This window comes from Lolium rigidum, chromosome 1, assembly GCF_022539505.1.
Source record: "Lolium rigidum isolate FL_2022 chromosome 1, APGP_CSIRO_Lrig_0.1, whole genome shotgun sequence".
Classification (NCBI taxonomy): Eukaryota; Viridiplantae; Streptophyta; class Magnoliopsida; order Poales; family Poaceae; genus Lolium; species Lolium rigidum.
Genome location: NC_061508.1, coordinates 42348148 through 42420236, shown reverse-complemented (window position 1 = coordinate 42420236; position 72089 = coordinate 42348148). Strand labels below are relative to the sequence as shown.

At 45.7% G+C, this 72089-nt stretch overlaps 3 protein-coding genes and 1 non-coding gene across 4 annotated transcripts; 2 read left to right on the top strand and 2 right to left on the bottom strand.

Annotated features, from left to right (window-relative positions):
• Positions 1 to 12825: 12825 nt before the first annotated feature.
• Positions 12826 to 23369, top strand: LOC124671803 (protein FLOWERING LOCUS T-like). Its single transcript, XM_047208133.1, has 4 exons — positions 12826 to 13014; positions 13198 to 13262; positions 22886 to 22926; positions 23027 to 23369. The coding sequence occupies exons 1-4, from the start codon at positions 12826 to 12828 to the stop codon at positions 23251 to 23253; spliced, it is 522 nt and encodes a 173-aa protein (XP_047064089.1). The 3' UTR covers positions 23254 to 23369.
• Positions 23370 to 34659: 11290 nt separating this feature from the next.
• LOC124685250 lies at positions 34660 to 41586 on the top strand. Its single transcript, XM_047219582.1, has 2 exons — positions 34660 to 34984; positions 41116 to 41586. The coding sequence occupies exons 1-2, from the start codon at positions 34804 to 34806 to the stop codon at positions 41397 to 41399; spliced, it is 465 nt and encodes a 154-aa protein (XP_047075538.1). The 5' UTR covers positions 34660 to 34803; the 3' UTR covers positions 41400 to 41586.
• TRNAP-UGG lies at positions 38729 to 38803 on the bottom strand. The gene has a single exon. It is a non-coding gene; the product is annotated as a tRNA-Pro (tRNA).
• A 6282-nt stretch (positions 41587 to 47868) lies between the features above and the next one.
• LOC124707090 (galactoside 2-alpha-L-fucosyltransferase-like) lies at positions 47869 to 51089 on the bottom strand. The gene is made up of 3 exons (XM_047238748.1): positions 50846 to 51089; positions 50469 to 50764; positions 47869 to 49020 (listed from the first exon to the last, which is right to left on the bottom strand). The coding sequence occupies exons 1-3, from the start codon at positions 51087 to 51089 to the stop codon at positions 47869 to 47871; spliced, it is 1692 nt and encodes a 563-aa protein (XP_047094704.1).
• Between the last annotated feature and the right edge of the window lie 21000 nt (positions 51090 to 72089).

Here is a 72089-nt window from a genome sequence, read left to right as displayed (position 1 = left end):
CAAAGGCATTTTCTCCCGTAGTGTATCTAGCTATCGAATTTCTAAGAGATAGTTTTCAATATTTTTACTCACGATCAATGAAACAAGTTTAGCTCACTAGTCCTCTAAATTTTTTTATTCCACTTTTGTTAGATGAAAACCTCTATTTCGAATGAAGGCATGAACCTTGGTGTACAAATAGGTGAATGTATAAATTGAGTTTAAGGTGCCAAAAAAATATCTCTGTCGCAACTCTAGTGAAACTCACAACATGACACGAATGACAAAGAAAATCCAACAATATACATGTGTTTATCAATTTGTAACAGATGTGTGCATTGCATTCACGCATAAAAAAGTTCGGAGAATTTTCGCGATTTTTTTTAAAAAAACTTGTCATAGTGACTGAAGTTTTACTTAAGTTGATGGAATTGAAGTAGATCATTAAATCAAGCGCTATAAATTTCAGTGTGACCTTTGCTAAAAATCATATTTTGGATAGACGTGATTAATCTATGGTTAGATTAAATGAAACTAAAACTATTACACCAACACCTTCTGTTAGCATTAAATACCAGATCTTTTAAGACTAGTCACAATGCATAGTATCATATAGAAGTATCATGCGTATGATACTACTACATGTTACTATCTCCACAATGCATGGTATCATATATTAGTATCATAGTCTTTATATATTAATTGTTTTGTAGAATCTCAATGCAAATATATGTACAAGATTTACTTGACATTAATTTTTCTAGTAGTATGTGCTATGATACAGTATCTACCTATGATACTAGTACCCTCTCTCTCTTCCTTAATTGCACTGCCACATCAGCATTTTGCATGCATGGAATGCATGATACTACCTATGATACTCCCATTGTGGGTAGTCTAAGGGGGCATAATATGGTATTCCTTGCCACAACATATGGACACCCATTCAACTACAAATAAGGGAACAAGAAAGTTAGGAATCCACTGTTGACTTATCTTTTCCATACCTGTAACTAAATAATTGTTCTTACCATGATTCTTACTCCCTCCGTTCCTTTCTATAATGCCTATTGTTTTTTCGCTTTTGTTTCAGAATATAAGAGGAAAGCTGTGTTTTTTTGCAAATAACCCCTTCCATCGATCTGTTGCCGTCCAGAAAATCTGAAACAAATCTGTTCATGTAGAGAAAATCTGGTATGCAATCACGTAGAGAAAATCTGGAACGAATCTGTTTATGTAGAGTATGTTCCGGTCCTAAATACGTGGACCAATCTGGAACGAATCTGTTTATGTAGAGTATGTTCCCGTCCTAAAGTAGCCTTGATCTATACGTGGGAGTATATCACGCGCGTGTCGTTAAGGCAAGTGTATTTCTCACGAAACGGCCGCGTAGGGAGTAGATCACGTCTCGGATCTGCTTCCGGTTTCTTTTTTCCTCTCAAATAGCGCTGGGGGGTTTTGTGTCAATAAATTTGCTTGCGCTAATTTCCGTGCCAAAAAACAATAGGCACTATAAAAAAGAATGGAGGGAGTATGATATTTTTCTTAATTAAAGTCTTGAACCCCTGACAATGACATCCACAGAAGCTTATCATCAAGTATTTTCTTATTCTACCCTTCTCTATCCAAAGCTATCTTCACTAAACTTCAGAAGGAGAGGTAACTATGCATCTGTTTAGATAATCACATCATCATCTCATTAGTAGAACCCTAGGTTATAATTCAAGTCATTGCTAAGTGAGAGAGGTTATTGATACTAACCTTAGCCATGTGTATCCAAGAGAGTACAAGGGAACTTATACATTATAGTTGTTTGAGCAAACAACCTACAAAAAAAGTTGCCATAGGCGACGAAGCTGGGTGTCTACCATGGTTGATGATGATCCATCCCTTGCAATTTTTTCTCTTCCCGTGGTCGATCGCAAAACTTTTTTTCTCGTTTTTGAGACCATGTAGAGCCAGGGATTCGGGAAAAATGTCGTGCATGGTCAACTGGTATGTGGTGGATTCGGGTACGTCGGCCAAGTCAACGCAAATCGGCACCCCGCGCACTGTGGGGCCTAGATGGCAGCATATCTCGCACCTCTTTTTTGTCGCGCCCTCTGTTCCGACATGATTGACGTTCCCCGATCGAGCCGTTAGTGATATTGGCTGATGGATCCCTGATGTTAGCCTCTCTGCACAATAAATGTTCCCTTTCATGGATTTTTTTACCCGTGATGTCTCACTACGAGAAAATGGCTTACCAATGATGGGCGTGTTTTCCGCACCGCTGACGGTAGAGGCCGACGTCACGAGTATACAACCACTTGTAATGTTTACCATTGAAGGGGATTTGATACGTCGTCGGGGTATGATGCAGCGCTGACGACAAAATGGATTTTTGACCGTCTCTGGTAGTTTCTTCATCTGTCGAACAGGGAACAACAACGACATTCTTGTCGCGAGCTTAAGAATGTTGTCGGCGTCAATAGTTCTAAAGATCCAACGAGAATAAATAAAGATTTGGCGAGAATAAACAGGACAAGGGTGTCATCACTAATGAGTCATTGACGTGTCTGCATAACATGCGGCCGTCAATTATAGCGTTTCTGTGACGGACTTCGTTAGTTGATTAGATCAATATTCTCTTCTTAAAGAAAAACAGAGGGGAAATAAACAAAAAATATTTTCCTGTCAAGGGGAAATCCACATTTTCATATGTGAGGCGAGTGATAAAGAGAGGGAGGGAGCACTACCCAAAAAACAGCCGATGTGCGAAATCGCGCTGAACTCGACAAGCACATGCCTCTCCGAGTTAGGCCCCAAAACCACGCGGCAATGTCCGCGGTCACATCAAAGATTGAGAAAAACACACGGCGAACAATGGGACACGACAATGTTCTCGGAAAACGCACGACGAATAATCATTTCACGGCAAATCCCTATGAAAACACATGCCAAAATGCCACTCATGGCAACCACCAGGGACATGTGGCCGTGGTATCCCCACTTCACAAAGCCATTACGGCAGCGACTCTTTGTCAAGTGTCACCTAATGGACAATTGGCAAAGATTTAGGCCCACATCGACACTTTTCTGCACATCCAAGTGCCTACCCTTTGTTTCCCGTGCATGGGGAGTTTCCCGTCCGGAGCTTTGCCGTGTGTTTAAGAAATAAAACAGTTGGCAAAGGTAGCTTTGCCAAGTGTATTTTGAAAACACACGACAAAAGACCCCTTCCACCATATTTTTCCATCATTTTCTTCCTATCATCTTTCAGCCCTAGTGCGAATTGAAGGCGAAAATGCGCGCCTTTAAATTAATAAAGCCTCTTACGGCTAGATTTTACAAGGTGCTGAGGTAATCATCTTACAAAAAAGAAAAAACAAGCAAACAAAAGATAAACTAGAAACGCCGCTTGAAAGAAGCTCTAGCCTTGTCCGTCGCAACAGTCCCATGGTCGAAAGAGGATCGGAAGCAAGATCTTGATGTCGGTGAAGATGAGCCACTGGAGAAGTCGTTTCCACGTCTACTGCCTGAATGGCATTCTGTCACCCCGTCACCATTCACCTCCACTCCGGAAGAGGGACCCATGCGCCCTCGCTCTGGCTAGAAAAATGGATAGGAGACAGCCAAAATACCAAGATCGGAGAGACAAGTAAGAAACTGCGCAACCGGAACCAAGTCCACAAGAAGAGAGCACCACCAAAAACGCCAACCAACCACACTAGTCAACCAGTAGACTCTAAGTGCCTGAGACGGTGCGTACAATAAGGGATTGGTACCAAAGTATCATTGATAGACCAAAGGCTTTCGTCCGACACCCAAGGACATGAACACAAGTACCTACGACGATGGCTCAGAGGAGGGGCATGACGTCAAAGTCTGAATACAGTCTCGAAGGCCAGACCAGGGTGGCCAGAATAGGCGAGGTCATAGATCTGGGTGAGAGCAGAAGCACCCGATCACGACCGACCCTTGATGGTGACCACGCCTCCCAAACAGCCACAATATCCATCCAACACCATAGACAATGGGTCCTGACATTGCCAGGCCCACCGCTTAAGGCCACCGCCCAAAAAATCTTGAAGAACCAACCTTGCATGTTGCCCAGGATAGAGAGAGGCGCCTACACCTAGCCACCCACCTAGCTACCGCGAAGGACACTCCTTCGCTATACCTATCCCAACAAGCCTCCCATCGAGGCCAAGAACTAGGAGGTATCCAAAAACCATCACGGAAGATCCCACCTGGCAGATATGAAGTTGGACGACTAGATAGAGGATCACGGTAGTAAGCTTGCCTGAAGTTGCATGTATCCTATATTTATGAAGCTGGATATCACTGTGACAGCTTACTGTCCACCGAGCGAAGGAGGCTTCTATTCCTTTAAGTGACAATTAAGTAAATAAATGGAGAATTCAAAAGATAAAGTGAAGCAGTATGTACTCAGGTACCAAAAAATGGTGTACACATTCAGCTAAATATGGTAGTTGCATCTTGGTGACCATGAAAAAGTCTAAACACATCATCAACTTTTAAATCTTGCATTGTAACAATTAGCAGATGAAAACAAATGGGTGCACAAAATAAACATATCTAGAGAAGGCATCACCGTCTAACGCATCCAATTGTGACTCTAGCAGAGAACTCCCCAGACATGACCCCTTGGAACAACCAACCATGGATATTGGTCCTTCTCGGCATATAATATTTAGTTTTAGGGACAAATCAGCACTTCCATGAAGCCAGTGATTTGGAATAATTGGCCCCGTCCCAAGTGCAAGTTTTCCACGTGGTTGATCATCCAAAACAGAGTTTGGATTTCGCACGACATAGAGAGAAGGGGTTGGCCAAATATTGGTCCTTTCCAACTTTGCAAAAGAGAGGGAAAAGGTGCGGCTCATCACCTCTTCAAATGTCAGTATTCAATGACCCAACATCAAAGTTTCGTGCGAGCACATTGATGTCTACTCATGCTTTTTTTCCCTGTAGACAGTGTTGGGCCTCCAAGAGCAGAGGTTTGTAGAACAGCAGCAAGTTTTCCCTTAAGTGGATCACCCAAGGTTTATCGAACTCAGGGAGGAAGAGGTCAAAGATATCCCTCTCAAGCAACCCTGCAATCACGATACAAGAAGTCTCTTGTGTCCCCAACACACCTAATACACTTGTCAGATGTATAGGTGCACTATTTCGGCGAAGAGGTGCACTATTTCCCCAACACACCTAATAGCGAAAGGGGAGTCTCGGAGGGGCCCTGGTGGGGCCAGACAACTGGGGGCCCCCCCTGGGCCGCGCCGCCACCATGTGTGGTGGGCCTGTGGCTCTCCTCTGGCCCCTCTCCGGTGTTCTGGAAGCTTCGTGGAATTATAAGGTACTGGGCGTTGATTTCGTCCAATTCCAAGAATATTTCCTTACTAGGATTTCTGAAACCAAAAACAGCAGAAAACAGGAACTGGCACTTCGGCATCTCGTCAATAGGTTAGTTCAGGAAAATGCATCAAAACGATATAAAGTGTGAACAAAACATGTAGGTATTGTCATAAAACAAGCATGGAACATCAGAAATTATAGATACGTTGGAGACGTATCAGCATCCCCAAGCTTAGTTCCTACTCGCCCTCGAGTAGGTAAACGATAACAACAAATAATTTCTGAAGTGACATGCTACCATCATAATCTTGATCAACATTATTGTAAAGCATATGACATGAATGGAGTGATTCAAAGCAATGATCTATAGTTTAACAGATAGATGACATATAGCAAAACTTTTCATGAATAGTACTTTCAAGACAAGCATCAAAAAGTCTTGCATAAGAGTTAACTCATAAAGCAATAAATTCAAAGTAAAGGCATCGAAGCAACACAAAGGAAGATATAAGTTTCAGCAGTTGCTTTCAACTTTCAACATGCATATCTCATGAATAATTGTCAACACAGAGTAATATGATGAATGCAAATAAGCAAGTATGTAAGAATCAATGCACGGTTGACACAAGTGTTTGCTTCTAAGATGGAAGGAAGTAGGTAAACTGACTCAACATAAAGTAAAAGATAGGCCCTTCGCAGAGGGAAGCAGGGATTAAATCATATGCTAGAGCTTTTCAAGTTTTGAAATCATATAAAGAGCATAAAAGTAAAATTTTGAGAGGTGTTTGTTGTTGTCAACGAATGGTAATGGGTACTCTAACTACCTTATCAACCAGACTTTCAAGAGCGGCTCCCATGAAGGACGTTATCTCTACCAGCAAGGTAGATCATCCCTCTTCTCTTTTGTTTACACATGTACTTTAGTTTTATTTATTAGATGACACTCCCCCCAACCTTTTTCTTACACAAGCCATGGCTAACCGAATCCTCGGGTGCCTTCCAACATTCACATACCATGGAGGAGTGTCTATTTGCAAATTTAAATTGCTTACTGATAGATCAGAGCAAAACATGTGAAGATAATTATTAATGCAAGTTAATTAATTGGGGCTGGGAACCCCATTGCCAGCTCTTTTTGCAAATTATTGGATAAGCGGATGAGCCACTAGTCCATTGCGAAAGTCTGTCAGAAGTAAATGATAAGATCGAAAGATAAAACACCACATACTTCCTCATGAGCTATAAAACATTGACACAAATAAGAGATAATAACTTTTGAATTGTTTAAAGGTAGCACATGAAGTATTTACTTGGAATGACAGGAAATACCACATAATAGGTAGAAATGGTGGACACAAATAGCATAGATTTTGGCTCAAGGTGTTTGGATGCACGAGAAGAATTCCTCTCAATACAAGGCTTAGGCTAGCAAGGTTGTTTGAAGCAAACACAAGTATGAACCGGTACAGCAAAACTTACATAAGAACATATTGCAAGCATTATAAGACTCTACACTATCTTCCTTGTTGCTCAAACACTTTACCAGAAAATATCTAGACTTAGAGAGACCAATCATGCAAACCAAATTTTAACAAGCTCTATGTAGTTCTTCATTAATAGATTAAACTACATGATGCAAGAGCTTAAACATGATCTATGAGAGCTCAAAAAAATTGCCAAGTATCAAGTTATTCAAAACCATATGAAGCATTTTCTGATTCCAACCAAATAGCAACAAGTGAAGCGATCAACTTTCGCCCTTGAACATTAAAAGCAAAAATGAAGAACACTAGTGTTCATATGAAAAAGCGGAGCGTGTCTCCCTCCCACACATGAGCATGAATTTATTCAGAGAATGAAAATAACAAAACAAAAATAAAATCACATAGACGCTCCAAGTAAAGTACATAAGATGTGACGGAATAAAAATATAGTTTCACTAGAAGTGACCTGATAAGTTGTCGATGAAGAAGGGGATGCCTTGGGCATCCCCAAGCTTAGATGCTTGAGTCTTCTTAAAATATGCAGGGATGAACCACCGGGGCATCCCCAAGCTTAGACCTTTCACTCTTCTTGATCATAGTATATCACCCTCTTCTATTGACCCTTGAAAACTTCCTCCACACCAAACTTCAAGCAAACTCATTAGAGGGTTAGTGCATAATAAAAATTCACATGTTCAGAGGTGACACAATAATTATTAATACTTCTGGACATTGCACAAAACTTATGAAAGTTAATGGAACAAAGAAACTCATTCAACATAGCAAAAGCGACAATGCGAAATAAAAGGCAGAATCTGTCAAAAACAGAACAGTCCGTAAAGACGAATTTTGCAGGGGCACTTAACTTGCTCAAATGGAAAAACTCAAAACTAATGAAAGTTGCGTACATATCTGAGGATCACACACGTAAATTTGCAGATTTTTCTGAGTTACCTACAGAAACTTCTGCGCGAATTCATGACAGAACTGGCAATTCTGTTTCTACGCAGTAATCCAAATCTAGCATCAACTTTACCATAGAGACTTTACTTGGCACAAAAACATGATAAGGAGAGGTTGCTACAGTAGTAAACAACTTCCAAGACTCAAATATAAAACAAAAGTGCTGTAGTAAAATAAAGACATGGGTTATCTCCCAAGAAGTTCTTTCTTTATAGCCATTAAGATGGGCTCAGCAATTTTAATGATGATGCTCTCATAAGGATGAGAGTTGAAGCAAAAAGAGAACATCAAGAAGCAAATTCAAAACACATTTAAGCCTTACCCACTTCCTATGAAAAGGAATCTTGTACACAAATAGATTCATGAAGAACAAAGTGGCAAGCATAGGAAGGCAACACAAGCGCAATTTCAAGATTCTCAAAATAAAGAGGGGAAACTTAATATTATTAAGATGCATATAACCATGTTTCCCTCTCTCATAATAACTTTCAGTAGCATCATGAACAAATTCAACAATATAACTATCACATAAAACATTCTTTTCATGAGCCACATGCATAAAATTATTACTCTCCACATAAGCATAATCAATTTTATTAGTTGTAGTGGGAGCAAATTCAACAAAGTAGCTATCATTATTATTCTCATCAAGTGTTGGAGGCATAGTATAATCATAATAAAATTTACTCTCCATAGTAGGCGGCACCAAAAGACCACTATCATTGTAATCATCATAAATAGGAGGCAAAGTATCATCAAAGTAAATTTTCTCCTCAATGCTTGGGGGACTAAAAATGTCATGCTCATCAAAACCAGCTTCCCCAAGCTTAGAATTTTCCATATCATTAGCAACAATGGTGTTCAAAGCGTTCATACTAATATCATTGCTACTAGCATGCAAATAAGATTCCATAGGTTTTTTAATTTTCGCAGCAAACAATCCATGTCTTAACTCAAGAAATAGAATAAGAAGCTCATTGTTACTTTCCATTATGCCTAACTAGTGTAAACAAGAAACCAAAAGATGCGATTGCAGGATCTAAAGGAAATAGCTTCGAGCACTTACAACGGCAACGGAAAATAACTTAGTTACCTGGGACCGGAGTATGAGTGCCTTTTACCTTTCCTCCCCGGCAACGGCGCCAGAAAATAGCTTGATGTCTACTCACACTTCTTTTCCTGTAGACAGTGTTGGGCCTCCAAGAGCGAGAGGTTTGTAGAACAGCAGCAAGTTTTCCCTTAAGTGGATCACCCAAGGTTTATCGAACTCGGGGAGGAAGAGGTCAAAGATATCCCTCTCAAGCAACCCCGCAATCACGATACAAGAAGTCTCTTGTATCCCCAACACACCTAATACACTTGTCGGATGTATAGGTGCACTAGTTCGGCGAAGAGATAGTGAAATACAAGTAGTATGGATGTATATGAGTGGTAATAGTAATCTGAATAAAATATGGCAGCGAGTAAACATGCGATAGAGAACAGTAAATAAGCGGTGTTTGCAGTATTGGAAACAAGGCCTAGGGATCATGCTTTCACTAGTGGACACTCTCAACATTGATCGCATAATAAATAATAACTTCTCTCATTGGTGCTACATACACTCTTTTGTTGGATGACAAACACTATTCGTTGTGTAGGGCTACAAGAGCTCCCTCAAGCCGAAGTTAACAAGCGCCACAACATTCAGCATTCATATTTAAGTAACCTTAGAGCATAATAGATCTTTGCAAAATAAACCGAGTACTAACATAGCATATACACTGTCACCATTACACTATGAAAGGGGGAATAGATCACATCAATATTATCATAGCGATAATCAACTCCATAACCTACAAGAGATTATGATCATAATCTACGACAAGAACCACACGATGCACACACTGTCACCATTACACCATGCAGGAGGAATAGACTACTTTAATAACATCACATGAGTAGCACATAGACTAGTAGCGATACAAAGCTCATCATATGGGTCTCAATCATGTAAAGCAGCTCATGAGATCATTGTATTGAAGTACATAGGAGAGAGATTAACCACATAGCTACCGGTACGACCCTTAGCCTCGAGGAGAACTACTCCCTCCTCATCATGGGAACAGCAGCGTTGATGGAGATGGCGGTGGTGTCGATGGAGAAGCCTTCGGGGGCACTTCCCCGTCCCGGCGGCGTGTCGGAATAGAGACTCCTGTCCCCAGATCTTGGCTTCGCGATGGCGGCGGCTCTGGAAGGTTTCTCGTACCGTGGCTTATTCGTCTCGAGGTTTTAGGTCAGGGAGACTTTATAGGCGAAAGGGGAGCCTCGGAGGGGCCCTGGTGGGACCAGACAACAGGGGGGCGCCCCCCCCGGCCGCGCCGCCACCATGTGTGGTGGGCCTCGTGGCTCTCCTCCGGCCCCTCTCCGGTGTTCGGAAGCTTCGTGGAATTGTAAGGTGCGAGCGTTGATTTCGTCCAATTCCGAGAATATTTCCTTACTAGGATTTCGAAACCAAAAACAGCAGAAAACGAGAACGGCACTTCGGCATCTCGTCAATAGGTTAGTTCTGGAAAATGCATCAAAACGATATAAAGTGTGAACAAAACATGTAGGTATTGTCATAAAACAAGCATGGAACATCAGAAATTATAGATACGTTGGAGACGTATCACACATCACCCTCTCGATGGGCCATAGCAAGAAAGCAATGGTATCCCTCGTCATTTTCATGGTGTGGAAATTTGGAACGGAAAAAAGGCGAGAGTTTTCTGAAACTTGTCCGCCATACCAACTATCGTAGTTAAGAAAATTAGAGATGAGGCCCACCATTGAATCATAGTGGGTGCTAAGCGCTTTAATTGTAATATGTTGCAAGAGTAGGCTTTTGTTGTGGGGGGCACTCTTTCTCGTGACCCAACACAAGAACCTAGTTAAAAGTTCTTAACCAATAGAACAAAGTCCATCCCCCCTCCTAAACTTTTCACTTGGCTCATATTTCCCCCCTGAATTTTACTTACTATGAATAACCCCACCCCACGCGGTGAAAAATGTGTGGGTCAAAATTTTGGGTTAAAGAGGTAAAATAGACCATTAGTGATAGTTTAGGAGGTTTACCGAGCCAAGTAAAGTTTAGGGGGAAATATTAGCCAACTGAATAAGTTGAGGCAAAACTTTTGCCTCTGGCTCAAAATATAAAAAACAAGATGTGGCGCGGACCATGTGTTTGTGACTCGTTTAATTGTCTAAAGCTTGTTATATGTAAACTCTGAACAATATTATTACCTGCGACGTTTTTTAGTCTTGTGAACTTTTTTATGATAATGTAACCCATTTGCGGAAATGGTGAATGGAACCTAGGTACGCGCGCACCCGTTTACAAAAAGTTCAAAATAATGCTATTTAAAAGTTTCAAAAAAATGTGAAGTAAAATTTTGCATGTATATACTATGTTGATACTTACTCGTGTGTGTTTTCACGGAAAAGTACCATTGTATGTGACCTACACAAAAATGACAAAATGCAAATTCCTATTCCTGTGAATAGTACAAAGTCCTGTTCACTATTCTCATTTGGACATTTTGTCATTTTTATGCAGGCCACACACAATGGTATTTTTCGTGAAAACACAGTGAAGTATCGACATAATGCGTCTATGCAAAATTTTACTTCACATTTTTTTGAAAATTTTTAAATAACATTTTTTAACTTTTCATAAACGGGTGCGCGGGCACCCAGGTTCCATTCGTCCGGGTCGAACCCATTTGCCGTTATTCTCACGCAAGGCGACCAGGACACATGTACGGAAGATTCCTATGGGTCACGCGTGTCGACCAAACAGCGTCCGTCGGCAAATTACGATCAAGCGGGGGAGCTGTTAGCTACCTGCTGCATGGCCTGTGACCTGCGTACACTTCAAGTGCCAATCACGCGATCATTCGTAGATTGATATTGCAGCGAGCGGCAACATATATGGCTACTCATTTTACCCATGCATGCGGGCCACATATATTGCTACTCATTTTACCCCTGCGGCCGCTATCGGACCTTGTTCGCGCTATCCGATCAAATCATTGTGTACTGGGGCGATCTAATCATTCTCCCCGTCGCCATCAGCTAGCTGTAGCCTGTTCGTCTTGGCCGGATTGATGGATATCTGCAGCTGGCGCGCCTGTTGTATAGTCTGGGCTTCTGTCGGTAACGAACCTCTGCTCACGTACTCCTACGTAAAATCGTAGTGGATGTGTGTGGTCATTGGTTTCCCTGATATATGTGCGGCGGTAGGGAGACTCTGTCCTGGCCATCCATTCGGTCACAAAAGGCTTTGTTTGTCTTGCGTAGCCTGAGATGGACCTTTACAGAAAATTAGATTCAGAGTAGATGCCCCTCAAAAGACGAGGAATAATATAGTGCAGCATCTCCGTTTCAAAAAAAAAATAGTACAGCATCTATATATCAAACATTTTTCGGTTCCAACTTTGCGCCAACTGTGTCCAGTGGCAACAATTCAGCTGTCGGATCGCAATCCATTCTCTGGCGGCAACACTTCAGCCGTTCGATCAAATATCAGGGAGCGGCAACAGATTCTGATTTAGTCTAGGACGGCGGAAAGGGACGAAGACGTCGTATCATTCGAAAAGTAGTCAACATTGAAAATGAATGGGGGCTTCATTGGAACCTAGGCATGTAAATCGCAGTAGACCATACCACTGCAAATGAGATTACCACACCAAGCTTTCACGTAGCAGTACTGGTAGCCACGTACGTCAGCAGGTTCCACGATGTCGCATCTCAGGACTTTTAGTCTAGTGTCTTTCAAGTTCTGATTAGTTTAGGAGATGGTGAAAAGGCAGACGTCTCGTATCTTGGGGAAGATATACTAGTCAACATTGAAAATGAATGGGGACTTCAGTAGTGGAACCTAGGCTTATAAATAGCAGTCCACCGCTTCAAATAGGAGTATCAACAAGCTTGCTTTCACGTAGCAGTAGCCAGCCACGCAGTATATACGTCTAAAACCTAATAAGTAAGCTTATAGGCAACAGGCGCACGGCCGGTGGCGAGCATGTCGAGGGATCCGCTGATCGTCGGGGGGATCGTCGGCAACGTCGTCGAGTACTTCGACGCGTCGGCGCGGCTGAGGGTGTTGTACAGCAACCGCGAAATCACTAATGGGTCCGAGCTGAGGCCGTCGCAGGTGGCGAACCAGCCGACGGTGCACATCACGGGGATGCCCGGATCACACTACACGCTCGTGAGTAAACATGCATTACTAACTATGCTCCCTCCCTTCCATCAAACATATCTTATATATTCATCTAAATTTAAATGTACATATATACTATATAATATCTAGATACATCCATATTTTGACAATTTTCACAAGACAGACTAATGCATAGATATTTTATGTTTATCTGTTCATGTTTGTTACTAGGTGATGATAGACCCTGATGCACCTACCCCAAGCAACCCTTCCCAAAGGGAGTACCTCCATCACCGGTGGAAAAAAGGGCTTCGGTCGCGGTTCGTAACTGCCATTGGTCGCGGTTGCGCAACCGCGACCAAGCAAGCGCGACTAAAGCCCACCCCCCTTTGGTCGCGGTTCTTTACGAACCGCGACTAAAGGCGCCTCCACGTGGCCGCCAGCGGTCCTTCGGGCGGAGGACCTTTAGTCGCGGTTCTCCTCGCCAACCGCGACTAAAGACCGCCACGAGTTTAGGGTTTTAGCCCCCCTAAACCTGGTTTCTTTTTAGTTTGTATTGTTTTATTTTCTTTTCTGTTTTATTTTAATTTTGAAGGAGTTTCACATATTCTACTATATACTACATATACATGCATATGAACGTACAATTTCAAACAAATTTGAAATTAGAACCAAAAAGAATTCAAGAGGAATTGACAATATATATTCAATATCGATGACCGCCATATACAATTTTGAACTAGTTTTCATACATATGATTTACCGCATATGAAGTTCTACGTCCTCTACATAGTGTTCTCCTCTAGGATCGATGACTTGCTTCGCGATCCATCCAGCTAGTTCCTCTTGAAGTGGTCGGAAGCGAGCTTCTAGACTAAGCGTCTTCCGAAGGTTATTCCTGCTAATGTTGTTCGGACACGAAATCCGCTCGAGAGGTGTATCTCCGGATCATCTCACAAACATAGTATCCACATAGATTGGTCCCCTTTGGCTGAATATCTTGGGTCGCAGACACTACCCTTTTCCACTCGTAGCTCTTTTTTGAATTCACCGACCTTTGTGTTTACGAACCGTGTCCAAACCCTACGAGGCAAAGAAAATTAAATGAACAAGAGAGTTATTAGTTACTTGATATTAGGAAATGAACAAAATAGGCCGATCGATATAGAGCGCAAGTGAATGAAAATATATATATAATTACTTCTGCATCATTTTTCTCAAGTCGGCCCAAAGCTTTGCATTCATATTCAGAGAGTCGTGGATGAGAACTGTGGAGTCGTGAAATTGAATTACTAGCGAGAATCCAGTGGAACCTGCGGACACGATACATGCACGATCATGCATAATTAACTCATCGATTAGCCACATACCTTGCATGGAGTAAACAAAAGAGAATGTGCTCAAGACAGAAACACTCACCCAAAATGGTAAGGAAATAGAATATCACTTTTGAGTTCCTGCCTTGAAAAAAACATCCACAGGTCGGCCTCCATGTCGGCGGGAAAATGTTGTAACACATATGAATTAACGATTTGTGGGTCAATGAACCCAACATCATGGATGTTCCTTATTATGCATTCCCGCTTCTTCATTCCGCATACACAACAAGATAGTTAGGACAATATATATATATATAGTGCAGGCAATGAACGAGATGGGGTAGAAATAAATCACTTACGAACGTAGCAACTGATGATAGATTTGTCGAGCTCGCGCAGATTGAAAAGCTGGAACAATTCACTCCGATGAATTTGTACATAGTAATGTTTGAAGTGATGCTCAGCTCTAACTTCCGCATAAATATAGTCTTTGGCGTTTTTTAATTTTATGTAAGCCTTGTACCAATTTAGCAGACCTGTCATTTGTGGAGGTAGATCCTTTTCCTGCGCAGGCTCGACGAGAGGCCCATTCGACACATATGTAATTACTACGTCCTTCATTCTTGGCGCCTCATCAAGGCCTAACACCGCACGAAGAGTGATACCTAAGTTGGCCGCTTGTTCCGTGGCACTCGCTACGGTCAATCCATGTCTTGCCGCAGCTGCTATGATTTGGGGGTCATCCGGATCGGCGGCTTTCACTATGAGAGGGGCGATGGATTGTTTACTCTGTTCCCCGAGCTGGGCAACTTGTTTCCCCTCTTTTTTACTTTGTAATTTTTTCTCGGCCTCCTCCAAGGCTTTCTTCTCCTGCTTCTCCGCCAACTCTTGCTTCTCCTTGAAGATGAATGCTTGCCTACGAAGTTCATGTGAATAGTAGTCAGGCAGATTCTTCGCGGCTTGGGACGGTTCGGTCAAAAATGACTTAGCCCACTTCTTTTGCTTGTCGAATATACCGGCTTGGGCTCGGGCTCTCTTTTCTTCTTGCAGTCCGCCTGCCATTTCTCATGCCGAGCAGCCACGGCCTTTGCATTTTCCTCGACACTAAGTTCCCAAGGTCTCGGGGTGAGAGGCTTCAGTGATGGCTCCGGTATCTTTGTGGTCCTAGGTACATAAGGATCCGGGTTAATAACCCAGGACTGCTTCTGCTTCTTTGCCGGGGGCGACTGCTTCTTCGCCGGAGGTGGACTGGGGGGCGGCGTGCCGCTACCCGCCGGAGGTGAATTGGGGGCGGCGTCGGGCCGACGTGAAGGGGGGGTAGGTGAACCGCCACCACCGCCGCCGCCGCCACCACCACCGGAGGGGGGTGGACTTGTTCGCCTTGGCGCCTCGTCTGGAAACTTGATAAACTTCTTTTCCGAGAGAATAAGCCGGCGCTTGACACCTCCAAGTCTTGTCTCCCCTTCGGGTGTAGCAATGTCAATCTCCAGTGTCCTCAAACCCCGGGACTATTTCCTCCACCGTGACACGAGCATAGCCATCCGCAATGGGTTTGTTGTGGTGGAGTGCTCCGAGCTCACATGACAAAGCATCGCCGATGGCTACCTTCGTGGACATGTTCCCAGTAGGATAATGCGGATGACATTCTTTCATCTCCTTTACATCGTCCACGGGGTAGCGAGGAGGCTCCGGTGCGATAATTTGGATCTCCGGTGCATCGGTAGCCGGCTGGACCTCCGTGGAAGCCACGCCGCTTCTCCGTCGCTGGCTTCCGAGATCCGTCGGATGATCTTCATGCGTCCAGCTGCCGATCTCTCCTGTACTAGTATAGACAGGGTTTTCTTCATCTCATCGACTTCCGATGCCAACCGCGCCACAACATCGGCATCCCGATCCGACTTTCTCTTACGGCTTCTGTAACCGTACGGGTCATCGTCCTGGGAGAACCCTTCTTTCCACGTAATTTTATTAAGTTTTAAGTTTGTTAATTACAAAGTTAATTTTATTAAGTTTTAAGTTTGTTAATTACAAAGTTTTAAGTTTTAAGTTTTAAGTTTCTGTGAAGTTAATTACAAAGTTTTGTTAAGCATAATTAAAATTAAAAATAACAAACAAAACATAAAAAAAAAGAAAAAAATCCGGCGGCGCCCTCTCGATCTCTCTTCTCTCCCTCTCTGTAACGCGCGTGTGTGGCTGGTCGGGGCGGCGCGTGCGTCGAGTGCGGCGGCGGCGCGCGTGCGCGCGCGGCGGCGCGTGCGGGCCGGGCGGCGGCGAGCGCGGCGGCGGCGCGTGCGCGGCGGCGGCGCGCGCGTGCGCGCGCATGCAAGCGGGAGAGCGACGCGGCCGGCGGCGCGCGCGAGGAGACGTACACACGTCGGCGCGTCGGCGTCGAAGGGCGGGGCGGCGGCGTCGTCGGCGGTCCGCGGCTCGGGCGTCGGCGTTGGTGCGGCGATGGCGGTGATCGGCGGCAGCACTTCGGGAGAGATCGACGAAAACCGCGCGGAGAAGAAGATGGGCGGCGGCGGTTCGGGCGCGCTATATATAGGGAGGGACCTTTGGTCGCGGTTGGTGTGGCCAACCGCGACTAAAGGGTACCCTTTGGTCGCGGTTGGCCACACCAACCGCGACCAAAGGCGTTTTCGCCCGAATTCCAGCGCTCCCGCGGAATCAACCTTTAGTCGCGGTTGGCCAGGCCAACCGCGACTAAAGGTCCTTTTCAAAATTTCTTTTCATTTTCAAAATGTTGGAAATACAAATAATAGATCAAAAAATTCATAAAAATAAAACTAATTCAATTCAAAATGTTAGAAATACAAATAATATATCAAAAAATTCAGAAAAATAAAACTAATTCAATTCAAAATGTTAGAAATACAAATAATATATCAAAAAATTCAGAAAAATAAAACTAATTCATTTCTAAATCTGTAAAATACAAATAATATATCAAAAAATTCATAAAAATAAAAATAATTCATTTCAAAATCTTAAAAATACAAATAACATATCAAAAAATTCAGAAAAATAAAACTAATTCATTTCTAAATCACGTAAAATACAAATAATATATCAAAAAATTCATAAAAATAAAAATAATTCATTTCAAAATCTTAAAAATACAAATAACATATCAAAAAATTCAGAAAAATAAAACTAATTCATTTCTAAATCTGTAAAATACAAATAATATATCAAAAAATTCATAAAAATAAAAATAATTCATTTCAAAATCTTAAAAATACAAATAATATATCAAAAAATTCAGAAAAATAAAACTAATTCATTTCTAAATCTGTAAAATACAAATAATATATCAAAAAATTTAGAAAAATAAAACTAATTCATTTCAAAATCTTAAAAATACAAATAATATATCAAAAAATTCAGAAAAATAAAACTAATTCATTTCTAAATCTGTAAAATACAAATAATATATCAAAAAATTTAGAAAAATAAAACTAATTCATTTAAAAATCTTCCCGCCTCTGTCTTTCCGGCGTCCGCCCCCTCTTCCCGCCTATGTCTTTCCGCCGGCCCCCTCTTCCAGCCTCTGTCTTTCCGCCGGCCCCCTCTTCCAGCCTCTGTCTTTCCCGCCTCTTTCTTCCCGCCAATTTCTTCCCGCCAGCTCTTTCTTCCCGCCTCTTTCTTCCCGTCACTTTCTTCCCGCCTCCTATCTTCCCGCTCCCATTTTTCCCGCCATTTCTCACTACATATATGTTGCCCGGCTTGGCCAGCATTATCACATCTCTACAATCTCTCATCACTCTCTCATGGCTTCCACCGCACCCACTCTAACCTACCAGGCAGGTGGAGGAGCTTTGCGCCTCGAACTACCCTTGCCCACCGGGCTACCGCGTCCCCGCCGGTCGGAGCCTAGCGCCGGCGGCGTGCCGGTCCCTCCCGTCCCTTAGGGTACTGCGCGCCGGGCAGCCATCACGAACCACTACTACCTCGACCTCATGCCGGAGCAGCGGATGAATCCCCGTTGGCATCCCGATAACCAGCATACTTGGGACGCCTTCTTCATCAATCGACGTGATAGGGCGCTCGCTAGGTATGAGGAGGACGGTCTGCCTCCTGGGAACTTCCACGAGGCCGGCCGTCGGCTATGGTGGTACGGCCGGACTGCAGGAGCGTCATGGACTACATCACGGCCGGCGATATCCCCGCCTGCGCTACCCTCGGTTCGAGCCACGAGCGCCGCCCGACGACAGCGACGACAACGAAGCGACGACGACGGCGGCAACTTAGAAGGCGACGACTACCGGTACAACGGCGGCGGCTATGAAGACTACGAGTATGCATATTATACGCCTAGGCAGGAGTATGACTAAATCACTCCAAATTTCATGTATCATCAGTGCTATCTCGAATCAATCGAATCATTCGAAAATGGACACGAAAACACATCACGGGCAATATAATTCACATGATCCATTCAACAAAGTTTGGTACAATAAATTATTACACATCATTTCTTCCCTTGTGTCCCTACTTGCTTACGATTGGGCCGTATCCATGGAGCATCCTCATCATTTAACTTAATGCTTGGATCGGTGTTCACTTTGAAGGGCGGAATTTCACCAAACATATTATAATCTTCGACATGTCTGTCTTGTCCTCCACTCCCACGATGTTTCTTTTCCCTGAAAGAACAATGTGGCGCTTTGGATCATCGCATGATGTACCGATCGTTTTCTTATCTTTCCGTTTCCTCGGTTTGCTACTCATGTCCTTGACATAGAAAACCCGAGCGACATCTTTCGCTAAGACGAATGGTTCGTCAAGGTAACCAAGATTGTTGAAATCCACCATTGTCATTCCGTATTGCTTTGGTCCACCTTTACCCCACCTCCTGTTAGCTTGAACCATTTGCACCGGAACAAAGGGACCTTGAAGGAGGGTCCATAGTCAAGTTCCCATATCTCCTCTATGTAACCATAATATGTGACCTTTTGCCCATTCTCGGTTGCTTGCATCAAAGCGGACACCATTGTTTTGGTTGGTGCTCTTTTTATCTTGGGCGATCGTGTAAAATGTATTCCCATTTATCTCGTACCCTTGGAAAGTCGTTATAGTCGAAGATGGTGTCTTGGCCAACATGTACAGGCTGATCTACAACCTCATTGTCACTCATTAAATGTTTTCTCAACCAACTGCCGAAAGTCTCCATGTGGGCCTTCCTAATCCGGGATTCGAGGCTTCCCGGGTTGTCCGAGCGTAAAATATTCTTGTGTTTCTCAAAGTACGGAGCCACCAAGCTGGAATTGGTCGAAGCGTGTGGTGTGCTTCGATCGGAGATTGGCCGTCCATACATATCGTTGATTTCCTTCCGATCGTGCCTTTTCCACTTAGTCTCCCCTCGTGCCGCGATCGAGGAAGACCAATCGGCTTAAGGTCGGGAACAAAGTCAACACAAAACTCAATTACCTCCTCATTTCCATAGCCCTTGGCGATGCTTCCTTCCGGCCTAGCACGGTTACGAACATATTTCTTTAATACTCCCATGAACCTCTCGAAGGGGAACATATTGTGTAGAAATACGGGACCGAGAATGGAAATCTCTTCGACTAGGTGAACCAGGAGGTGCGTCATAATATCGAAGAAGGATGGCGGGAACACCAACTCGAAACCGACAAGACATTGGACCACATCGTTACGTAACCGTGGTAGAACTTCGGATTGATTACCTTCGAGAGATTGCATTGAGGAATGCACATAGCTTCACAATGGCTACTCGAACATTTTCCGCGAGAGCCCCTCAAAGCAATCGGAAGCAATTGCGTCATAATCACGTGGCGGTCGTGAGACTTCAGGTTTTGGAACTTTTTCTCCGCCATGTTTATTATTCCCTTTATATTGGACGAGAATCCGGACGGGACCTTAATACTGCTCGGGCATTCAAAAAAGATGACCTTCTCTTCTTTGGTCGGAGCGTAGGCTGGCACGACCTTGAAACCATTCCGGATGCTGGTCATCGGGGTCTTTCAAGCGTTCTTTGGTCCCTGCCGTGCTTCCTTTGTATCATTTGTCTTCCCATACACGCCCAAGAAGCTTAGCAGGTTCACGCAAATATTCTTCGTAACGTGCATCACGTCGATTGCAGAGCGGACTTCTAGGACTTTCCAATATTCTAGCTCCCAGAATATAGATTTCTTCTTCCACATGGCTACGTGCCCGTCGGCTCCCTTCGGAACCGATTGTCCGCCGGGACCCTTTCCAAAGATGACTTTCAAATCCTTTACCATATCAAATACCTCAGCACCGGTGCGTTCCGCGAGCTTCGGCCGGTGATCCGCCTTGCCGTTGTAATGCTTGCCGCGCTTTCTTACGTTATGATTTTTGGGAAGAAATCGACGATGCCCCATGTACACGTTCTTCTTACAATTTGGCAAATGTACACTTTCGGTCTCATGTAAGCGGTGCGTGCATGCATTGTATCCCTTATTTGACTGTCCCGAAAGGTTACTAAGAGCAGGCCAATCGTTGATGGTTACGAAAAGCAACGCTCGTAGGTCAAATTCCTCTTCTTTGTGCTCATCCCACACACGGACACCGGGTCTGCCCCACAACTGTAAAAGTTCATCAACTAATGGCCTTAGGTACACATCGATGTCGTTGCCGGGTTGCTTCGGACCTTGGATGAGCACTCGGCATCATAATGAACTTCCGCTTCATGCACAACCAAGGAGGAAGGTTGTAGATGCATAGAGTCACGGGCCGAGTGCTATGGCTGGAGCTACGCTCGCCGAAAGGATTCATGCCATCCGTACTTAGACCAAATCTTATGTTCCTTGCGTCGGCTACAAAATCTTTAAACTCTCTGTCGATCTTTCTCCATTGCGTTCCATCTGCGGGGTGTCTCAACTCCCCGTCCGACTTACGGTCCTCTTTGTGCCATCTCAACAACTTGGCATGCTCTTTGTTCCTGAACAGACGTTTCAACCGTGGTATTATAGGAGCATACCACATCACCTTGGCGGGAACCTTCTTCCTGGGTTTCTGGCCCTCGACATCGTCACCGGGGTCATCGCCTCGATCTTATAACGCAATGCGGTGCATACCGGGCATTCATTCAAATTCTCGTATTCACCGCGGTAGAGGATGCGATCGTTGATGCATGCATGTATCTTCGAACCTCTAAACCTAGAGGGCGAGACAACCTTCTTTGCTTCATACGTACTTGGAGGGCAACTCGTTATTCTTTGGAAACATATTCTTCAACATTTTCAGCAAGTTTTCAAATCCCGAGTCGGCTACACCTTCCGTGCCTTCCATCTCAGCAAATCCGAGTGTGCAGCCCAGCTTTTTCGGACCATTATCGCATCCTGGGTACGAGCGACTTTTTGTGATCCTCTAACATGCGATCCAAATTCTCCCTCTCCTTTTCGGTTTCGCGGCGACTCCGTGCATCGGCAATGGTCCGACCAAGATCATCGGCGGGCTCATCACGTGCCTCTTCTTGATCACCTTCCCCTTCACCTTCCCCACCTTCGAGCATCATCCATGAAAGTATCACCGAAATGATCAAGATAGCTCTCATCGATGTCATCCCCTTCTTCATCTTCTTCCATTATAACCCCTCTTTCTCCATGCTTGGTCCAACAATTATAGCTTGGCATGAAACCATGCCGAATCAGGTGCACGTGAACTTCCCTTGAGGAAGAGTAACCCTTCCGATTCTTACGGTTAACACATGGACGAGATAACAAAACCCCACCGCTTGTTCGCATTAGCCACTACGAGGAAATCTTGCAAACCCGTAGTGAATTCGCCGGAGAGTCGGCTAGCGTACATCCATTGCCGATTCATCTGCATTATTATAATACAAAATATATAATTAACCATCGCATGCATTTGTTAAACTAATTAAATAGAAATTAAACAATGAACTACACACATATGCATATTTTATCAATGACACATATATATGAAAGGTTCAAGTGTGTTGTTGCTAACCGCGATCGAGGAGGAAAAAATAAATGAGGAAGCTCGATCAAGTGTGGCTCCGACACTTCATATCATGTTTGTTTCATGCTCTTGGGACATTTCATCAAACACCTTGTGTGCATAAGAAGAGCCAAAAGCAAACCTACACCCCTTGTGAAGTTTGTGAAGAGAAGTGGGCACCAAATGGCTAAGTGCTGTGCGCTGGCTGGTATATGTAGGGGAGGGGCTTTAGTCGCGGTTGGCCTGGCCAACCGCGATCGAAGGCCTTTGGGCCAGGCTCGAGGACATTTAGTCGCGGTTGGCCCGGCCAACCGCGACTAAAGCCCCTCACGTCCACCAGCTGGCCACCGAGCGCGCTGGGCCCAGGCCTTTGGTCGCGGTTGGGCAACCGAGCCGCGACTAAATCCGCCTTTGGTCGCGGTTTTTGCATTTCCGCGACTAATGGGGCTGGACGGAAGGCCTTTTTTCTACCAGTGCATTGGTAAGTGCATGCTGGCTATGCTTTCGTTTTTCGTCCATGGATGCAGAAATGCACAATTGCACACTGCACACAAATGCGAGCCACCTTTTGGGCGACGAAACCATTCATTAATTTATGTATATATACCAGCCAGTTAAGCTAATTGCTTCTGCATACATACATATATTAGGTTGGTCACAGACATACCAGAAGGACGTGACGTGCGCCATGGTAAGAATTCAACTTACGGAGTATATGTATCATGTGTCAATTGTCATCTCCAACTGTTCTGAACCATTATGTATTATTGATTGAGTTTTTGTGTGCGCAGGAATTGAGGTGGTGGCGTACGAGAGGCCGCAGCCGACGGCGGGGATCCACCGTATAGCGTTCGTGGTGTTCCGGCAGGCGGTGCACCAGACGATCTCGGCACCAGGGTGGCGCTCTAACTTCATCACACGGGACTTGGCCGAGTGTTACAACCTCGGTGGTCCGGTAGCGGCAGCCTATTTCAACTGCCAAAGGGAGGGCACCTGCGGTGGCCGTAGGTACAGGTGAAGCTAATTTGACCCATAGGGTGTTGTACCTACGTCGTGCATGATGACGTGCCATGGCTTCATCCAGATGCGATTAGACGAAATAACAAATTAATAAAGCCATGCTAGCTAGCTGATTTCAAATTAAGTTCCAATACATAATATGTAGGTCATCTCGATCGGCCGTACGTGTGTACTGTGCACCCAGTTGGTGCATGCTCCTAAGATTTTGATAATTTTATAGGTCAATATTGGTGTTGTTTTACACCCTGTAAGCGATTTAAGATGATATTTGAAAATAGAAGCTCCCTTGGGCATGGTATGTTGCTCGATCTTCTGGTCTCTTTTTCTGAGGATATGTTCATGATTTTATCTTATTCGGCGAGAGCTAGTTGACAATTTTATCAACATGATATCAATGTATAACATTTCCAAACTATAGTGAAACCATTTTTTTTGCGGGCATCTCAGTGAGTTATATGGGCCTGCTGAGATTGAAGGGAAAGAACACTGAATTGCTTTTCTTCTTTTAAAACGGAGGCAAAAGAATTGCTTCAAATATTAAGTAAGAAGAGATTTTCCATTTAATTTGAGAAAAAACTAGACGAAAACCGTTACAAACGTAGTCAGGAAAGACAACCAAGACACAACCCAAGAGACAAGCAACCTACTCCCATGAGATGAGCTCACATGATCATAGGGACGAACATACATACGATCCCAACAGGATACTCCTACGAGGCACTGACAAAAAAGTCACCCATGGCAAAAGGAAAACGCATTGACAGTGGCAACGAACACATCTATGATGACATGCCAAGACACTAAGGGTGTGTTTGGTAGCCCGTATCACCTCGAATTCACTTTCCCACATGAGATATCTCACCTCATCCAAACTGACTTGAGATTTTGTGCCGTGTTTGGTAGCCCATTTGTGTTGAGAGAATCTGAGCCAATACATTGTTTGGCAGCATCTCTGGGTTGAGATTGGCTCAAAACATTGGAAATTACAGACCAGTCCAAAATTTTACACAAAAGACCCTAAATAAAATTAAAAAAATCAATCGGGTCCATGTATCTGGAACACCACGGCAGTGGGCAGTGGAGCACCGGCGGCGGGCGGTGGAGCGCCGGAGGCGCGAGGTGGTAGCCGGTGGGCGGTGGTGCGCTGGCGGGCGGTGCTGCGCCCGTTGCTGCTCCTCCGTTGGAGATCAAGAGGGCGCCCGTTGCTGGTGCTCGGTGGCGGGGCAGCCGTTGCTGGTCGGCGGCGGCGCGGCCGTTGCCACTAGGCGCGCGTAGTTCAGGACACGGGAGGAGGGCGGCCGACGGGAGAGGCGGAAGGCGGCCGTCGCAAGGAGCGACGACGGAGGAGCCTCAGACTCGGCCTCGGCCGACGGGGCATCTGGAGATCGGCCGTCGCGTGATGATGAGGGCGCCGGCGCGATTCTTGCTGCTGCTCGGAGGCGGCGGCGGCTCCTGCTGGCGGCGGCGCAGGTGGAACGCGGGAGGAGGCTGGCGACGGGAGAGGCGGAGCGTGGCCACAGGAGCTACGGTTGTTGCAAATGAATGGAAAATAGATCGTGGTTGGGGTCTGGGGATGCTACGAGCCACTGCTACAGTTGTTTGCAGGACGAGGTGGGCTCGGTCGACCTAAGAAGCTCGATTCGAGCTTCCCAACTCGGCCTGGCTGACAGCTCTTTTCTGTATGAGGCTGGCACTGCCGTGATGGACCGAGCCGGGCTACCAATCAACAAATTGGCTGTTTATCTGGGTTGAGATGAGATTTTCTGAGCTCACCCGGGCTACCAAACACACCCTAAGAGACATCCATCAAGCAACACCTTGCATGTAGTGTTTCTCTTATTGCTTATGGGCTTGTTTGATTCCCCCCTTCACGGCGACTGGTCCTACTAGCGCCACCTCTGCTCTTATCCTGACTAGCCTTTTCCTTCAAGGGATGCCCTATCGTCTTGTCAGATCTAGGGTTAGCTAGGTCTGCAAGCTAGTCGAGTTTGAGCGCTTCAACTAGGCTTAGCTCAGCTCATATTAAAAATCGAACGAACTCTGATTCGAGCGAAAGTTGGCTCATAATCTGATGAGGACATCCCTACCTCACTACTACCTCCGTCATTGCTAGTTGAAGATGATCCTGATGTGAAGCTCAAGTCCAATGAAGTCAGGATTAGACCTATTACAAGGGCTCGTGCGAAGCTACTTAAACAACAGGTGAACTTGTTCCTAAACGATACTTTGATTGATGAGAACTTTATACTGCCTAAGTGTTATTACTTATGTATGATCAGGTATGAAGAGGGAGCAAACATCGCACGAGGAGGAGAGGAGCAGCTATACATGAAGATGGACGTGAAGCTGGACAAGGAGCTAGACATGAAGATATTCCATGGACGCACGAGGGAGGAGCGGGAGGCATGCGCGCCCGGTCCTTGGCCCGGTCCAACCGGACCACGCGCCGGACCCAACCCGGCGCCAACCGGACGACGCGCTGATGGCAATCGTACGGGTTACTACAGAGCACTTCCCGCGCCCGGTTTGCGCCCGGCGCCAGGCCTGGTTTGAACCGGCCTACCCGGTCCCAGGCCCGGTCGACCGGCCCCCAGACCGGCCGAGTCCGAGTCTGTCTCGACCAGATCTATTCTAGGTCGGTTATTTTCGTACTTTTTCGACCTGAGGTCGTCCTAAACTCCTATATAAGTGCCCAGGACGTCCCCAAAGTAGTTTTAGACCACGTTTAAGATAAACCCTAGTTCTTAGTTGTTTGCTATGCAAAACTATTGAATCCCACTCTCCAATTCGCATCGATCTGCAGTTTTATCCGCACCAATTCGTTTTGATCTGGTGTTTGTGCTACTGAAAGTTTGTGTGATCTGTTGTTCCATTGGGGATTAGAAGATTGCAATCTACCGCTTCGTGGTCGGCGGCTACGTGCGCAAGTGTGTGGAGTTACGAATATCTTGCAGGATTGAGATCTGTTGCATTGGCTACAGGAATCAATCGAGAGACTTCGTGGCGTCATACAAGTTATCTACACCATATCATCGATTTCCTCCGCTGCATCCATCGGGTGTTCATCACCACCCGTCGCTTACTGAGAAGATCGGGCAACCCCTTATCATAATCAGCTTGTAACGATGTCGAGTTGATCTCGAGCTAGTTTCGAGCTAAAAATGACAAGGAAATTTCCTATATTTGAATGCAATTTTTAACTAGTAAGGCACAAAATGACATCATAACAAAACATTAGAAAATATTATTCCAATTAAAATTAAGATAATAAAAATTTATGTAGTCAAACTTTGGTCGGAAGGCCTATGATAGCTTATTTATAGGGGCATGCCACGAACCATTAATGCCTAAAACTAACTGCTCACCATATTAACCTTCGATTCTGTTGCACATAGATGGAAGGAAAATATCATTTTCACATCATATAAGGTAGCAAGTCATTCTATTTATTTTAACATATTAGTGATTAGACATAATTATATTATTTCAAGCTAACAAGCTCAAATCAAGCGAGCGCTAGTGAACGCTCAAGATCAGCTCATTTTTAGGTTGAGCAATGTTAAACACTTATATTTGGCTCATTTCATTTTTAAAAAGGTTTACGCCAAGGTGATCCTCTATCACCACTTTTATTCAACATTATGGCGGATATGCTCGCTATATTGATCGAACGAGCTAAATTTGATGGTTAAATTGAAGGAGTGGTCCCACATCTTGTAGATGGGGTTTATCAATCCTTCAATACGCCGACGATACAATTTTATTGATGGAACATGATCTCGATAAAGCTCAAAATTTAAAGCTGATTTTGGCTGCTTTTGAGCCTTTGTCGGGACTCAAAATAAACTTCCATAAAAGTGAATTGTTCTGTTTTGGTGACGCTCAGGGCTCAGTCGCCGAACATTCGGAATTGTTTGGCTGTGGGCAAGGCCAATTTTCTATCAACTATCTGGGCATTCCGATTCATTATTAGAGATTAAGGATGACTGAGTGGAAACTAGTCGAGGAAAGACTTCATAAGAGACTTAGTAGTTGGAAAGGTAAACTGCTATCCCTTGGAGGAAGATTGGTTCTCATTAATTCAGTACTCACCAATATGGTGTTATATATGATATCCTTTTTCATTTTGCCAAAAGGTGTATTACACAAGCTCGATTATTATAGATCGAGATTTTTTTGGCAAGGGGATAGTGAAAAAAAGAAATATTGATTGGTCAACTGGTCTATCGTATGCCAACCTGAAGATATGGGTGGGCTAGGAGTTCACGACCTTAAAGTCAAGAACTCAGCCTTATTAGGTAAGTGCTTTTTTAAGCTACTAACCGAAGAAGACGTACGGCAGACCATGGTTAGAATAAAGTACATCGGTAACAAAGCATTATCCCATATCCTTTGGGAACCGGGAGACTCGTATTTTTGGGCTGTCCTAATGGCAACGAAGAAATGTTTTTTCAGATATGGTACTTTCATTATTAAGGATGGATCGCAGATACGATTCTGGGAGGATACATGTCTAGAGAATAGGTCTCTGTCTAAATAATATCCAGCGTTATACAACATTGTTCGTCGCAAAAGTGATACCCTTGCATTAGTAATGGCAACCTCACCTCCGACAGTGACGTTTAGACGAGATTTCATCGTCCCGAGACTTCTTGCATGGAATGCCTTACTGTTGTGTTTGGAATCCATCTAGTTGTCTGAAGGGCAAGATGAATTTCGTTGGAACTTACAATCCAATGGAAAATTCTCTATAAGTTCATTGTACAATGCCATTATCCAACCGGAAATACCAGTTGATAAAAACAAGAAGATTTGGAAGATGAAGATACCGCTCAAAATTAAGATTTTGGTTGGTATTTGCGTCACTAAGTAATCCTAACCAAAGATAATCTTGTGAAACGCAATTGGCATGAGAGTACGCAGTGTGTTTTTTGTCAACACAATGAGATGATTAAACACTTGTTATTCCAATGTCGCTTTGCCAGATCTATATGGTCATGCATCCAAGTAGCTTCTAATATGTATCCCCCGACTAGACATCGCAACCCGCAGATTAGAACTAGACTAGATACAACAACTCCGCCAACAGCGGCCCCTGTACACATATATTCATATAGTAAATTGCTAGCAAGACGTAGTGATCATCCGCCGCGGGGACGTGAACCTGGATACGTCGTGCCTTCTCTCGCTCCCGGAATCTCCATCGTCGCCTTCCGTCAACCCTAAGCCCCTCATGGTGGGCACTGCCGAGGAGCCGTCTCGACAATTGGCGTTGTCTGTGTTAAAAGCAACGACTGAATTTTGTAATCCGGGCGGGATCTCTCATCTTCGACAACAACATTCGAATCACGACTAAAGCACTTCAGATCTACGTCAGCCCACGCGCCTTGAAGCGCTTAACTCCGTCATCATCAACAACTCTCAAAATTTCGAGTTGCTCGGCACATTAGAAAATCGTCTGGTACAACTCGACATTGGCGGCTTCATCACTACACCAGATTCCATCGCTGCACACAGCTGGACGATTCCGTAACCGGGTATGTCAGGTGCTGGTTTCTGCCTTCGTAGGCATCGTCCTTGAAGGAGGAGGTTCAGTTTTTGTCTTCAAACAATTGGATCTACAGAAAAAAGAAAGAAAAAAGAAAGACCACGCGAGAGTCCCTTCATCGGTTGCTTGCGCCGCTAGATCAGAACAATGAGTCGGAGTGTGCTTCATTGTGGCAACCAAGTCGGCCAAATTTGGCAACCAATCAATCTTTGAGTGCTCTTACGTACTATCTCCGGCATGTGAACCGGCAAGCAAGAATTTTCTCCATGGAGGCGCAAGACAATCCGCCGCATCGGTAACAGGGCGAAGTTCCAAGAAATATATTAGAAGCAAAATCAAGGGAAATGCACTTTGGCTCATAGGAGCATTTGCTCTCATTATGTGAATCCACATTTCGAAGTGTCAAAAAATTCTAAACTAAAATTTTACATGTACATCTAGACATTTTATGTTGGTACACAAATTTTCAAAAAAAGAAAAAAAATTATGTGGCTCCTGTAAAAAAGACAAATTTTGATGCTTGTAACACGACTACGTACAACATATTTTTTTGTCTTTTTTGTACACACCTCACAAAATGTTGTTTTTCCACGAAAACTTATGTATGAACATAGAATGTCACGATGTACACCAAAAATTTTATGTCAATTTTTTTTTACTTTTTTAAAATTAATGTTTTAATATTTTGTATAATGGGAGCATTTGCTCCTATGAGCCAAAACGCCACCTCCCAAAATCAAACACTACACAAAGAAATAGCTTCATACCGGGCAGTATACATATGTATAGTATGGATACATGGCTTCGCGCATCAACTACAATTATCATGTCGGCTACTCCTGGCTACACAACGCATCCACACTTAGGGCTCGCCTATCGCGGACTCGACATCGCGGGCTCAACACACTCGGGCGCTCATTTGTCGCGGAGCCGCCACCTTGATTGTGCCCTCTTCATCTACTGCTACTCCCCTACATAGATCAAGCCATTCGAGCTCATCATCGACGAACATCCGATACAAAAATATCAGTGCTATATTTCCAATTAATTACTACTTGCAAAATTTATTTGGCCAAATATTTTTGGCTCATGCTATTATTTGCGCATGAATTTGCGTACTACAATATAAACTGCAGATTGAAACAAAGTTTCGACTAATCTGCTCGGTCGACCGTGCCCGCCATCGCGGACTCATCGCACTCAAAAGCTTGCCTGTCGCGGACCCGACAGAGCGGACTCGATATATTCGGGTGCTCACCCATCGCGGATCCGCCATACGACTGCGACCTCTTCCTCGGCCATGCCGGCCAGGCGCCGCGCGGCTACATCGACTATTTCTGGCCGCGCAACTATTTCAACTGCGCCCGCCACATCACCCATCTTCTGGCCGTGCAACTATTTCAATTGCGTCCGCTACCTCGACAACCAGTCACCTTCATCTTCATCGCGGATGCCAATAACTTCAAGAGATCGACCATGGACTACTTTGCAGGTCATATAAATACTGATCTGATGCACTTCCGGGTCAGTGCATTCATCATCTATGGTTAGCAATGGATTTATCTTCTATCGCTATATAAATACTGATCTGGTGCACTTCTGGGTCAGTGGATTACTGTTGGAGATATGCCCAAGAGGCAATAATAAAGTGGTTATTATAATATCTTTGTGTTTATGATAAATGTTTATATACCATGCTATAATTGTATTAACCGAAACATTGATACATGTGTGTTATGTAAACAACAAGGAGTCCCTAGTAAGCCTCTTGTATAACTAGCTTGTTGATTAATAGATGATCATGGTTCGTGATCATGAACATTTGATGTTATTAATAACAAGGTTACGTCATTAGTTGAATGATATAATGGACACACACCCAAATGAGCGTAGCATAAGATCAAGTCATTAAGTTCAATTTGCTATAAGCTTTCGATACATAGTTGTTTTAGTCCTTCGACCATGAGATCGTGTAACTCACTTACACCGGAAGGGTACTTTGATTACATCAAACACCATTGCGTAAATGGGTGGCTATATATAAAGATGGGATTAAGTATTTGGAAAGTGTGAGTTGAGGCATATGGATCAATAGTGGGATTTGTCCATCCTGATGACGGATATATATACTCTGGGCCCTCTCGGTGGAATGTCATCTGATTAGCTTGCAAGCATATGAATAGTTCATAAGAGATCACATACCACGGTACGAGTAAAGAGTACTTGTCGGTAACGAGGTTGAACAAGGTATGGAGATACCGATGATCAAACCTCGGACAAGTAAAATATCGCGAGACAAAGGGAATTGGCATCGTATGTAAATGGTTCAATCGATCACTAAGTCATCGTTGAATATGTGGGAGCCATTATGGATCTCCGAGATCCCGCTATTGGTTATTGCTCGGAGAGGAGTCTTGACCATGTACGCATAGTTCGCGAACCGTAGGGTGACGCGCTTAAGGTTCGATGTCGCATAAGTAGATTTGAATATGGTATGGAGACGAAGTTTGTTCGGAGTCTCGGATGTGATCCGGGATGTCACGAGGAGGTCCGGAATAGTCCGGAGAATAAGATTCATATAAGGGAAGTTGATTTACGGGTTTCGGAAATGTTCGGGATTTTCCGGTGGTTGGTCGGAAGGTTCTAGAAGGTTCCGGAGGGGTCCACCATGGGGCCCATGACCTAGGAGGCCTAGAATGGGCCGAGGGGATGCTCCACGGCCTAATGGGCCGGGGGCACATGCTCCCCAAGGCCCGGGCCGGCCAACCCCCTAGGGTTTCCACTGGGGGATCAACTTGGGGGAGGGGAAAGCCCTCTCCCCCTTTGGCCGCCGCCCCCTAACCCTAGATGGGAAGGGGGCCACCCCGGCCGGCTGGCCCCCTATATAAAGAGGGAGGGGGTGGCCGGCCACCACCCCCATCATTGCCTCCTCCTCCGGCCGCCTCTCCCTCCACCATACGGCTGCTCCGGCTTAGGCGAAGCCTGCGGTTTTCTTCCTCCACTACCACCACCACGCCGTCGTGCTGCTGGAATTTGGAGAAGATCTACCACACCTCCGCTGCCCGCTGGAACGGGAGAGGAGTGAGCTTCATCGACACCGTACGCGCGACCGAGTACGGAAGTGTTGTCGGATTGCAGCACCGGGGACGATCGTCTACACCAACAACGAGATTAATCTCGTAGGCTTTGGAATCTTCGAGGGTTAGTCTCATCTCTATCTCGTTGCTTCGATCTTGTAGATTAGATCTTGGGTGTTCCATAGATTAGATCTGTTGGTTTTATTCGTCTTGCGGTAGGAATTTTTTTGTTTTCTATGCAACGAACCCCATCAGATTCATCATCTATGGTTATCAATGGATTTATCTTCTATGGCTATATAAATACAGACCTGGTGCACTTCCGGGTCAGTGGATTCATCATCTATGGTTATCAATGGATTTATCTTCTATGGCTATGTAAATATTGACCTGGTGCACTTCCAGGTCAGTAGATTCATCATCTATGGTTATCAATGGATTTATCTTCTATGGCTATATAAATATTGACCCGATGCACTCCCGTGTCACTGGCTTCATCTCTATGGTTATCAATGGATTTATCTTCTATGTCTATATAATATTGACCCGATGCACTTCTGGGTCAGTGTATTCATCGCCCGTGATCTTCAATGGATGTTATCTTATATATTATTGACCCGATGCACCTTCGAGAGCGCTGGAATTACTTGGGAGCTCCTGGAAGATCTTTGACTATTGCGTTTACTCTCATCATGAGCGATGGAATTCAAGAATACATGAAGAATCCTTAGACTATCAATGATTTTATCAAAGCCTCAGGGAATATGCGAGTGTTGCAATCGATAACAATCAAAGGTCATAAAAAATACGACAAAGTGCAAATCGTTTTTCGTCAAAGCCTCAGGGAACATGTGAGCGTTGTAGATGATGAAAACGATACAAACCAAGATATACCCATGCAGGTACATCAAACATAGAGTACCAAGAGCTATGGAGTCGATAGTGCACATGGTTCCCTCGATTCACTTGGGGGGCTGCTGCCAACAAAACTCAAAAACACACTTTCGGTTCTAGCAAAGTTGCGATTACTACGGGTCCATTGGGCCTGCAACATGAGTTGATCACTAAAATTTTTGCTGCCGTTACTATACAAATTACAAGCATCATAATACCGATGCAAAAGAGCTAGCACGCCAAAGCCTACAGCTCAATAAAAAATACTCAAAAAATTCCGTCGGCACCTGAAGACACTCCTGCAAGCAACCATGCTTTATCATGATGAAAAAAATCATCAACTCCTGTGGGACATTATCAAAATCATCGACTCCTCCGTGACATCATCAAAATCATTAACTTCTCTATGACATCATCAAAATCATTAACTCCTCTCTGACATCATCAAAATCATCAACTCCTATGTGACATCATCAAAATCATTGACATCATAAAAAGCATCCAAATGTTGTCAGAACTCAAAGAAGTTTACGATATTCAACTCAGCATTTTACACCCTATACATGACTACTTCATATTCATCTACAGGCTCGGGGGCTACTCCCATCGGGAGCGCTGGCCGCGCACCCGATAAAAGATGGAAGCATCGTCGATGAAGAAGAACATACCCGAAGGTTCTAACAATCTAGCTCTTTGGCTTCTCTCGAAGCTTGCACCTTTTTGAAGACCCGATAGATTGAAAGTATCAGATGATGGAATAATTCGAAGACGTCGACATCAACATCAAGATCTTCGAGTAGTACAACTTGAGTTTACGCACGATTGCGAGCACCCGCTCATAGACTCGGGGGCTACTCCCATCGGGACCGTTGTTTGCGCACCCGATAAAAAACAACTTCGACTCTACATCAAGCACAAGATTCAACATTCTTTGGATGATCAAGACATTCGGATGATGACAACTTTAGTCACTGCCCGAAGCTTCACTTCGGCTAGACACTCGGGGGCTACTGATGTTGGTATTACCCTTCGGATATCTGACATTGCTATACCCGGTGCAGATTATGAAGATGGACCAGCACAAGGACTCGACAAGTTGGATCCACACGTAATATCAACTTGGACTACAAGAAAGAAGACTCCAATTTGTATTCTACTAAGACTCTTGTAAACCCTAGTCTAGTTGCATATATAAAGCCAGACGGGGGCACCCCTTAGATGAGATTCAGAAACAGAAAACATACACGTGATATGCCTAGACATCGCAACTCGAAGATTAGAACTAGACTAGATACAACAACTTCGCCAACAGCGACCCCCTGTACGCATATATTCATATAGTAGATTGCTAGCAGGACGTAGCGATCCTCCACCGCGGGGACGTGAACCTGGGTACGCTGTGCCTTCTCTCGCTCCCGGAATCTTCATCGTTGCCTTCTGTCAACCCTAAACCCCTCATGGTGGGCATTGCTGAGGAGCCACCTCGACAGCCGTCCATCGCCGGAATTGCGTCGACGGCCGCGCGGAGGCGAGGATTTGGCGGTGGGGCGGCGAAGCGCGGGAGGGAAAGTTCTTGGCAGGTTTTCTTCGCGCGCGGGTGGAGTGATGCCGCGTGCTGCAGCCGGCGCCCAAACTTTACCGCTTAGGATAGTGCAAAATGTTTCACGCCTAAAAAAAATTTACAGCGCCGTGCAGATTACAATCGTCTGTTGGAGGAACGTTTTTTTTCCTTGTTAATATAGAGCGTGGCCGATTGAGATGCTCTAAGCTTAAGGAGTCATGTGCATGTTTATTTATTTCTTTTTTTGAAATCTTCTTTTTTTGAAATCGCCTGTTTATTTATTTCTAGTCTGATAAAATCCTGCCAACAACCAAACACGCCCCTAATCTAACACAATTCGCAAAAAGTTTACTTCTTCTTCCTCTTCATCTTGGAGCCGCCACCGACCGGCCGCGTACTCCTCGCCGTCACCGTTCCATTCCACACCTACCGCACTAGGAAAGAGTAGCTCGACGAGCAACCGAATCCATGGCGACGGCGCCGTGTCCTCTCCCTCACAGGTGTCTGCTCCTCCTCCACCTGGCCCTCCTCGCGTTCCTCTTGGCTGCGGCCCCGGCGGCCGATGCGTGGACGGGGGAGATCCGCGGCCGCGTTGTCTGTGACGTCTGCGCCGACTCTGCCATCGGGCCGGAGGACCACATCCTCGAAGGTCAGCCCAACGAACCTCTCCTCCTTCGGATTTATCTAGTTTCCATCGCCGTCCTCTGAGCTCACCTTGTCACCGAGCTAGATTTGGTGCGATCCTACCTGGTTCAGCTGTTTGGTATCTCGAAATTTAGCTGTTGGTTTACCTGGTACAGGGGTTGAAACGTTGAGCAGGCCAATTGTGCTCTAGTGGAGAAATTCTTGCGTGGAGAGTCCGAGAGTGCTTTGGTATTATTCCGTGCAAATTTCCTGTGGGGAATTGTGGTTGAAATGTTAGCCTTTGTTAGGCGTATAGGAAGCGAGAAGCAAACGTGAAGGCTGTCATAGGTTGCTGGAATTGAAGCCATATGTCTTAGGAGGAATTAACAAATAAATCTCACAGTTTGGAGTTCCATAGCTTTAAAAACAAACCTAGTGCACTCAAAGGAACTACAATATTGTACAGGTAAAAGACAGCATAAATCTGAATGTAAAGAACATAGTAGCAGCCATTCAGAAACTGCAAATAGAGAAGGTTTCATGAGCATATTAATTATACAGATATCAGAAGCATAAGCAACCAGATCTCTGAATTTCCTTACAGAGCACTGACCGAACCTCTGCAATATACAAGCAACTACGTAACACAGGTACCCTAGTTAGTAGATAAATGTAGAAAAAAGCACCGGAATTACATGTCAGCTTCTTGGAACCACATGGTTCTCTGTTTCATACGCTCCAAGATGTAGGCAAGCTAGATTTCCTAAGCTGTTTTTTTTGCTTGTATTCTTCGCAAGTTCATCCAGCTTTAGCATACTCTTAAGTTGTCTTCTCACTCCTATACATGAAGTCCCGCTCCCATGTTACAGGCTGTCATGACTGTCAGCTCAACAACTTGTCCTTTTGGTTGTTCTTTTGTTTCGCAAAATGTGGGTGCTGCATACACAACTATAATAGAAGGAATACTCCTTTTCCTATTGGTCCAGACCCGTTGCGCCAATGGCGTAATTGGTGGGATGGGCAGAATTCAAGCCATAATTTTATCTTATTTTGCTATCCATGTCACTATATGCAATTGAGATTCACTGACTAAGTCTGTTAACCGCAAGCAACTGAGCCACGGACATGTGGACCACACATTTATTATTCAAGCGCTCGTAAGAACTGGTAATGCATCTCCCTATAGAAAGACAGGCTCCTTATGACGGTGAATATGAAAAGCAGAGTTTAGGTTGTAGGTCCACCTTTCGCATGGATAAATCACTGGGTAAACACACTCTTTAATCAAAGAAACAACTGCACACATGCAAAAGACACACTTAGGTGATAAATGAATTCAGCGAAAATTTGGAGAAAGAGATTAACCTATTTGTGCACCCAGTGACCACTCCATGATGTAATTAAAAAAGCATGAGTTATTTGTAAACAATGTTGACAATGCAATACAAAGAATGCACCAGAAAATATTTACAACCAAATAGGTATTTTTGCATAGTTACACAAAGATAAATATATTGGTTCTGAAAGATGAGCTGGTGGCACAACATTATTTTTCAAATGCAACAGAAATAGGCACATCCATGCTAAAGTAACACCTTGAGTCCTTGACTGATCAGCGCAACCCTCACCACACACTTGTCCTTGCAGCTGCCTTGTCGACGCTTATAACAGCCCTCCAAAATCACTAATACTATAGACCATGAATTATACTAAACATATAATCAGTTCTAGTCTAATGGTGCACATCTGGATTGTAATTGACATCTTCATTTCCGTGTAAATAAGGTAAGCAAAAAAGCAACCCACAAAATATATAGGTTAAAATCAGTGACGACCCAGGGGGATCAAACCATTAAACCAAGCTAAGTGTCACTTTTACGGTTTTACCACAAAAATAAGGAGAGAGCAACCACCATCAGTTCTAACCAGGACCAAAAGAGTCAAAAAAAAAAAAAAGAACAAGGCACACTATGTACACATCCTGCTTGCCATTGTCACTTGGTGTAGAATACTAGAATGTCCCAGCTACCCAAATCCTAGCTTAACCCCAGACAAGTTTAGCATGTCAAGTCTGCAGTTATAGAACAAGAATTCAACAGTAGAAACCAACTTTTTGCATTCAAATTTATTGGCTAGCAAGACAACATTGAAGAAACTTAACCACTGAAGTGCATTTTTAGAAGAGAAACCCAAAAAGTGGTTCGTACCAATTTTCATCATGCTTCTCTGCTTGAAAGTGACCAAAATCACAACTGACAACCTTGGAGCAGACGCACCTAGTTACAACATCACAGTCACTAATGAGAAAACAATAAAATAGTTGCTTTACTGTCCATAACCAGAAGCAGCAACAAATTGCAGGCAATAGCTATTGGAGATTCAATTTAAAAAGTAGGAGCTTTTACCTCAGATGTTGCTGTGGGCAGTCAAGCACCAAAAACCCTTGCTTGTCAACTACGGCACTTCTCTGCAACTAAAAAAATTTGCAGACCCATTAAGCGCAATTCAAATGAATATTCATCAATCATAATCAATTCACATATTACCTCACACAAAAGCATGCCCTCTTCATCATACCATGCACATTTCTTGCCCTCCGTGTTAAATAATTGTACCCTTTGCAGCAAACCAATATCTTTGTAATCAGGTCACTAGACAAAGATGCCCCATTCAAACCATGTCACTTGGCACCCAAATAGCATCCATATTCAGGTCAGGTGTACTCGAAAAAGCTCGGATTCGATTACAGAAAGTCGAACTAGAGGCGGATGAGTCCAAAATGGGAATGGGCGCTAGGGTTATGAACTTATAATCATGGAATCAACTCGATCATCAGATTATAAGTTCATTCCATTTACATAGAAATCCCTACGTCCTTACATTCTATTTAGGATTAGGAATAGGTGTAATCAGATTAGGATTAGGAATAGGTGTAATCAGACCTGCTTTTGACATATCTATCCTATTCTTAGTTGGGTACCATATGCACCTCTTTGGGCTTCTATTGAATGCACGTCATAGTCTAATTTCTATTACTATAGACTATAGACAGAAATTCAAATCATTTTCTCGAGCCGTATGAGGAGAAAACCTCCTATACGTTTCTAGGGGGGGGCGTTATTTATCTACCTCTATCCCAATAAGCTGTCTATCGAATCGTTGCAATTGATGTCCGATCTCGAAGAGAAGGAAGAGATCTTCGAAAAGTAGGTTTTTATGATCCGATAAAGAATCAAACTTTTCTGGCGGACCTGCCGCGCAAGATCTTTGGTCTTCCCCTGGCCTGGAACCGATGAAAAAAAGTGGATCGCTTCTTATGTACTCGCTCGGAATGATTCTTCTCTATCTATAGTTCATGGCCTATTAGAAGTAGAAGGTGCTCCGGTGCAATCCTTACCGACGAGAAAAGATTGCAGCCAGGTTGATAATAATCGAGTGCCATTACTTCGTCGGTCCGAACCAAGGAATCCGTTAGAAATGTTTTGAAATGGATATTGTTCTCTCTTTGATCGGGGATTGCTATATGAAAAGAAGTGGAGTTTGAAAAAGGGAACGGAATGCTCAAACCGGAACTGCTAGAGGAACTAATTTTCAATAGCATAACTTGGGCTCCTAGAATATGGCGCCCTTGGGACAATCTATTTGAAGCCTTATAATGGATTCCAAAATAAGCCAAATAAGCTTTTTTGCTTTCTTTTTCTTTTGTGCGCGCTTTTCGCCTGCCTTCCCGACCACGGATAGGCTACGGCCCCATTGTGTGAATACCACATCAAGGTGACAGGATTCGAACCTATGGCCCTCTGTACCCAAAACAGATGCGCTGACCAGACTGCGCTACACCTCGTCTCCCCCTCAGAACATATGGATCTACCCGATCGATAAAGACTCGAAATGTTTATTTTAATAATCATGCATAATCCACCAATACCTAAAAAATAGAGGCAATGGAATATTAGAATGAGGCTAAAAGGATTTATCCAACACTAAGTTGTTATGTCTACATTGTCACTTCATTGCCAAACTGCTAAGCGATGGTCAGGAGAGAATTAGCATCCGAAGGGGGGTGTGAGAGAGAATTGGGCTAAAAGGATTTATTAGAAGGTTCATTTGGATTTGTTTACAGCTTACTGACATCCAAAAGACTAAGAAGAATTGATGCAGACTCTGATCCATTTCTTACTCTGCAAGCTCATCTTGAGTAGTAGTGTGGAAGCTATTTATCAACATGGCGATAGCAGTTCCACTGGGTTAGGTCAGTTTGTAATCAATTACCATGACATAGCAAACACAAAAACATACCACAGTTTATTAAATTGGACGAGCTATTTTTCATCACAGCCTTACTAAACAAACGTGCTCAAACATGGAACAAGGCTCAACAAGCATACAACCATCAACATCATTGGCACACACACCGTATGCATGCAAGCCTCAAGAACATCATTGCCCAGCAAATCCACCACATCAGCATGCATGGTGGAGTAGCCCGACCTCTCATGCAATCAACCAAACACCCAATTTTGTATCTGGTGGGCCTGATTGGACCTCATGCAGGCTCGTTATATGTACTGATCTTTCGAGCAAAAAGGCACCAAAGAAACAAGCAAAAAAGTTTGACTTCTGGTATATACAGGTTCTTTGAATGTACGCAGGTGCATGAACTGCTTTTTTTGGTCATCGGAACAAATCAAACTAGAAGCATCTGGTTAACTCAAAACATTTGTGGAGCTGAGGTGAACTTAACTCCCAACTGGTCAGGATGTAGGGAACTTACTGCAGAATTCCCTTAAATAAAGGTTAGGAGGTTTTAGGAGTCTTCCTAGTCTAGGTGTCGGTTGGTCGCATGTTCCAGATTTCCAGTTTCCACTGTTTTGGAATTTTCTAATTTCTATGATAACTAAATGAGTTCTTGCCTCTTGAGCTAAGTAGGGAATTAGGGATGGCTAAATATGAAAATGTACCGCCTGCAATATAATACTCCCTCCGATCCATATTACTACGACTAGATGCTAAAATTGATGTATCTACAACTAAAATGTGTCTAGATGCATCTATGTTAGTATCAAGTAATATGGATCGGAGGAAGTAGTACCTTTAGTGCGTAAATTTATCTGGAGCTTGTCTTGCTTCTGAGAAAAAAATTCCAGTAGAACTGGAACAAAGGGAGTACTTCTGATGCAAGGAGATTGGGGATACCTTAACTACATTGTAGATGCTTTTGGAGCCTTTTCTACGGCATGTGAATGGTGTGGTATTTGAAACTTGGTTAGCGGTGATTCAAGTTACCCCTGGGAGGAGTGATAACAAGGAAAAGTGGGGAGCGAATAATTGCCCTCCAGGCTTCCGTTGATATTGTGCCAGCTAGAGGCTCTGAAACTTGCATAGGGTTTGACGTTGTGGTTCAAGGCACTCCTGGGAACAGGGACTGATCAGAAGGAAAAGTGGGGAGGCGGCCCTCCAGGCTTCAGTTGGTATTGTCCCAGCTGAAGCTTAGAGGCTCTGAAACTTGCATAGGGTTTGACATTTTCCTATCACGTACTGACTTATATAATAGCCTGCACCAAGTAATCAAGGCTAGGATACTGACTCCTACCATGTAAGTTACATGTCACCTGTCCTAATGCACACAAAATCATATACTAAAGACAGCCTTCAGTCTTTGCTCATCAAACAAAAAAATCTTTAGATCAGGAAGAAATCTGAAAATATCTGCTTGTTCTGGTCCTGTCGAGTGATGAATCAGAAAACGCATGAACGCCAACGAGAAGGAAAGTCTATGAGCCAAAATATAAAGTATCAGTATAAACATAATGAGATGCCTATATTTTGCTACTCCACCGGTCTGTTAACACCGCCGGTCCAGCACTCCCTGGTGGCCATTCCTAGAGTTATCACTGAGTCGCCGGTGTCCATTTCCTAGAGTTGAGTCAAGCTGTCTTTGGTTGCCTCTGGGCCTCTCCATCCCACTGATGACACTGCTTCTTTCTCCCCTCATATCTTGAACTTTATCTCCCATGTACTGCTAGTTAGTCTTTCTCTTATCCCATTTTCGTTTATTAGCTTTGGATTGCACATTACGTTGTGCGCAATCCAAGTTTCTGTAAGACAATCATTCATATTCTCCTCTTGCTCATGTATGTCTTTGTGGCGCTATAGGTGCCGAAGTTGCTGTTCTGTGCATTACAAAATCTGGTGAGGTCATCAACTACCAGGCCTTCACAAACTCCAAGGGTATCTATAGTATTGCAGAGACGATGCCGGAGAGCGACCGGTGGGAGTCATGCTTGGCAAGGCCCATCAGCAGCTTCCACCAGCATTGCACCAGGAGGGGCGATGCACACTCTGGGGTCAAGTTCACATACAACAAACAGTCAGGGAACTCGCACAACGTCAAGACATTCCTCTACAAGCCTGTGAATGTTCCTCTCTACTGTAGCTAAATGACGAGTTGGCAAATATACAGGGTGTATTCATTACAGGGTTTGATATAGGTAAACGTGTACGATGTGGATAGGGAATGTGTTGGCCGACCTGTTCTTGTAATCATCTGCTGCGTGTAGATTGTTACTGATGTCGTCGTTTGAAGTGATTTGATGCTGAATGCATAACGATTGTGTATTATTACTACAGTATATGTTTTCCATCTATTGTTGGCATCTCACTACTTATCGAGAGGACTAGAGAGGAATGATTGCGTTCATGCTCGAGAGGACTAGAGCCGTTAGTCATGCTATTGTCGTGGGATTGTTCGCTTAAGAGCATCCTCAGTCACGTCCTCAAAGGTTTTTGGGGCGCCCCGAACATTTTATCGTCCGGGGTTCTCGCCTTTTATTTCTCGTCGCGCCTCCCCTCCGCCGCAGCTCGATTTGCCGGCCGCCTCGACGGCCAATCTCTCCTGAGTCGGGCATCGTTGTAACGGTTGGCTCCGTCGTCGTCCTTTTCGCCGCCGCCGCTTTGCCAACGCGTCCTAGAACGCACCAGGAAACCCGCCCTCCTCCGCGCACAGAAGGTATTCGGCGGCTTGTCTGGTAGGAGCAACATGTCGTTGTTCGTTGCCTCCTCTGCCGTAGATGAATTTTAACCATTTGTTTTGCTTCAGACATGGAAAGCGATGACAAGATGATCGTCCAAATGATGGAGGACAGCAAGACTTCGACGACGACCTTCAGGAGCATTTGTCGATCATCGCGTCCCTCCAAAATATTCTTGACGCCGACACGGAGAAGAGGAAGAGGCCGCGCCGCGGAGGTTCAAAGGCGGGAAGAAAGAAGTCAAAGCCTCGCTAGAGGATGGAGGGGCATATGGAGCGCTTGCTGATACACATGATGACTACCTTCGCATGAGTGAGTCGACCTGTGGTGGGAAAGTTTGGCAAGTACTACTTGAGAGGGCCAATTGAAGAAGAGACTGCAATAATTATGGCCCAAAATACAACAAGAGAATTTCCTGAGATGCTTGGAAGCATCGATTGTATGCACTGGTCACGGAAGAACTGCTCGTTTGCTTGGCAATGTATATACAAAGGCCGTCATGGATATTGCAGTGCGGTGCTTGAAGTTGTGGCAGATTATGACCTATGGATTTGGCATTCTTTCTTTGGCATGGTGGGATCACACAATGACATCAACGTGCTGCAATGGTCTCCGGTGTTTAGCAAACTAGTGGGAGGTCATGCTCCACCATGCAACTATGACATTAATGACTACCAATATACCAAAGGCTATTATCTAGCCGATGGCATATCTCCAAAATGGACGACTTTTGTCAAAACAATCACGGTGCCATCAGGTCAGAAGAATTGCCACTTTGATTCGCGACATGAGGCTTGCAGGAAGGATGTCGAGCGGGTATTTAGTGTGCTTCAAGCTTAATTTGCTATTGCTCGGTACCCTGGTCTAAGCTGGTCTCACGACCAAATGTGGGAGGTGATGCAGGCTTGTGTTGCACAACATGATCATCAAGGATGACCGCAAAAAATCGGGTCAGGACATATGTTGGTTCCTATGAATGTCAGGGCCCTCTTGCGGAGGTTGATCATGAGGTGTCTGCACATTTTGCTGATTTCCTCGCCATGCACGCAGATATCCATCCACTTCAACATGATCTCGTTGAGCATTTGTGAGGGTCAAAGGATTATCAGCAAATGCAGCGTCTTCTTGATCTAGCTCCACTTATTATATTTGTTTAGTTTCTTATTGCTTATTGTATTTTAATTTGAAATCAATTTTAGTAAACATATTTATTTGTATGTTATGTTTAATAAAATGGTTGTGTTTTTGAATACTCTAACAAAAAAATAGAACTCAACTGGGCAGCGACACCCCGAACGCGGCCGAAGAAACATCATCCCCAAACGCTAAATCCGGTACGATTTGGGAGACGCGATTAAAGATGCTCTAAGAGCATCTCCAACCAGCGCGCAAATGGCGCGCTAAACCTCCGTTTCGGCGCGCTGTATACCGTTGGCGCGCGTGATACCGAATTCCCCCCCCCCCCCGCCGGATGCTTCATTTTGCAGCGCACATTGGTGCGGGAAAAAAGCACATCCTCCGGAGGCTCTATTTTGCACAGCGCGCGGCGCAAACCGCTAAATTCGACCGTTCTTTTCAAAATTAATCAAACAAACTATGAAAATTTGATCGAAAATACGAATATATTTAAAAGTTCAACGATACAGCGCGACATAGAGGACGAAAATACAAATCGAAACTACTCGTCCGACTCCCAGTCGAAGTCCGAGGAGTGGGTGCTCGGAGTCGTCCCCGACACCGGTGTCGTCGTCCACTCGAAGGAGGAGGAGGAGGAGGAGGAGGAGGAGGAGGAGAGGACGATGGTGGACGGCCCTGCGCCGTTCTTCTTTTCCTCCTCCTTCCTCGCCGCCTTCTCGGCCCTCGCCGCCTTCCTCGCCGCGGACTCGGCGCGGCGCTTGTCGCGGCTGGCTTTCTTCTTTGCCTTCGCCGCCGCCTTCTCCTCCTCCTTCTGCGCGTAGAAGGCCTCCGTGGCGGCGACGTCTTCGAGGAAGCGGCGTGCCCACTCGAGGCGCAGCGCCTCGTCGCGCTCGGCGATGAGGAGGCGCTGCTCCAACTCCCGCTGTCGGCGCTGCTGCTCGCGTGTGATCACCGGCGGCGGCGGCGCGAGCATCTCCGCCTGCTCCCGTGTGAACACATCATGAAAGTTCATGGTGCGGCGGGAGCGGCCCAGTCGCCAGGTGACGACGTAGTACGCCCGCGCCGCCTCGTGCGCCGTATCAAACGTGCCGAGGCGGATCCGCTCATCGCCGGAGCGGATTTCCGCGTCGAACCGGCCGCTCGGCCGCGCCCGAACGCCGTGGTAGCCGGACGAGGGGCGGTGGCGCGGAGGCATTGTCGGCGCGGAGGCGGAGCGTCGGTGCGGAGGCGGAGCGTCGGCGGGAGAGAGAAAGAGGCGGGGGAGAGACGGAGCGGCGCAGGGACGAACTGGCGCGTGGAGAGTTCAGGTCGTTGGCGCATTCGCGCGTGTCGCGTTTATAGCGCGCGTGGCAGCCGACGCGCCAATTCTCCCGCGCGGGATAGCGCGAAAGCGCGGACGCGGCAAAGATTTTACCGCGCGCCTTTTTCCCGTGTCTGCGCCGGGGTTCGCGCGGCCGCCCGCGTGCCGAACTGGCGGTTTTTTTGCCGCGTCTGTTGGAGAGCGGCGGAGGGGTGACGATTGCGTCAGAGGGTTCGAGGATTTTGAGCCTAAATGGCCATCTGATCCACGTAAATAGCGGAGGGGGGAGCTGTTATCAGGTACCATAGATAAAATAAAGGACTGTGCTACGCGGCGGCGCCGCATATATATCCTTTCGTGCGGCGCCAGCCTGGCAACTTTTCCGTTCGATGCGCCCGCACTGCGCAGCTGGTCCAGACGTCCAGCCCACCCATGGCCCCACACAAAAAGCAGCACCACCATGGAAAAGCAACATGTTGCATGACGATGCTAACAATACTTTTCTACACAACACATATTACAGTATTTCTGTGGTACTTCTCTAGTAATTTTATAACATTATTAGAGCACTTAACAAGTCATCCCTTAACGTAAAAAACCATTTTGGTTTAATTGTCAATCAAGCGAATATAGATCTCTCGGAAAATCGAAGTTGCAAAAAAAGAAGACATTACCTAGCTGCCAAATTTTTTATGGCTAGCCGCCCAAATTCATTATTCCTAGCTGCCAAATTCTTTGCACTTACTTTCCAAAATCTTACCACCTAGCTACCAAATTACTTATGCATAGCTGCCAAAATTATTTGCATTTAGCTTCCAAAACCTTACCGCCTAGCTGCCAAATTACTTATGCAGAGCCAAAATTCTTTGCACTTAGCTGCCAAATTCTTTGCCAATAGCTGCTAAATTCATTGTCCCTAGCTGCCAGAAATTCACTGCTCTTAGTTGCCCAATTCCTTGCAGTTAGCTGCCAAATTCATATCGTCTAGCTACCAAATTTCCAAACCTAGCTGCCAAAATTCCCCCTCGCCTAAATGCTAATATAAATCGTACTTGCTAACTGGAGACAGCAACTAGAAAATCAATCACCGGTAGTTCACATGCAAGAAACGACACGATTACCTCAACGGAAATCAAGTCTAAGAGAGAAAAAAGCCGATAGATCGAGCTGTAGAGGGAAAAGATGCGACGACTCCAGACTCGTCAACCCTCCGTGCTCGGCGCGCTCTCCTCGATGCGTGCTTGCCGCGGGCCACCAAGTTGCATGGCCGACGAGCGCCTCCTCCTTGCCCGCATGCCTCCATGAGCTCGCATGCGGCCTCCTCCCTCCCGCGAGTTCGTCGGAGATAGCCTCCTTGCCGCTCGCCTGCAGCTTCCTCTTCGGCGGCGGCCGCTCCTGATGCGTGTCCGGCGACGACTTGAGGACGACAACCTGGCGAGGAGTCCGTTCGGCGCGCCGGCGGTGGCTTGAGGACGGCGACATGGCGGAGCCGTCTGTGCGCTGCGCCTCCTCCTCATCCCTCGTCGTCGGCGGCCTGGTGGAGCCGTCGCTGCGTCGCGCCTGGTCCTCCTCCTCCTCCTCCCTCCTCGGCGGCTCGAGGACGGCAAACAGATAGAGCCATCAGACAGCAGCGCTCCTCGATGTATCCGCTGTGCCACGGTGAGAGAGAGAGGGATGGGGATTGTGTGGTGAGGAGCAACTCACGAATAAACATGAGGTGGAGTAATAGACTGGGCGGTGATGAAGCTACACGAGGTGATGAAGCTACACGACACGCGGCTCCCTATAGGGCGCGATGGCTTTTCGCTAATCGTAAAGCACCGCCGCACGCGGAGCAAAACGTGCGGCGCTTTTGTATAGAATTTCCCTAAAATAAAATATGAGGTCAGGCCAGGCCGAAAAAGGGTTCCGAATGGTTTGGGCCGATTTCCGAAATTTACTAGTTATTGAAAAATTAATTTAGAAAATCGGCAAACGGCTAAGCTTTGCCGGCTGCGGCAGGAGGAGGGAGAGATTAAGCATGATTTTTTTTTGGAAACGGAGGCAAAAGCTTTGCCTTTCATTGATATAGAAGAAAAGAGTTGGCCCGTTTACGAGGAAAACTGGCCGAAAAATCGTACAACACGACACCACACGCCAGCCCCGAGGCTGCGCTCCACACGGGTCGACGACCAACCAGATCGACACCACACATCAACGCAACAGACGGAGGCGAAAGACCGGAGCCAACTACCACGCCGGCCCCAAGACCGCATCCCGCCTGGCCGAAGACGAACCTGCCTCCGCCGAACCACCAAAACCACTCCACAAGACCCCCTATCCGGTGGACGTCCAAAGCGAGGCCCCAAGTGGCAAAGCGACACAAGAGCGCTGCCCACGCTCGATCCCGCGAGGGATCTAGGGTTTCCCCCGGAAAGCCCGGGCGGAGATCAAGAAACACCCGCTTCGACGACGCCTTCAAGAAGGAAGCGGCGCCCACGGGCGTCACCATCGTCAGTCCTGGACCGCCGCCAAGACAGAGCTTTCGCCCAGCAAAGAGTCCCAAGACCTCGCGCCCGCCCGACAAGGACCGGGACAACCACCACCTACGACCGCCGCAACGCGACCCCCGAAGATCCACCGCACGCACCCCACCCCGCAGCTAGTAAACGCTCGTCTTCTTGCAGCATCCTCCAGGCCAACCTCTAGCTGCCGCCGCGCTGCGGGCTGCATAACCTGAAGCCAACGGAGCACCGCCGAAGAGCACCGTGGGCGCCGCCAGAACGCCACATAGAGGGGACGCCGACCAACACCGACACGGGGCTCGAGGACGAACACCGAAGCCTGCAGACAAGAGCACCCCGCACACCCGCAGCCGCCACCGCACTGCCATCCCGGCTCAGGACCATGGCCAGCACTGCGCCGTCCCTGCGCCACGGTGGAGACGCCGCCCAGCGCCAACAGCGCGTCGCAGCCACATGAAGCAGCGCCGCCACCGTGGCCTCCTCTAGGCACCGTCGCCGCCACCACCGGCGCAGCCACCCGTTGCAGCGCCGCCGCTGCGGCCTCCCGATGCAGACCCGCCGCCGTGGCCGCCCGATGCAGCGCCGCCACCGCGGCTCCCGATGCAGCGCTGCCGCAAGCCCGCCCGTAGCCATCGCTGCCGCCCGCAGCGCCGCTGCGCCGGGGAACGCGAGGGTAAGTTGAGGAGGCGGAGAAGAAAACCGCCCCGCCACCACCATCCTTGAGGCGCGCGCGGCTTCTCCGGCGCCCCCTCCGGCGGCGGCGATGCGGGGGAGGGAGAGGGAGGGCCTAGGCGGGGGCGCTAGGGTTTCTCCCCCGAGCCGCCAGAGGAGCGACGCGGGGGTCTATTGATAGTGATTTTTCATCCAATTAGTGATAGTAGACAAGTCATTTTCAAGTTGCAAAACAATATCAATCTAGGTGTACTGGTCCAAATGTCTAGACTTCCTTCTCGGCTATGGGCTCAGTGAGTTTTAATCCCCAAGCCATGTCTTCGCAAGCCTGGACATGAGGCACCATATTATTGGTGTGGAGGACCATATTGTATTCTTTCCTGGTGCACTCGAAGTATGCTGGCCCCTGAGAGCACGGCTCCATAGACATGGCCCGTTTGCATCTTGTGTCGGGCAGCTTCCGGTGCACAGGCCTCATCATGAGGTACGGCGTGAGCCCGCCGAGCCCGCTGCCAACATAACCGAACGTCGACCAGCCGCTGGTGATGATGGCGTCGGTCATGCTCAGCAGGTACATCTCGGCCAGCGCCTTCATGTCGTGCATGGGCAGGAAGAACTCCTGGAACTCCTCGTGGCTCGGTTGGTGCACGCTCACCACCTCGCCGTCAGCGGTCGCTGACTGCCAGTACATCTCCCGGATTCTGTCGTGGTGCCACCCGGTGAGCCCTGTGACCAGGACGGCCTTGGTTCGGGCACGTGTCGGGAGCGGCGGCGGCACTACTCCGGCGCCCGCCACCACCACGCCCGGAAGCAGGTGCTCCTGCGACGTGCACGCGAGGATCTGATCCAAGATGTTTTGGGGCGGCGTGTCTTCGTCCAATACCCTGATCTGAATGCCCAGCGTCTCGTCGGCGTTCTTGAGGTAGGAGTCGTAGAACCGCGTGACCATGCCCCAGACGTCGTTCGTCGGGTGGAGGAGGTACCGCGAGATGACGTAGAACACGGCGTCCTTCCTGGGGAACATCCGGTGGAGCTCCTCCTGGTACGCCGGGTTGAGGAAGAGGCTGGGCGCGATGTAGCAGTCCGTCCTCAGGACCACCCATTGCACCCGGTGGAGGAACTGCCGGTGGTCGTCGCAGTAGGCGAGCCTGTTGGCCGCGCTGGCGCCGTGGTCGAGGGTGATGTACACGAAGCGGTGCTCCGACGCCGGCCCGGTGTTGTTGCGCAGCGTCACGTTCGCGTAGCTCTCCGCCGCCTCCTCGACCAGGTCGCTGTACCCCTCCAGCGGGAAGTCGAGAGGGAGCAGCCATGTCGTCCCCGGGAACGGCTCGCAGAAGATGTCGCCCAGGGTCTTGGCCCGGTCGACGAGCAGCACGCGGTTGGTGAGCATGGCGTAGAGGAAGGCCGAGGCGGTGCACTAGTAGAAAAATGGCCTTTAGTCGCGGTTCGCAACTGCCATTAGTCGCGGTTGCGCAACCGCGACTAAATGGTCGCGACTAAAGGCCCCCCCCTTTAGTCGCGGTTGCTTACGAACCGCGACTAAAGGTCCGTCCACGTGGGCGGCTAGCGTGCGCCTGGGCGAAGGACCTTTAGTCGCGGTTGGTGTCCCCAACCGGGACTAAAGGCTATTTCGTTAAATTTTTTTAATTCATTTGAGTTTCTAATTTTTTTTCACTCTGTTTTTTTTTTCTATTTTTTTTCCAGAATTTCTATTATTTCAGTTATTTGCATAGCTTAGTCTCTATCTCTAACTACACTTATCTCTAGTACAATTACTTACTCGTGGTCAAACTTCCCGCTCGGTCACCCATCCTCCCACTACTCCACCTCTAGCACGCTTAACTTCCGAGTTCCATTCCGTCCCGCATCCAAGTGCTACGCGCACATGTATGTGATACTAGTATCATATCAATCCTATTAACATGTTGGTCGATGTCATATTTTTTTATTGTTTGAATTTCAAATAACTTTTTTCATAAACAAAAATAATGATGTAATAATAATCGTGAATAAATAAATAAACATTAACTTTTTAATTTTTATTATTTTTAAATATTTTATTTTTTAAATATTTTTTTTTGCCAAACCTAAAACCTAAAAATTTGAAAATCTTAAAATTGGGTAAAAGTAATAGTAATCTTTATGCTGGATGCAATTATTAATTTTATTTTTTTGAAAAATTTTAAAAATATAAAATCCATAATTTATAGCAAAAACTAAAATCTTCCTGCTTTTGTATTTTCATTTGGAATTTTGAGAATCTAAAAATTGGCTAACCGGGTAAACCCTGGTGAAATCGGATGTAACTTTTTCCCAGGATTTTTTTGATATATTATACGTTTTTTTCCGACGTCGTATGCAAAAGTTATTGCGGTTTTACCATTTTTTAAACTTTTTTTGCAAAAAAAGTGAAATTCGAATTTCTTAATTTCTCCGAATAGTACCTTGCATAACATACAAGAATCTGAAAACAATTTTTTTTTTTGAATTTTCTATCATTTTCTTTTGTATTTTACAAACCAAAAAAAGGCGATCCAGGGGGGGGGTGCGGGGTGCGTGGGAGTAAAAAAACTTGGAAAAACCTTTAGTCGCGGTTGGGGACACCAACCGGGACTAAAGAAGCACTTTAGTCGCGGTTGGTGTCCCCAACCGCGACTAAGGCTTTTCCGCCAGCCGCATCCCTCCATAGCCCTTTAGTCCCGGTTGGTGTTACCAACCGCGACTAAGAGGTACTCTTCGTCAGCGGATGGACCATTAGTCGCGGGTCACCTCCCGAACCGCGACTAAAGCCCCCTTTAGTCGCGGTTCGAATATTTCCGAGACTAATGTAGATGGACGGAAGCCTCTTTTTCTACTAGTGGTGGCGAGTATCCGGTTGCCCAGGCCGCGGTATGCTAGCAGCACAAGGTAGCTGCAGCCGTCGACGGTGTCGACGCTCTTCTCCCCGGATTTCAGCCGCTCTGAAGCCCTCGTGTATGGCTCGGTGCCCGGCCCGCACCGCCGCTGCAGCGCCTCCTGCTCCCTCAGCCGCTCGATGAGATACGGCGTCGGGGAGCGCGTCATGTTCTTGCGGTAGTACACGGACTGGTACCGGCTGGCGCAGGACTGTTCGTCGAATCCTGGAAGGAGCAGGCCACCCAGAAGCACGTCCTTCCTTGATTCTGCAAGTGAAATGCAGCAGAATTTCAGTCATTCTAATTCACCGATGGAGGTGAACCAATGTCGCTCCCAATCGCAATTACCTCGTCGAGCTCCTAAGCCGGCCACGGCGGACTTGATCCATACCGCCGGATCGTCGAGGTGGCCGCTGAAGATGAGGAGGACGGGTGGCATCGTCATGATCAAGGCCACCACCACGGCGTTCACCACCGAGCTCCATCTTCTGACGCAGACAATGGACGGCTTCTTCGCCTTCTTAACCGTGAACGGCGTTGCCTCCTCAATCTCTAACAAGTCCGGCCCTCCCCTGCTGCCATCGGTGTTCATCTTGGGCTAGCTTCGTCAGATGATACTTCACTTGTAGTGGCTCCTAGCTATGGACGTCTCTGAATCGTTCTTGTTTTGAAATGCGAGCGAACTCTCACTTCAGTAACAAACCAGTTTCTGCAATGTAAATTAAATACACGTCTTGCATTCGATCGGGTACAGATCGATTTCTTTTTTTGGAGGTTGACGGGTACAGATTTCTCTACTTGATGATGCTGTATTGACCTTCTGAATGATACTATACTTGGCATCATCATCACGAAGTAAACGCAAGTACCAAGATTAAGAAAAACTCCAAGTAGCCATGTTAACGTGATGGTTAACCGTGCACTGCTACTAGCTGCTTCGTAATTGGCCCATTGGGCTGTGTGATTTGTTTGCTCAATTCGTTGCAGGGAATCAGTTGTTAAATGACAGATCGGTGGAAGCGCTACGACGCTATTTACAAACGGTCAACAAGACAAAAAATACAAACGATCTCCCACCAACGACCGGCCTTCGTCCGTTCTACAAGTTTGCTTGCATACCAAGAAAATTATTAGCAGCGATGAGGTAACCAACTTTAACAGGTGTGGTAGTGAACCAATGTTCATTCCCTCGACCTAACTAATGTGCTGATCGGGGTATCCAAAGTTCCAAACCAACTAGTTTTGGTCCTTGGTTTGACGACACCACATATATAAAGAGGAGACCGTAACTCTTTGGCTCTATACTTATGGGGGCAAAGACCCAATTATTACAACTCGGTCAATGTCAAACACGCTTTTAAGAAGGTAAATAAGTAAAAGTCAATGGAAACAATGTACTAAAAGATCAACCTCTTAGAGTGAGTATAATAAGGTGACGTAAGAAATCTACAAGAACTAAATAACACATTTAAGCTGAGTTAAAGGAGATAAAAGAAAAGGAGGAGAAGCTGACAGTAAATTAAGAGACAATTGCATCATGTTCTTCTACAAACTTTATGAGTGTGAGTGTGTCATGCATTAATAAGACTACGTACAAAATAGCTTATTAGTGACGTGTTGAAAATATTGCTCTCTTAGTCCATTAAATAATGTCTCAACTTTATCTAAATTTATATTTATCTACACACTAAACAAATCTAGATATACGCCTATTTTACCAAAGTTAAGATATTCTTTTGTGTGAACGGAGCAAGTACTACTAGCATTGGGTGTCACGACGCTGGTAGAGAACGATGCTAACAAGTTGCTAGTAGCCCACTGATAAAAGATTGCACACCCAAAAAAGCGAGCCAGGCCTACATGCCTTGTCTAGTGGGATGTTAAACTGCATTGACCACGATAGACGCATGGGAATACATTCATAAGGCCGTTAGAATTTTATTACATGCAACATCGACATTACAACACCAGTAACAAGTTACTAGTAGCCTACCATAATCCCCACGCCATTGATTGCACACCCAAAAAGAGTGGGCCAGTACCACATGCCTTGCCTAGTGGGATGTTAACTGTATTGACCATGATAGATGCATTAGAACACATATGTAAGATGTTTGCAACTATTGATTGGGAACTTCATTCCCCTCTCTTTTATTCAAGCTCTTCCTAAATATCCCCCTTCTTTTAGATACTGGCCATAATTTGCCCCCTCCTCAAAAGCTTTACAGATTTGAAAAGTCGTGGCTCGGTCATGCCTGACTTTACGAATCTAATTTCCTCAGTATGGTCAGCCCCTGTCCATGCATTGCTTTTTGACATTTGGAAATTTAGCCTCGGATTGTTTAGGAAAAAATTCTAAAGGTTGTAGTATTAACCTAGAGTCTGCTTCTAAGAAAAGGAAGAAATATCTCATACACGAATTTTCCATTTTTGATGTCTTTTCTGAACAGAATCTTCTTTCTGACCTTGATAAAAAACGGTTGGGAAAAATTAAAGAGGAGCTAAATTCGATCGTGGAAGAAACAAAAATCCTGGTAGGGCTCTAGGGATTGTTATCTTGTGGAAGGGGGGCGTAACACGGTTTACTCCCACGCGGTAGCTAACCAATATCGTAGGAAGAAGAAGATTAATGTGTTAAATGGCCCTTATGGTCCTATTAATGACACTAAAAGTATGCCTAATATAGTTGCTTCATTCTACAAGGATTTGTTCTCATGTGAGGATAATCCTAATATTCTTTTGGGGTGTAATTTCTAGGATGAGAGTGATCCCCTCGCTGATGAGGAGAGGCTCTCCATAAATAATACTTTTCAGAAGAGGAGATTGAGAATGCCATCATGGGCTCTTATGCATGTGGGGCCCAAGGCCAGCTAGATTATTTTTTCTGTTCAGCCAGAAGTTTTGGCCTGTGATTAAGCATGCTTTCATGGATTTGGTGAGGGATTTTGAGTCAGGTTCCTTGGATGTATCCAGGATCAGCTATGCAATTATTAATTTAACACCCAAAGAATCATATGCTAAGGATGTGAAAAGGTTTAGTCTAATCAGTCTTGGTAATTATAGCCTAAACATTATCACTAAAGTAACCACTAATAGGATGGCTTCAGTTGGGCATAGAATTATTTCCCGAAATCAAAATACTTTTATAAAGAAGAGATTCATTCTTGAGAGTATAGTCTCTGCCATGAAGTTATTCATTCTGTGTATTCTAGTGATGATTGTGGTCTCGTTTTGAAACTAGACTATAAAAATTCCTAGGATAGAGTTAGCTGGATTTTCCTTGACAAAATGTTAATGTCTAGGGGGTTTCCCTAGTTGTGAGAAGGTGGGTTGAATCTATCTTGCACGGGATTCTTTATGTGTTCGAATAAATGATGAAAATAGTTCTTATTTCATTGCTAGAAAAGGACTTAAACAAGCATACCCCTGTCGTCCATTCTTTCTGATTTTTTTGTTGATGTCTTTTCAAAGATGTTACTTAAAGTTGTGCAACAAGGTTTGATCAAAGGTCTTCTTCCTAGGGTTATCCCTGGTGGTATCATCATCCTCCAATCTGCTAATGACATTGTTCTTTTCTTGAAGAATGACCTGAGGATGGCTTAACATTCGAAATGGTTGATGACCTTCTTTGAGCAGATGCCAGACATGTGTATTAACTATCGTAAAAGTGACCTCATGGCCATTAATCTTCCTACGAAGGAAATTAACTTGTTTTCACGAGTATTTTGTTGTCAACTTGTCTTGTTCCCTCCAAATGATTGGGTGTTCCTCTTCACTACTCTAAACTTAGAAAAGAGGACCTTCATCCAGTCATTGATAAGATTATCAAAGGTATTGCTGGGTGGCGTGGTAGGCTTTTGTTCTATCGAGCTCGCCTTATCTTGTTGCAAACATGTATTGCCAGTATACCTTTGTATCTTTTATCAATTATCAAATTCCCAAGTGTGCTATTAAAGCTATTAATCCCAAATGGATAATTTTTTCTTGGATTGCACCCCTGAGAACCAAAAATATCATCTTGCGTACTATGGGTATCTAGAATCTTAGAGATTTTAACCTTTGTTTGCTAGCATCATGGGTTAAAAGATATCATTTGGATAATTAAAAAATCAGGAAAACTATTGTTGAATCAAAATATGACATTTCTGCTAATATTTTTTGGATAACCCTTCTCACAGCTCCCTTCTTTGGAAAGGGGTTATTTGGGCAACACATGCTACTAAAGTTGGGGTTCGTTAGAATATTAGTAAAGGGGTACAATGTTGTTCCAGGAGGACATTTCGCTTTTCCATTGTAGTCTTGTTGTCCTTTTTGGGATGTATATGCCATTGCTAATGATCATGACCACACTATTACTAGTGTTTGGGATGGTCAGGAACTCAAAATTTATTTTCGGAGAATTATTAGTGTTGGTTATATGATTGTTGGTTGGATCTGACTAAGAGCATCTCCAGCCGTCTCCCTGACGAGGCCCCCGGGACGCCTTTTTTCATCCGGATGGACGAAAACGGCCCAGTGCGCCCCCGGCTCCTCGTTTTCGTCCGGATTAGGCCTTTAATCCGTCCAGAGAGCCCAGGCCATCCCCGGCCCCCCGGGGTGCGCTCGGGGACTCCGGACGAGAGAAAAGCGGGGACGGGCCCGCTCTGTCGGCGAGAGAACAGACGAACCCCACCACTTCGTCGACGCAAATCCCTCCTCCCCTCCCGTTGCTCTGTCGCCGCCGGCACCACCCCTCGCCAATCCGCCGGCCGGTTGCCTCAACTTCGTCGTTCCTCCACCTATCAGCCTATATTCCGCCGCCCGTCGTGCCCTCTGCCTATTTTCCGCCGTCGGGCAGCTCCCTCGCTGACATAGGCATCCCAAATGGGCCTGCCGAAGATAGTACCCGGGGTTTACTGAAGGCCCACTATCCGAAGAATAAGAAGATTCAGGAGCCCAAGATATATTAAGGAAAGCTAGAATTGTAATAGGAAGTGTTATTTGTAATCTGGCGGGATGAGTTAGAAACCGTCCCGGACTCTCTAACTTGTACAAAATGAAACCCTCGGCTCCACCTCCTATATAAGGGGGAGTCGAGGGACAAAGAAATGATCGAATCTACTGTCAACATAACCCTAGTTTTCATAATCGTCGAGTACTTTTCGCCTAAACCTTCGAGATCTACTTGCCCTCTACTTCTAGCAAAACCCTAGTCTACAATCTGTAGGCATTGACAAAGTAATCCTTTGTCAATTGGCGCCGTCTGTGGGAATTAGAGGTTGCAAGGAGCTGATCTCGATGGCACGTTCAAGATCTTCGACTTCGTCGACAGCAAGCAACGCGATGGATCGAGGTAACAAGGAAAAAACTGATCTATTCAATTTTATTCCTCACCCGCCCTCCCGTATGGATGCATGTGCCTATCTGGAGGAGCCCATCATCATGACGTTCGGAGAATTCCGATTTGGCGTCAACAAGGAAGGATCCTATCGTCTTGAAGTTCCGATCTCGTCGGAATTTTCAGCAGTCGATTCTAACTTTTCGTCGAGTGACGAGGAGTTTTCATCGCCACGCTTCGTCGACAGCAAGGCAAGCGTAAAGCTCGCCAAGATCTTCAGCAACACATCCTTCGAGTCGTCTGCGGACTCCTTTATAAGCAGCGACTCCGAAAGCGTCGACAGTTTCAACTTCATCGACAAATCTGTCGCCATCGGGAAGGTCTTCACCACTCTGTATGATGGTGTCACCAACCTTGAAAAAAATCAAAACACAAAATACCATCAGATCTGTGCAATAGAAGAAGCGGGTACATCAGAACCGCAAACGTCAGAGGCTTTCGACGATTTGGGAAATCCATACGTCGATCCCGCTGATCTCAGAACAGGCCTAGGCACCAAATATGCTGGATCTTCAACTCGCGCAAAGTCCAACTCCCGCAAGCTGCGTGGGATAGGGCTGCGAGAGCCATGGATGGATCGGAACCAATGAATACTACCGCTACCGTACAAGAGTTACAAGCATATCAATATAGACTTGCTCGAGTAAGCGGAGAGTTGGAAAAACGAGACAGACATCCCCGAATAGGAGGAAAGAAGCGGCTTCGCATCAAGCGGACGTCGAGCGGAGTTAAGTCGCCTTTCGGGAACATCGGGAGATAGTCACAGAGAGGCTCGAAGGAGAGCAAGATCTCGGCTACAAAATATACCCGAAGGAGAGAGGGGAAACCTAATTCAAAATCTTGACATGTCCTTCATGACGATCGATGAAAGGGGAAATATCATCCCAAAAACACCAGAAGCAGGTTACATGGCAACACAAGCTTACATCCTCGCGTCCAGACCACCTCCTGGGGACCCGAGAGAACCATTGTTCAATATGGCGATGGCTGGAGTAGGAGTTATGGGAATAGCGTTTGCAACAACGCCTCCCGAAGAAAATCCCAGGCAAAATAGTCCACGACTCAATACAGCAGTTCAAGACCCCCCAAGAACAAGTGGAGCAAGAGACACATCGGTCCAAGTAAGGGTAGATAGAGCGCGACAAGAAAGAAGGGAGCGTCAGCACTCACCAGAGCTTGCTGACGAAGATATGTGTGGGCTCCCGTGCTTTACGAGAAGAGTTCGAAAAACTCGAGTACCGAAAGGGTTCAAGTTACCCGAGAATTTCAAGAAATTCGACGGCCTGCAAGATCCCGAGGATTGGCTCGTGGATTATCTCGAGATGGTAAAGCTAGTAGGAGGAACCAGAGCAACAACTATGCAAAGTATCCAAGTTCATTTGAGCGGTGCCGCGAGATCTTGGATAAAGAAACTCCCCCCAAGTTCCATCGACAGCTGGGATAACTTCGAGGACATCTTCGTGAAAAACTTCCGATCTACCTGTAAAAACCTGCGTCATTGGAAGAGTTGAGAGCATGTCGACGAAACACGACGAGTCGATGAGGAAATACATACAGCGGTGGAACATCATAAAGAACTCTGCAGAAGATATATCCGACGAAAGGGCAATAGATGCGTTCGTGGCGGGAATTCGCCGAGGTGATTTTGTCGAGGACTTAGGGAGAACTAACCCTAAGACCATATCAGCACTCATGGAGATAGCCAATAAATGGGCAGATGGAGAAGACGCAATATACAACAAGCGACACAGGTCGCCAGAAGAGGATCGTGGTCAAGATTATCAAAATAGAAGGCGATTTTCTCGCCAGTTCTACAATAACGATGCTCCCGGCCATATATCGGCTGGTTTTCGAGGAAATCCTGGAGGAAATAGTCGAGATGACTACCAAAGGAGTAATGAGCAACAAGGCGACAGTAGAGGGGATTTTCGCGGCAACAGGCAAAATAGTGGACCAAGGATTCCAAGACCTTACGTGTCTCCTGAGGAGATGATGAACGGTCCGTGCCAAATGCACTTTTATCTTGACAACAATGGAAAGAGGCAGTCAGGACATCTCCAGAAAGACTGCCGTAATTTTCAGGCAATGTTGCGAGCCGCAGGAATTGCAAATGCCCAAGCAAATAACAGAAACCCTCGGGAGCCAAGGAGCGAGATCCACCTTCCACCTCCTCCCGCAATTACCGAAGAAAATCGACACCAGCTTAGAATTGCGGCAGCACCACATCCACCTCCATATGTTGACCCCAACTCTAACGGTGCGGTCTCGATGATTCAGAAAGCCAGGCCATCAAACAGGGCGCAGAAAGTAATCTCGCGACAAGTGTTCATGGCAGAGAAAATGCCTCCACCAACAGTCGAGTATTTAAATTGGTCGGGGCAAGACATCGGCTTCACAATCGCAGACCATCCGCAGCAAGTTCCTCGACCAGGACAATCAGCACTCATCTTACCCGCAGTAATCGCTGGTTTCGACGTATCGAGAGTTTTCATAGATGGCGGCAGCAGCTTAAACCTCATGTATGCAGATACATTGAGGAAGATGAACATATCTCTAGCAAATCTGAAACCAACTGACACACGTTTCCATGGGATCACACCAGAGAAGCCAAGTTACCCATTGGGCAAGATCAACCTCGACGTTCAGTTTGGAACCCGAGAAAACTACAGGATAGAGAATTTGGAGTTCAAAGTTGTCGATTTCCCGTCACAATATCACGCTTTGTTGGGACGACCAGCGTATGCCAGGTTCATGGCGAGTGCCGCATTATACATATCTGTTGTGGAGGTTGCCCGGGCCCAAGGGACCTATCACAATCAAAGGAAGTTTCGCGTTATCCGATAAATGCGACAAGGATTTTCATCGACTATCGAAACTTTCGGGATGCAAGCGAGTATGCGGCGCCAAGATTCACTCGATTATGATGTGCTGCCAGAAGTAGGGAGATCTTCTAAGGAGCCAACTTTCAATACAACCAAGGATTCAAAAGAGGTACAGATCCACCCGACAGATCCAAAGAAAACGACGTCCATTGCCGCAAACATGGATGTCGCATAGGAAAGCGCGCTCGTCGAGTTCCTCCGTGAGCACTGGAAAATCTTCGCATGGTGTCCAGCTGACATGCCAGGAGTACCCAGGGAACTTGCGGAGCACCACCTCAATTTGGATCCTCTCGCAAGACCAGTAAAGCAACCTTTGCGGCGTTTTCGAGCCTAGTCGCAAAGCCATGTTATCTGAAATAGATCGACTCAAAGATGCTGGTTTCATCGTGGAAATATCTACGTAAGCCACATGGGTAGCTAACCCAAGTGATGGTGCCGAAAAACACACAATAGTCCTTCGCATGTGCGTCGACTTCACGTGTCTCAACAAACATTGTCCTAAGGATCACTTTCCCTCCCAAGGATCGATCAAATCATCGACTCCACGGCAGGATGCGAACGTCTTTCCTTTTTGGACGCATACTCTGGTTATAACCAGATCAGGTTAAAAGAAGAAGATGAAGCCAAGACAGCGTTCATTACACCTTATGGCGTGTTTTGCTACAAAACAATGCCCTTTGGTCTGAAAACGCGGGAGCAACATACCAACGGATGATGCGTAAGTGCTTAGCAACACAGATTGGAAAAAATGTACAAGTCTACATCGATGATGTCGTAATAACATCAAAGAAAGGGTCGACTTTGATCGAAGATTTGAAGGAAACCTTCGACAACCTCGACAAGTTCTCGCCTCAAGCTAAACCCGACAAAGTGCTCTTTTGGAGTTCCCACAGGAGAACTTCTCGGGTTCTTAGTATCAAGCAAGGGGGATTGAAGCCAATCCCGAAAAAATACAGAGCCATTGTTACTATGCGAAAGCCAACAAAGCTGAAAGAGATACAACAGCTTAACGGGGCGAGTCGCAGCTTTAAGCAGATTCGTCGCCAGGCTAGGAGAAAAGGCGCTGCCGTTCTACGCATTGATCAAACAGGGGGAAAAATTTCAATGGAACGAGGAAGCAGATAGAGCCTTCGAGAACCTCAAGCGAGCAATTTCGACACCACCAATATTGGTGGCACCGAAAGAGAAAGAACCTCTCCTCTTGTACATTGCAGCCACACCTCAGGTGGTCAGCACGGCCCTAGTAGTCGAGAGAGAAGAAGAAGGCAAGCTTCATGGAGTTCAGAGGCCAGTATATTTCATCAGCGAAGTACTGTCGCCCTCCAAACAGCGGTACCCGCAATATCAAAACCGGCATATGGAGTATTCACGACAACGAAGAAAATTGCGACACTATTTTTCGGCGCACCCGATAATAGTGGTCAACGAGGCTCCCTTGTCAAATATACTTGAACAACCCGGAAGCTACTGGTCGTGTCTCCCTTTGGGGAATAGAACTTTCCCTCGGGACATCACGTATGAAAAAAGAAAAGCAATAAAATCGCAGGTCTTACCAGATTTCATTGTAGAGTGGATGGAACTACAAAACACGGGACCCCCAGATTTATCGAGAACTTGGACCATGAACTTCGACGGGTCCAAAAGATTGGAAGGTGCCGGAGCAGGCGTGATATTGGTATCACCTGAAGGCGACAAGTTGAAGTACGTTCTGCGGATGACGTTCCCAAACGCGTCTAACAATGAAGCAGAATACGAAGCTCTCATACACGGGATGAAGATGGCGAAAGCTTGCGGTGCAACCTGACTGAAAAATTTCGGCGACTCACAATTGGTGGCACAGCAAGTCATGAACCAATGCGATGCAGTCAACGAAAGTATGATAGCATACAAAGAGGTGTACAATGAGCTCGAAAAGTTATTCGATGGTTGCGAGGTAAACCACATCAGCAGGATGAGCAATGATGAAGCCGACGTTCTCGCAAACATCGGGTCACAGTGTCTCGCGATTCCCCCAGGTGTGTTTTGGGAAGAGATAAGCGAGAGATCAACAAAGCCAGCAAAAACAAAGAAGGAGAAGAAAGAGAAAACCTCGAGTATCACCAGAGATACAGCAGAAGAAGAAGAAGAGCAAGAGCTAGTCATGATGGTGCAAGTTCCATGGATGCAGGCTTACATATCATATATCTTAAGGAAAACGATACCCAACGACCCGAGTCGAAGCAAGGCGAATAATCGAGAGATCAAAAGCCTTCACCGTGGTAAAAGGGGAGTTGTATAAACGAAGTATTTCGGGCGTGCTACAACGTTGTGTTACACCCGAAGAAGGAAGAATCATCCCGAAAGATGTGCACGAGGGAATATGCGGGCACCACGCAAGCAGCCGGGCTATCGCGGCTAAGGTTTTCAGAGCAGGATTCTATTGGTTAACAACAATCGAGGACGCAAAGGAAATAGTGAGAACTTGCGACGCGTGCCAAAGATTTGCCGCCAGACCTCACTCTCCTGCAGCAGAACTCATGCCAATCCCATTGTCTTGGCCCTTTGCTCAATGGGGTCTCGACATGGTGGGAAAGCTACACAAAGCCTCGCCAGGAGGTTATGAGTATATGCTGGTCGCTGTCGACAAATTTACAAAGTGGATAGAAGCAAAGCCGATAAATTCACCGGACGGTGCGTCGGCGATTAAGTTCGTGAAAAGCATCGTCTTCAGATTTGGAGTCCCTCACAGCATCGTTACAGACAACGGCAGCAATTTTACGTCCAAGGAGTTCAAAGCATATTGTGCAGAAGCGGGCATTAAGTTAAGTTTTGCGTCTGTTGCACATCCACAAACCAATGGACAAGTCGAGAAAGCCAATGGCATTATCTGCAATGGCATCAAGAAACGTCTGCTAGGACCATTGGAAAAAGCACGGCATACTTGGCCGGAGGAGCTGCCAAGTGTATTGTGGAGTATCCGAACAACACCAAATACAGCGACACAGGAAACACCGTTTTTTCTTGTCCATGGCGCCGAAGCAGTCCTGCCGATAGAAATGGAGCACGATTCTCCAAGAGTCACAGAATATGATGAAGAAACCTCGAGAGAAGCCTTGGAGGACGATGTCGATGCACTTGACGAAGCTCGAGATGAAGTCCTGTCACGAGTCGCCAAATATCAACAGGACTCGAAGAATTACCACGGTCGACGATTGCACCCAAGGTCTTTTCAAGTTGGTGACTTAGTTCTGCGACTAAACCAAAAAGTCACGAAAAACTCGAGTCACCATGGCTTGGACCCTACATCGTCACAGAGGTAATCGAAGGAGGAGCATACAGAATCAAAGACAAGAAGACAGGGATTGCCGAGCCAAATCCCTGGAACGTGGCACAGCTCAGGCGTTTTTACGCTTAGATGCCGAAATATAGTCTCCTCTGTAAACATACAATGTACTAAAACGCCCGCGAGTTTTCAGACGCACTCTTTTCCTTTTTCGGGGCACCGAGTGGGGCCGGGAAAGGTTTTTAATGAGGCGGGCTCGCGGTGCTGCAATATAATAAAGATAGTGGAATTATATATCTTTTTCTCGGCAGGATCAGGGGATTCCCCCTAAAAGATACAATATATATATACACACAGTGTCGATGAACGCAAAAGAAGCATCCTGCCTTGGTAAAAAAATACCTCGCCAAAATAAAAAGAGATATCGACAAAATAGTGATCAACAAAAAGCTCGGGGGCTCTGCACCCTCAAATATCAAAACAGACAAACTCGATTTATTTCGCCTTGGTACAATAATACCTCGCCAAATACATAAATTGGAAGTTTGCCATGATTAAATATAGTGCACACGTCAGAAAATCTCATCATTCTGGTCCAAAAACCCGACAAACAAAATATAGAACTTCGACGCCAAGATCATGCAGTCTATCAAGGTGTTTTATTACAGCTCAGGAAGGATCCTTGGGAAGAGACAAATAGTACAAACTCCAGGCAAAAAGACTCGGGGGCTCCGACAATATAGAGCATTCTGCGGTATACAACAAATGTTTTCGACAGAGTTTTACAAATCAATCAGAACCCAAAATAGTATCTATTGACAAGCCTCTTGTCGTTTTATGCTCGGCATAAGATCCTTTGACGAAGAATTCTGCATCCATCCGAAGAAGCTCGTCTATCATCGACTCGGCTACAGGAGTCACCATCTCGTTGATCGCATCAATATTATTCTTGCGACGCGTCTTCTTCGCCATGCAATCAACGACAATCGTTGACAGGTCCAACTTTGGATGGCAAATATTTATCATAATCATGGCAAATCTTGCTCCAGCAGTCAGTTGGGCCCGTACGAAATTATGAATACGAGGAGCATCTCTGAAGGTCTCTAGCAATTCAGGAAGAGTTGCAGGAACCTCATTCCGAGGAAACAAAGTCTTGAAAACAAGGGTCAACGTTGTCGTGCAAAAATTTAGAAATTCGCGTACTTGGCAAGCACGATCTTGGAACCTGACAATCTGTTGGGTTCGTTCAGGAGTAGCCCAAAATAAAGAGCCATGGTTCAGAGAAAGGTTGACAAGAAGATTCGTTCTCTCATTTACTCTCAGATCTTCGGCAGCAGCATCAAGAACTGAGCCTATTGGACAACAAGGGAAGAAACTTGGAAGAAGGCACAGCAAAATAAAGAGAAGGCATCAGAAAGTTTGAGATACATACCTAACATATCCGTGCTAGCTTCCAACATCAGCTCGAGCATGCTATTTTCTCGAGTACTAGCTCCTTTTGCTTCCAATATAGCAGCATCCTTAGCAGCCATAGCTTCTTCGGCTTGTCGACGAGCAAGTTGTTCTTGTTCAGATGCTCTCCGAGACTGTTCCATCATTGCCAGAGTTTGTTTCTTCGTGGACTGAAGTTGTTGTCGAAGTTCTTGTAAATCTTCTGACAAAGGTGTGCTGGAAGAACCTTCAAGGTAATTGTCATCGGTTCTTACTTTCTTCGACAAGGAAGACGCGGGAGCAGCATCGGGAGAGGAAGGATTTGTTGAATAATTATCAAATATCAACTGGAAAAGAAAATCCCCGAATCAATGATAGCACCAAAAGGAATTTCATTGATTGTAAAAAATTTACATGACCATTACAAAAGAAGTTCTCCTAAAGGACTGGCAGGGAACTTGTCGCCAAGACTAGAATGGCGACAATAGCAAAGGAAATAAAGAAAGCAAAAACTAGACCTCCGGCCTTGAAGAGCTAGGAGTCGAAGATGGCTTGATCCCGAGATAGGCCAGGATCTTCTTCGTGTTAAGCTTTGCCGCCTTGATCAAGGATCGCCACTTTGCTTGCTCTATTTGCTCCGTGTCGCCAACTTTGGCCCAGTCAATAGTTTGTTGACTGTCAGCAACTAGGGCAACGGTGCTTTCCACGGCAACCTTCATGTTCTCATGGCGCATCTTCAGCCCAAGATCTTCGGGAGGATTAAAGCACTTGGCAAGACCAAGGAAAGTTGCGGGCTCCTCTTTCTTCGGGAAGAAGTAGGGGAAAAGCTTTGACAACCCCGCCCTGGCTTCATCCATGCCTTCACGCGCTTCCGTCCCATGAAACTCGAGGAATGAAATGGCGTCAAGAAGAAAATCGTTGTCGGGATCCTCAAGTTCAAATTCTTGAGAGGTCCTATCTGACAAAATAAAAATAGAAATTTTTTGTCAACAAACAAGTGCAAAAAAGAAAATCCAAAGGGTATGCAATGGTGCAAATGCTTACCGACAAAGCGACGACTTTGTGTCTTTATGCGTTTGGTGATCGCCGCTTCGCGAGCAGATTGCGCAGTTATGTGATCGCTTAGCGAAGTCTCGGCGTCATGCAGACGTTTCCGAAGATCCTCGACACCAGCAGCATCAGCCTTAGCCTTGTCAGCTTCTTGCCTAGCTTCAACTGCATCTGACTCGGCCTTCTTACGAGCCTCTTCACATTGCTCTAACTTTTGAGCAAGCGTGTTAGCACGTTCGTTAGCTTCTGCCAGTTTCTCTGAAAAAAGGAAGACAAGATTAGCTATAAACGTCGACAAGTCATGCAGAAAGGAAGCAAAAAATAGTCGTGCATTACCTTCGACCTTGTCGGTGTAATCACGGTACCCAACGAATTGGGCACCGATGCGAAGAAGCTCTTTGATCATAGGCTGTCAAGGAGAGACAAAGAAAGAAAATGTTGGCATGAGAAAAATGACGACACATAGGAGCAAACAGAGAAAATATAAACAACGACAAGAGTGTTAGTAACTTACATCATCCAAGAGAGGGTTAGAAGAGCTACTCGATTGAAGAGTAAGCTCTGGATTTATTTCAACCCTTGCCCTTTTCGGTGAAGGGACAAGGGGGCTTGCCGGAGGAGTAGCAGCGCCGACATTTTGTCGAGGAGGCGACGTTTCTTCTCCTTCGACTGGCGTCTCCGAGGCGACTAATGTATGTGACGTACTCGTTCGAGCAGCCACATCAGCAGTTGGTATTTCTTCTTCATCATCACTACGAGCAAGCGTCGACAATATAAAAAGCAAGATAGAAAAGAATCTTCGAGTACAAGTAAACAAGAGAAAGAGTACTTACGAACTGATGAGAGCTTCGAGGTATGGGTCATAGCCTGCCTTCTGGTGGGAAGGAACAGCTTCGTCGACTTTGGAGGTGCCGGAATCTTCGGCATCATCTCTTTTCCTTTTGTTCCTTGGAGAAACAGCAGGAGGAGGAGATTGTGCCGACGCAGTGGCTTCAGAGACATCCTCTTTTTCGTCGGATCCTGCAGATTTTCGAGATTCTGCGGGTTCATTTGCAAACGAGGGGGCATTTGGATTATCATCGGAGATTACGGCCCTTTCTTCGACATCCCCACCTTCAGGAAGAGGAGGAAGTGAAACAAGATTTGGGTGGTCCTGAATAAAAAGAGGGAAGGATGTCAGAAATGAATAACAACACAAAAAGCAAGGCAATAGACAAATTACGCGACAATGCTTACCTTGGGAAGCACATGGGCGGCGCTGTATGGTTTTACGCGATAAGTGGAAGGGATGGAGTCTTTCTTCTTGAGAGAAGAAATCCTACGAATAAGTCTATCCAAATCCTTGACTTCCAGATTCGTCGACAGGCGATCTGCGTCTTCATCGCCAGAATAATTCCAGAAAGGGTTTTTGCGAGCCTGAAGAGGTTGCACCCTAGTCCTAAGGAAGTACGCCGTAATTTGGATGCCAGATAATTCTTTTCCACGAGTGTTTTGCAACTCATGGATACGAGTCATCAGGGCCTCTGTCGAAGTCCTTTCTTCCTCGGTAGCTTCAGCGTCCCAAGAACGGCGGCGAAGGATTTTCTCGGCACCGTCAAAAGAGGAATGTTGTCTTCGGCGCATCCATGGTTTTCTTCACGAATGTACAACCACTTCTTGCGCCACCCTTGAACGGAGTCGGGGAGTTTGACGTCGAAGTAGTTGACGAGAGGAGCGAACGAAATAACAACGCCGCCTATGTTATAGGCGACATTGCGCGAGCCATTACGGCGACAAAGAAAATGCGCTTCCATAATGCCCGCTAGGGCTGGACACCAAGGAAGGCTTCGCAGAGGGTGATAAAGATAGAAATGTGAAGGATAGAGTTGGGCGTGAGGTGGTGAAGTTGGAGACCATAAACATAAAGTAACCCGCGAAGAAAAGGGTGAATGGGGGCGGAAAGACCGCGGATGAGATGATCAACAAAACTTACACGATACCCCATTGGAGGGGTTGGGTAGCTTTCTTCACTGGGGAAGCAAACCGCTTTGGGTTTCTTGGTAATCCCCAGCTTCTTCAACAGATTGAGGTCCTGGTTCGTGATCTTGGACCTCTCCCACTCCGCGGCTCCCAGATCCGCGGCGGCCATCGATGAATCAGGTGTGCTGTGCCTGGTCAATCGACGCGGTGGCATCAACAATGGCGGAGAGGTGTAGCTACGAAGACCAGAGCTTTGGGGGATGTGGAGCGCAGGAGGAAATTTCGCAGAGGAAAGCAGGGGAACGGCGCGAGCGGAAGTGCTCGAGGATGAAGAAGAGGACCTTATATACAGGTGCGGTGAAACGACGGAATCGTTGGATGAAAAATGAATGCAGCAGATGATCGCCACGTGGATACAAGGGTACAATGGTACTTTAACATTGACGAGGTTACAGAACGTGTGCCAGAAAAAGGGGAGAACATGTGTCCCCCACTTGCACGACGTGTCCATCAGATCAGGAGTTAGGACCCACAAGGCAGTGAAACAAGTGGTAATGGTCAGTTTCCAAAATAGAGATCGTGGCTATCATCAGCAATGACGTCGTCAAGATAAAAGAAAAATTCGACTATGAGTTTTCAACAGTTTATCGACAACGCAAGGTTATCTCGGGAGCCTTTGATCAAATACAAGTTTTTGCCCAAATGCTCGGGGGCTACTTTGGAAAAATAGAAAATTTCGAGTATGACAATATAGAAATGGCGAGAGCCTATGACCAAATGCGAGCATTTGTTCATAGCCTCGGGGGCTACTCCCATCGGGAGCGCTGGTCGCGCACCCGATAAATATAAAACTGTCGAGAAAGATTATAAATATAGCGGCAATGGATACTAATCTGTGGAGCCTACACCTAAGCACAAGTTCTTGGATGTAGCCTCGGGGGCTACTCCCATCGGGAACGTTGTTCGCGTGCCCGATGAATTTTATCAAAATAAAGAAACAGAAGTGAGTATATTTCGAGTTACACGTATAACTCTACATATACTCCCATCGGGAAGACAAAATAAGTCATCAAATATGACTCGATAAAATGTGCTATTCCAAAGGCGAAAAGCACTCGACAATATATTCTCGTAACGCCAAAGTTGCGATCAATTTCTGAATGCCGCAAATTTGCGAAGGTAAGACCCCGGATCCGTTCGCTGGGCGTGGCATCGCCAAAGACCGCGCTCCGTTACTTTTATCCGTATCAACAGATACGAAGAAAAATCCTAACGGACGCGTTAGGTACCCGATAAATTTGGCCGGGACTCGAACGGAATGGTAAGACCTTAAGCGGCACTCGTCGAAGTTTGCACCAAGTATCCCGAGATCATGTCCAGGGACGTGATCTTGAAGTAGATTTTTGCGGATTGCCACTAGAGCAGTTAACTAGTACCTGATCCGTCAGATGAACTAGCCCCAACTACCATTATCCCTGTACAATATAGAATTTTATGTGAAGAAGTATGAACAAAAGCTCTCGAATAAAAATAAACGATCGAGATTTTCCCCGACTCTACGATTCAAGCAAAATCTCGGGGCTACCGACATAGGCATCCCAAATGGGCCTGCCGAAGATAGTACCCGGGGTTTACCGAAGGCCCACTATCCGAAGAATAAGAAGATTCGGGAGCCCAAGATATATTAAGGAAAGCTAGAATTGTAATAGGAAGTGTTATTTGTAATCTGGCGGGATGAGTTAGAAACCGTCCCGGACTCTGTAACTTGTACAAAACGAAACCCTCGGCTCCACCTCCTATATAAGGGGAGTCGAGGGACAAAGAAAGGATCGAATCTCACCGTCAACATAACCCTAGTTTTCATAATCGTCGAGTACTTTTCGCCTAAACCTTCGAGATCTACTTGCCCTCTACTTCTAGCAAAACCCTAGTCTACAATCTGTAGGCATTGACAAAGTAATCCTTTGTCACTCGTGTCGCTCCTCGTCGACACACCCGACAGGTGTTCGTCCAATTGCCTGGCCGGACATGAACTCCGACGAGGAGGGGGAGCAGATGTTCTCCGAGCTTCTTGAAGAAGAAACGACAGCCGCCGCCCAAGACGAGGAGCACCTACTGATCCTAGCTTGCATGTCCGGCTTGTACGCCGAGTAGGTCATTGGTCGCCGTGGTGGGTCGGCACCAGGTCGCCGGAAGTGCAAGCCGAGGCAGCGAATGGAGGGCTACTGCATGCTCTACGCCGACTACTTCGCCAACGATCCATTGCATGGTGAGGCTGTTTTTAGGCGTCGTTTCAGGATGAGCCGGAAGCTCTTCCTGAAAATTGTGTATGCCCTTCGAGAGTACGACCCTTATTTCAGATGCAAGTTGGATTGCACCGGCATGGAAGGGTTTTCCGCCCTCCAAAAGTGCACGGTGGCTATGCGGATGATGGCATATGGATTTGGATTTGGCCCTCCTTCTTTGGTATGCCAGGATCCAACAACGACATCAACGTCTTGCAGTGCTCGCCGGTCTTCTCCAAGCTTGTTGAGGGTCATGCTCCCCCGGTTAACTTTGTGATCAATGGCCGGCAGTACAACAAGGGATACTATCTTGCAGACGGTATCTATCCAAAGTGGGAAACATTTGTGAAGACTATCTCAAGCCCCGTCCTCCCGAAGGAGCAGCAGTTTGCCAAGAAACAAGAAGGTTGCCGAAAGGACGTGGAGCGTGCATTTGGTGTCCTCCAGCAGAGATTTGCTGTAGTCCGGTTCCCCGCTTTGACTTGGTCCAAAGATCAGATGTGGGAGTTGATGAACTGTTGTGTGTGCTTACACAACATGATTATCGAGGATGAGCGGAAGCATCCGGTTCCTCCGAGCGAACAAGCTGCACCATATGACAGAGAGGGTCCTCTTGGACAGCCTAACCACTAGGTGCCGGCATCGTGGGCTGCGTTCATCGCTATGCGTCAGGAGATTCGAGACTCCACAATGCATCAACAACTGCATGATGATCTGGTGGAGCACATATGGACGCTTCGAGGCAACACCAACTAGTTTCCATTTGATTTGTTTGAAAAATTGTCTTCTTTTGTTGAACTGTAACTGTAACGTTTATTTGTAAAAATAAGCCAAATGTTGGCAAAACTGGTCAAATTCGCCGAATTATGCAGGAAATTTGGCATCCAGGACGTTTTTCTCTAAAAAACGCCGAACCCCGGGTGTCTACCAGGGAAACGGCTGGAACTTCGGCGCTCCCCGGGCCAAACTTTCGTCCAATCCGGCGCTAAATAGCGCCGGATTTCGGCCCGGGGAGCCCCAACGGCTGGAGATGCTCTAACTTGGTTAGTTCTCTGCAGTTGAATATCAATGATGACATACCAATCTAGATGTTCCATCCTTCTGGGGTTTACTCAGTTGAGTCTTTCTATGGTGTGGTTAACAATGGTGGGATTGTTCCCATTCATACTCCGGTTGTCTGGAAACTATTGATACCTCCTCATATACATGTGTTCTTGTGGCTAGTTACTAATAACAAAATCCTCAAAAGAGATAATCTGAGTAAGCGGTGCCATGCAGAGGATATGATTATGTTTTCCTGAACATGAATCGTCTGATCATTTTTTTTTTCCTTTAAGTGCTTTGTAGCTCAATTAATTTGGAAAATGATATCTGATATTTTTGGTATAAGCATTGGCTCTGATTTTCCTATCTATTCTAGATGGCGGATTAGTAATGATAGAAAGACAATGTTGAGTGATGGTCTCCTTTTATTTCTGATCCATCGTCGGCGGAGGCAAGGGCTTTGCGTGATGGTCTCCTTTTGGCGGCACAAATTGGGTGCAACAGGTTAGAAGTGGTCTCTGATTGCTTGGAGGTAGTCGACATCATGCAACAAGGAGGAAATTCTTTGGGACCTGCTGCAGCTATTTATGAGGAGTGTACCATGCTTTGTAGGGGTTTTACGGAGGTTGAGTTTTCCCATAGCCCTAGGGAGGCTAATGCAGTAGCGCATGAACTAGCTAGACTTTCAGGGGGAACAGAGTCAATTGTGTGGCTGGATGATCCCCCTGATTTCATCCTTAGTGCGCTTGCAGATGATGTATCTATTCTGTAACTGTGTAAGCCAGCAAGTTCTTTTCGCACTCTTTTCCTTACCAGGGTACCGAAGGGGGCTGGAAGGTTTTTAATGAGGCGGCTTGCTGGCTATTTTAATGAGAAAGGTGTTTTATGTTAAAAAAAAAGACAATGTTGAGTACCTTTAGTTTTTCGGTAATTTAGTATTTGTGGACTCCACAAAATTAATATTGTTTATGGGAAAAACATAGTCTGGGCTGGAAGTTGTTTTGTCAAAAGTAATCACAAACGTCAGGGCGGTTTCTGTACAAGGATGCCCACGCTTCTCTTTTGGACAGAAATATGTTGCCCCTAGAAAGAACAAGAGGCAAGCTTTTGCATATTGCCTGGTGATAACTTCGCTAAACCTGGCTTCATGAAGCGCTTGGATTGTAATTTATGCTTGCATATTCTAGGTTCCTTTTTGTTTCCTGTCAAAGCTATGTGGTTGGCTTTGGCCTAGATGCAATCCTGATGTTGTAAACTTGAAACACTTGGTTGCTTTAGTGGAACCAGGGTAAAATTGTCATTAAGGACAACGAAATTTATATATATCAGTTTTTGCCATCAAAATGGTCGCTGGGTAGAAAATGGCTATTTAAACTTCTATCTAAAGAAGGGATATGGCAAGAGGATAATACATATCTTTGATTTAAAACTCTATCACAAGTACAAGCTAAATCAACGGATTCACCATTTGTAAAAGGCCTTATGCGGGTAAAAAGAGATTTCTTTAGTAGAGGTACTTTTAAAATTGGTAACGATATGACAACTAGATTTTGCGAGGACGTTTGGCTAGGTGAGACATCCCTGGCCAATCAATATCCTTCACTATATAGTATAGATAGTATAGTCCAACGGAAAAATGTTTCTGTCAATTTCGTGATGTCTCAATACCACTAAACGTTGGCTTTAGGAGAATGCTAACGGCATCCAAATGGGTTGTGTGGCTTCTTCTTTGCCAACGGTTATGCTGGTGAACTTATATTATGTACTTTTGTGTGGAAGCTAAATGCACCAGGAATTTTCATATTTAAATTTATGTATGAAGATTTAATAAATGGGCATAGTTGTTCTCCAACGAAATAGTTATGGAAGGTAAAAATCTCGCTCAAGATAAAAATATTTATGTGTGATTCCTCCATAAAAAAAGTTTTGTTGGCGAAAGATAATTGACAAAGAAGGCAATAAAATGGATATCAAAAGTGTTGCTTTTGTGAAATGAAACAAACGGGTGCATGTTTTTTCTTTCATGTTCATTTGCTAAAGTTGTTTTGCGTATAGTTTTTCTTACCGCCTACTAATATCATAAATATGTTTGAAAATTAGCTAAATAGAATCGATAAAAGAAAAAAAAATAAAGCTAAAATACGCATTTGTGTTTCTGCTTTGTGCTAATCGATATTGAAATGTAGAAACAGTACTATTTTTAACAAAGCTAGTGTCTCAATCTTTTCAGGTTATCCATATGATTAAAAATTGGGTCCCACGATGGTCCTTTCTGCTTCCGAGGATCGACGAGAACTTAATG

What these genes read in the sequence shown, in the direction of transcription:
- LOC124671803 (XM_047208133.1), top strand. Translation starts at nt 12,826, where the DNA reads ATGTCGAGGGATCCGCTGATCGTCGGGGGGATCGTCGGCAACGTCGTC. An exon ending in AGGGAGTACCTCCATCACCG is followed by an intron (nt 13,263 to 22,885) that starts GTGGAAAAAAGG and finishes TACATATATTAG; the next exon opens with GTTGGTCACAGACATACCAG. An exon ending in AGGACGTGACGTGCGCCATG is followed by an intron (nt 22,927 to 23,026) that starts GTAAGAATTCAA and finishes TTGTGTGCGCAG; the next exon opens with GAATTGAGGTGGTGGCGTAC.
- LOC124685250 (XM_047219582.1), top strand. Translation starts at nt 34,804, where the DNA reads ATGGCGACGGCGCCGTGTCCTCTCCCTCACAGGTGTCTGCTCCTCCTC. An exon ending in GGAGGACCACATCCTCGAAG is followed by an intron (nt 34,985 to 41,115) that starts GTCAGCCCAACG and finishes GTGGCGCTATAG; the next exon opens with GTGCCGAAGTTGCTGTTCTG.
- LOC124707090 (XM_047238748.1), bottom strand. Translation starts at nt 51,089, where the DNA reads ATGAACACCGATGGCAGCAGGGGAGGGCCGGACTTGTTAGAGATTGAG. An exon ending in CGGCTTAGGAGCTCGACGAG is followed by an intron (nt 50,765 to 50,845) that starts GTAATTGCGATT and finishes TTTCACTTGCAG; the next exon opens with AATCAAGGAAGGACGTGCTT. An exon ending in GCCTGGGCAACCGGATACTC is followed by an intron (nt 49,021 to 50,468) that starts GCCACCACTAGT and finishes TTTTTCTACTAG; the next exon opens with TGCACCGCCTCGGCCTTCCT.